The following is a 72,089-nucleotide window of genomic DNA, read 5'->3' on the forward strand; positions in this document are numbered from 1 at the left end:
CCCTGATACTTCCTTCCCTCCTTTCAAAAAAATTCCTTAAAATCCTTCTGTTTGTCCATGTCTTCTGTCATGGAGACCCCCACCTGTCAAGAATGAGGCATATTAATTTTGTCATAAGAACATCAATTTTAAACTGCTGGAGTGAAGAGATGACTTATTTTGAAGAGACCAGCAGTGGCTGTAAGAACATTTGCATACAGTGCTTGGAGAGACAAAAGAATTGCTCACTGATTCAATTAACAGATTGGGCTGTGCAATGGCGATCCACATCTTGTCAGGGTGGGAGACAGCACTACACCACCCACCCCACCACCACCGAGCGCTTTGGAATCACCAAAAGTTGCAGGAGAGTTTGTTGAAAAAATTTAGTCACATGACTGACCTGCTGGCCAACTTGGAGGTTTGAATTGTGTTCACAGGACAGTTTGAAGTCTGACTGCAGTTTGTAACTGAACCTGGAACAAGACAGCCTCTCTGTTGGCTGGCGCTTTCTCAAGCCTCTGAAGACACAAACCTCGAGAAAAGACTCCTACATCAAAACAAGTTAAAGCATGCACTGGGCCCCAACAAACAGCAAGACTTAGTGGCAACCAAAGACTCAACATCAAACTCAAAGGACTGTAAATACAATCCAGTTATTGCCTCAAACTTTTCCCCCTTATTCCTTCTACTGTTTCTGTCTCTATCTGCGTGTGTGTTTTGTTGCATAAGCAATGTGGTCACGTCGCATATTCGTAGTTGTTAACCAGATTAGTGTTTAAGATTAATAAATTTCCATCTTTATTCTTTAAATATAAGAAAACCTGTCTCATTTCTCCACCTTACAATTGGAAAGTGGTGAACAAGGATTCACCTGAGGGCAGAGCTAAAAACAGTGTTTCTAAAATTAAACCCTGTTGTGGTTTCAAGGTGCTTCACATTTAGCAAACTAAATTTTGATAGAGCTGCATGAGAAGGTATTGGAATAAGCAACCAAAATCTTGGTCCAGGAGGTAGGTTTTAAGGAGTGTCTTAAAGGAAGAAAGAAAGGTAGAGGCAGTGAGGTGTAGTAAGGGTATTCCAGAGCTTAAGGCCTAGGCAACTGAAAGTGCGGCCACCAATGGTGGAGCGATTTAGAATCAAGGGTGCTCAAGAGGTCAGAATTAGATGAGTGCAGATATCCCAGAAGATTGTGAGGCTAGAAGAGATTAGAGTTGGGGAGGCTGCAGATGCATTGAAAACAAGAATAAGAATTTTAAAATCAAAGTGTTACTTGAGCAGGAAGGATGATGGTGAATGGGATTTGATGCAAATAAGGACATGGACTGCAGAATTTTGGATAACCTCAAGTTTAGGTATGGTAGAATGTGGGAGGCTGACCAGATGTGCTTTGGAATAGGCAAGACGAGAGGTAACAAAGACATAGATGAGTGCTGATTCAGAGTGACTGATTCAGAAGTTCAAACTAAGCTGGGAACAAATTCCCTAAAATGATTGACTGAAATCTGGGGGCCTAATGACAGGGCTCCGAGAAAGATGAAAGTAAAGCAGCTGGTAAGATCCAGGGGAGCACAAGGTGATTACAATTGGGGGAGTGAAAGCTGGCACTAGCACCAGCACCAGTCCTGAGCAGAAAACCGAGACACAGAAATCCAGTTACAGGTAATGACGACTGTCAGACACATGACACAATAATCCAGTGTCAGGATCTGTCATTTCCATACTGTATCAGGCATGGAGAAGCAAGTCAGTAATAACAGTTTCTGATTTCCCTCAACAGTCATTACAAATTTCCGAGTAGCAATGTTCTTTGGTGCAGGGCAAATGTGCAGAAAATTGCAAAACTGTGATTAGGTTTTTGTTTGGCAAAGGTATTAAGGGTTATGAAACAAAGACGTGGAGATGGCGTTAAGATACAGATCAGTCAATTGACTGGCGGAACAGGCTTGAAGCACTGAATATCCTCTTGCTATTACAAATTTGGCTGGATGGTCTCTTGTGTAAGTCAGCCTTACGAGTCAAGTAAGTATGTGGAAAGGATTGGGCTCATGTCTGTGTAATGTGTAGTTTCTATGTTGCACCAGCAGGCAGCAGCCTACTGCTAAAAACATGCTGACAGAATCATACTCAAATGCCACCTGTAGGCCACAAGCTCTTTGTTTTGGCAAGACACATTTTAGCTTTAATCTATCCACACTGGGAAAATGTGGTAATAAGTTGTTAATATGCACAGGACTTTACCAAATCCTAATGTGTTCCTGTTTATGTCCTATTTTTCATAAAGTAATCAATTTGGGGCTTAACTCTGAGCCTCATCCCGTGTTGTAGTGTAAACACAATGCACTGCAACCTGTCATTTTTTTACACGACTGCAAAGGAATGATAGATGCTAAGGGTGGCAGATCTGATTGATGGCAGCTGAAGAAGTGGTTCTACAGCCTGAGACTTCTGCTGTTATGGAATCCCACCCACTTCTACAGCATTGGGGCAACACAAGAAATGTGCTGGAGCAGATTTTTAAATGGAGTGGGTCTCAATTTTATTCTGCTACTGGCGGATAAAATCCACTGCTAACCCAGACAGTCAACATTTGTTTAAAAGTTGTACTTGATCGTGAAGAGCAAACAGGTTGGAAAAGTGCAAATTCCACTTTCTGCTAATAAAACCACTCTAGCTGATCAACTATGCACCTCCATGTCTTTGGGGAAGGTTCTTTTAGACTGATTTTAGCAGAAGGGAGAAAATTGCTCTTTTAGCTGAAAAAAATACACAGGAGTACAGAGTGGAACTAATACAGCTGAAATGTTTAATGCTGCATAAGGTACTATAGTATGATTTTTCTGTGCTCAATAAAGTGAGTATAGGGCACAGAATGTTGGCATTAAAATAATCCTGGAAAGAGGCTATTTGGCCAATTGTGCCAGTGCTGTCTTTCAAAGAGCTATCCAGACAAGCCCTTCCCCTGCCCTCTCTACATTCCTTTTTATTTTTTCTTTATTAACTATTTATCCACTCCACTTTTAAACTGTTGGATGCATTCTGCTTCTACCACTGTTTCTGGTAGAACATGATGTGTCCTAACAAGCCTCTAAGATAATTTATCCTAAATTGTTCCTTAAAGGATGATCTTAAATCTATGAACTGTGCTATTGACTCACTGGCCAATTGAAATAAAATTTCCGAATTTACTTGAACAAAACCCATCATAATTCTGAATACTTTTATTCAATCTCCTATTAATGATCTATGTTCTAAAGAAAAAAGCTCCAGTATCTGTATTAAAGTCAATGGAGAGTAAAATCAGGTGGGGTGTAAAATGGGTTTGTGATCTGAACCCACCCCATTCCTGCTCAGATGGCTGGGTTAAAACTGGGTCTTTCAAGCATAGTAAATAATATGGATGCAGGGTATCATAAGAGAACGGAAAGACTTTCATTGCTATAGCACCAAGCCATGTCTCTCAGACTATACCAAAGTACTTCATATACAATGAATTAGTTTAAGTGCAGTCACATTGTGTACACAAACACAACATTCATTTTGCACACAGGAAGATCCCATGAGCAGCAAGAGGTTGATAGTCCTGTTAATCTGTTTTTGATGTTGGTTGATTAAAAAATGGTTGTCAGGAGCACCCTTAAAGATAAGTTTTTAAAAATATACTTACCTGAATGTTGAGCTGGGAAGTGCAGGAGAGCTTTCCCAATCTCAGATTCATACAGCACAGGACACTGTCGGCCACCTTCGTTGCGACCACCGCCCCCTGTTCCATTGCAGCCATCTCTACCTGTCCTTTGTCACCGCCCCCGGCAACCAATACCTCCATTCCCCCAGGGCAATTACTTCCTCCCCCTTCCCACTGGAGCAACCACTACCTCCCCCCACCTCCCCGCCTGGGCAGCCATTGCCTCCCCTCCCCTCCCCCTTTCCTGGGCTTCCAGTACAACCCCTCCACTCTGCCACTGCCCCCACAACCACAGCGACCTCCCCTTTCCCATCATCACTGCCACATCCCCTCCCTGTGGCATGGAATACTGATGGTCCAGCGCAAAACATAAAGCTAGAAGGAAACTGGTAGATTCACATTTTGATAGAATAAAAGTAATTTTAGTGTTAGAAAATGGGAGTCAGAGATTGGGATTAAAATTGCATCAATGACATTTGGGCGAATTTTACTGGCCCCCTGTTGGAAGTCGTGGTGGGGGCTCAGAAAATGCCTCCAGGAGAGGCCTGCCATGGGCCTCAACACCGGGAAGGCTCCGCCCCATATTACCGGTGGCCCCCAGCGGCTTGGTGACGGAGGCAGGATTTAAATATTTGAATTAATGACCTACCTGCTCCCTTTGACCGTCCCGCTGCCATATTCCAGCCGGTTGCCAGGACTCCCGTGCCTTCGGATCTTCAAACGGAGATCCGATGCAGGACACCGGTGAGGAGGGGGGACGAAGTAAGTTTTCAGGGTGGGAGTTGGGGGAGAAATGGGGTGAAACCTTTCTGATTGGTCTAGGGGGTGGTGGGAAGGGGTAAGGTTCAAAGTTTATAAACTTTGTGGGGGGGAAGGTCGGGACCGCAAGGTAAGTTTTTTTTTGGGGGGGAGGGCAGGTAATTTGTTTTGTCATTGGGGGGGTGGGAAAGGGTATTGAAACTTTTATTAAGTTTCTCATTTCCATTTTACACTTCCTATAACTTTAAAATTTAAATGAATTGGAAGGGCTTGAAGCCTTTTAAAAATGGCACCGGCGCCTACACAGTGGTGCCGGATGCTGTTGCCGGGGTCAGAGCGTCTGCCCCCTCCCACATCATCGGTGGGGGGCAGTCTGCCCCAGCCGTGTAAATGAGCCACAGCGCTGAATATCGCGGCGGCTCGGCGGATTAAACCTCACGCGTGCGCCTCACCATCTTGAAAGCGTGCTACCAAGATCGGCGGTGAGCTGGTAAAATGCAGCACATTGTTCCAGGGTTGTGAATTATGAAGAAATGGGCTGAATGGATTTTCTTTCATTCCCTTTTCCCTTATGTTCCTGATTTGTTGAAGTGCTTCATATATTGCAGTTAATCAGCTGTTAAATGAACCGATAGATGAATCAGTAGTTTATTGTTGCCTGTTGGCTCTGAGATTCATTATGTCCAGCCTTTTCCCATTTTCTCTTGTCTTCTGTCACGTTCAGTATTTATGTGAATGGAACTGGTTTCAACATATAGCTGCAGCGGTGTAGATACACTGTTATCAATTTGTGAGATTGAAGTAACTGGAAATATAAAAGGAAGGACTACTGATGGTTGTGCCGGTCTCAGCAGCTTCTGTGAATACAAAGGGTACTTTTATGACATGAACTCAGAGGCTGTGATAATTAAGCAATGCAAATAGGCTTTATGCATATTTTGACATTCAATAACATAAGCAGATAACTTAACATTTGATATTGTTACGATCAGGTGAGGAGGGGTCAAAGGGCTCTGCTCTTTTCCCTCTCCTTGTTTGACTACAGAAGTGTTTTTTTTTGAAGTGGACATACTTGCCAATGCAGTGAGCGTTTAACTGTACACACCCTGTGATCATAAAAAGAACCAATCAGACAGGTTTTCTTGAGTTTAACAAAGAAAGAGGTTAACTTTATTGTACTTAGACTGATCGAAGTAAAAATAATAAAATACGTTCTGACTTTTTCACACACACACTCACACAAATAGGTTAGAGTGGGGAAGGATAGATTGGTCAAATTAGAGTCCAGAGAAATAAAAGGGGTATACAGTCTATGAAGGTTGCTGACTCAGCTGGCTTCAGGTTGAATTCAGTGGTCGTGCGACTTTCCTTTGGTTGTCCTGAGGCTTCCGGATTGAAGATGTGGATGCTGATTTGGTGGCTGTCTGAGAGACAGGGGTTGAGGAGATCAATAGTCAGGGGTTGGGGAGGAGATCCTGGGTCAGGGGTCGAGGAAATTGCAGGTTGGGGAGAAGATCTTGGGTCAAGGGTTGAGGAGATCATAGGTCAGGGGTTGAAGGAATTGCGGGTTGGGGAGAAGATCCTGGGTCAGGGGTTGAGGGGAGCCTGATTCAGGGGTTGAGGAGATCATGGCTCAGGGATTGAGGAGATTGCAGGTTGGGGAAGGGATCCTGGGTCAGGGGGTTGAGGAGATCATGGCTCGGGGGTTGAGATCATAGCTCAGGGGTTGAGCAGATTTCAGGTTAGGTAGGAGATCCTGGGTTCAGGTTTGAGGAAATTGCAGTTTGGGGAGTAGATCCTGGGTCAGGTGTTGAGGAGATCATGGGTCAGGGATTGAGGCGATTGCAGGTTGAGAAGCTTGTGGGTCAGGAGGTGAGGAGAAGGTGGGGGGTTCTGGGGAGATCGTGTGTCAAGAGTTTTGAATGTCCTTTACCCTTTAATACGATTCTTAAAGCTAGAGAGTGTAATATGTCTGATAATTCACTTCATTTATTATTGACCATTAATCATAAGCAATCTAAAGGGTGCAGTACACTTTAGACCCATGTCTGATACTTACATGCATGCATTTTAAGGAGGAATCGAGCAAATGACTTCTCCAAGGCTCGGATGTAGCAAGGGGTCTTATTTGAATTAAGTTAAAAACACTCATCACTTTCTATATCCACTTCCTTTATGATCTGCTTCCTGCTGGATGTAACACTATTTGATGTTTTATGACCACCTAGTTGTTTGTACTGATTGCCGTACAGCGATGGGAGCCCCGTGACTTTTCACATCACGTTTATCCCGAGCCATAGTTTTATTATAAACAACCTTTGACGTATGCTTTAAAGTAATGTATAGCTCTTTTAATTGCAACAATCTCCTTCTCTTCTGTTGCACCTGCTGTGATGAAAACCCGAGGTTTAAAAACTTTTATGTATTTCAATCTTAATTTTTAAGCTCAATATCTATATATGCAAAGTTTTACACTATTTGCTGTAGTATCTTTACAGTACAATGTTTTTGTTCCTGCAATTTATCTTTTTCTAATATTCTCAGCATCATTTCAGGAGAAAGGAAAAGCTTTGCGAGAATACAATTTAAACCAGTTCTGTCTACATTGCTGTTCTGTCTTTGTGAAAAATAAAAGTAATGCAAAAGCATATTGATATTTTTACAAGTGGGAAGAGATTGTGGGTCGGAGGGAGATCCCTGTGTCGGAGGGAGATCAAAGGACAAGGGGTCTTTGTATCACTGGTCAGGGGTGGGGGCTAAAGATCGCAAGGAGGGTGGCTGATCTTGGGGGGCTGGGGGGAAACACTCCACCTCCTCATGGCTCCCAAACAGTTCTGGAAAGGCACTAACCTGATGGATCCTCCCCTCTCACCTTCATTCTGCTGTCAGGTTTCCCATGTTCGCGATACTATATCCAACAATCTGTTAAAATTTGAGCCACATCGCCTCATCAGTATATTTATATAGCTGGTCCACCTCTTTAGAGCTGGCTAGTGGCCCGCCCCACAACCCACCTCCATTACAACCAGAAGTGTGCATGCTCAAGATAGGTTGGAGTTGAGTTTTGGATTTTAAAAGTTTTAACCTAACCCTGCATCATGGGGATTTAGAATCCACCAACTCCCTCTCCCTCCTGCACTCTGTCTATGGATTTTAATGCTCTTTCGTGAGAACTGTGCAGAAATCATTAGTGGTCAATGCTCATTCCTGTGTAACAATTTACAGCTGACGGTAAGTTTAGTCCATCCAATGCAGCATAATAGATATTCATTCAAATTAAATCAATTTAACAACCAGTTATAAGCCACTTGACCCTGTAACTGAGTGCAATTTTGTTTCTGCTGGTGCTAAGAGCAGGAAAATCACATTAATGTGTAAGCTATGTTTCAGGAAACAGGAATAGTGAAACAATTCATTAAAGGAAGAAAGAAACTGTGGGTTCAAGTATAGTTATGTTCAACTGGTGGATATAGAAATGGCCAAAAAGTCAGCAAAGCTTCCAAAACTGAAGATCTAAGCAGTTGCAGGAGGTGCTTTACTGGCCTTAGAGATTAGTACAGTTGAAATTGACCCTTAGGAAAGCTCTATGAAGGATGGACAAGAGTGGCCTACTGGCACCTGTAAAGTTAGAATGATGCTGAAAGATAGTGGCCCTAGTTTTTCAATTTCCTGAGCAAGGGAGCACATTGTGCAACTTATAACACATATATGAAGCTCATTTTTATTTGTATTCCTCAAAGTTTGGTTGCAAACAAAGATACTCGGAGAGATTTTCCTTTTTGGGAAGGAATTCTAGTGCTGTGGGACTTTGCCTGCCCCTTGTATCAGTCCTGACCCATTTTTGTAGATGGAAACTAATTTCTAAAGGCATGACAGGCTCCTAGCAGGATGCCTGCCATTAAGAAGGAGACTCCAGTGTTACAGCGTGGACAGAAATAGCACTCTAAGAGGCGGCGAAGGACCTTTAAAGTGGCAGAAGTGTCTTGAGGCTTGGATCAAAGGCTCTCATCGAAGGCCTCACACCTGAACCCTTTCCCCTTTCCAGCTTTGGTGTAATGCGTCTGGCTCTGCCAAGGCAAAGTGGATTCATTTTATGAAATATAATTGCGGTTAACAGTAAGTTCTTCTGAAAGGACGGTGGACCTGAATTTCCTTGGACTTTCTGTCATGTGTAAATGGGGCAGCTGGTGCACTTTCAACGAAGTTACAGCAAATGTAGCAGCAGAGGTCCAAGGAAATTCAGGACCAATGTGTCCCCCATCAGCCTTTCCAACTCCTCCTTCTGCTAATGTTTTGCAGCTGCAGCCAAAATGGACACTCTGCTTGCAAGAGGTGATAGTACCACTCGATATAAAAAGGCTAAAAGGGTCAATCTGATTTACAGCATTTACATATAATGCTGTTATTTGAGGGAAAAATGGTTGACTGACTTTTATGTTAATCAATAGGTTTAGTTGATAAATGGTACTTTAGCCTTTGCATGCTAACACCATCCATAAGTTTAAATGTTGCAAATAAGTTTATGGCACTAAATGTAGGACAGCATTAAACAGGCAAGATGATTCACCCAAAGCTCTTAAAAATAAATACTCCCAAAGCCTGCTGAGAGTAACAGCAACAACAATAATAGAATTTAGTAGGAAAATGAATGACAGGTCGCTAACATAATGCAAGAGTTTTTGTATGATATATTTATTCCTGTTTGTGCTGCAAGTTTCAATCAACAAGACTGTTTACATCTGACAAACCCACCTCTAACTGAGTATATTTGTTATATTTGCCTAAAATATTGGACTCCATGCTTAGCAAGGATTAGTATTACACATCCTACTTTGGCTTTTCAAATTCTTTCAGTCAACTCAGATTAATTCGGTGGTGCAGCTCTGACATTTGAATGCTTAATGTTTTAATACAGTTCTGGAGGCTAAGATGATTCATGAAGACCTTTGAAAAATTAAGCTCCTCCTACACATTGACTGCAGTGTAGGCTCAATTGCTCAACTATGGAGTAAAAATCCACAGGCAAAACCCTGCCAAGGGCACAACTAGAAGACTTAAGTCAAAGAAAAGGAACGCTTACCTTCTCCCATGAGTGCATTTACAGCAGATAAAATTGGTATCATGGGAAGAGGGGACTGGAGAAATATTGGGACTCCAATATTCCATACGGCATTGTAGAAGCACAGTTACTATGAATCTATCATTGAGCATCTTCAAGACAGAAATCGATAGATTTTTGGACGCTAATGACATCGGGGGATATGGTAATAGTGGGGAAAAATGGCACACAGGCAGATGACCAGCCATGTTTGAATGGCGGAGCAGGCTCGACAGGTCGAATGGCTGGCTCCTGCTTCTATTTCCTACATTCCTATATCCAATGTTTTGTGTAGAACTGCATGCCACATAATCTAAACAGGGAACTTAAGATGTCAAACAATCAAAGACTGATACTTTTGCTTCATACAATTTGGGTAAAAGCTAGCAATTTACTCAAGGTTGATATTGTAATGTTTGAGTGCCTCATTATGAACACCTGTACTGGATCAGGAAAATAAGCACCAGGCAAAAAGAGGAGAGCTTGATTCCGCTACTATGTGCTTTATGCATATTTCACTGTCAGCTACACTGTACAATCCAGGTAAAACCTAACCAATACCATCAAATGGGAATCTGAAAGAACAGAAATGCTGGAAGCACTCATTAAATCAGGCAGCGTCTGTGGAGGGAGAAATGGAGTTAACGGGTGTATTCCAGCCGGTCCTTTAGAAATGGGTTTGGAGTCAGGATTGGGAACAAAATCTGAAGATAGTGCATCTGGTCGTCTCCCTGATGTGTTCCTGCCTCCAAGGGATCTTGCCAGAGATGGGGTCAACGAGGCAGCATCCACTCACCCAGCAGTAGCAGGTAGCCAATTAGGGCTGCTTTGTAGGGACTAATTGGGGCAAGATGCCACTGCCGCCAGGATCTTCCCAACATTGGACATGCCCCCTGCTGACGCCGAAGCCCGACAGGTATCTGGAGGGAGTCTCCCAGCAGCAACCCAGGGGACCATCGACATCTCCTCTAAATCCCCCCCCCCCCACCCCATCCCGGAGTTGCAGTGATCAGAGGGCCATAGCTGCGGCCACAAGCAGTCCTGTGGATGAGACCACATGGACTGCAGTGGTTCAAGAAGGCAGCTCACCACCACCTTCTCATGGCTAATTAGGGATGGACAATAAATGCTGGCCTAGCCAGTGATGCCCACATCCCATGAAACGCATAAAATAAATCCACTGCCACAAAGATGGCCTGCCAGCTGTGGCCATTCTTCATTTTAAAATTTCCATAACTCTTCAGAGAGCGCCTCCATCTTGAGGTGCCCTCAATGTCCCATACATTCTTTAACAGTGTTCACCTCTCCCAGTGGAACTGCCGGCCGTCCACAGCTTCAGGCCCTCTTCTTGGGCCTCCTGCCTCGGGAACACCCCCACCATCCTTAAATTGGATGGCAAATGCTTTTTTCCCCCCAAAATATACTTTATTCATAAAAATCTGTAAAAAATACATTACAAAACAGTTCAAAACAGCACCAAGTTGACATTCCAAAAAGAGCAAAGGAAATCAGTTTTCTTCAATACAGGAGTGAGTTGCCTCACAACCCTTCCATTCCATTTTACATGCCATGTACATTTTACAGCAAACCCATATTTGGTGTATACAGCCCGAGGAATTTCCCATGGGTCCAGCCCCTAAGTTCGCTTAGGTGGGAGGACCTTACAAAGTGGTCTTTCCCCATTTGAGTTTTTACAGTGGCTGCCCCAAGCTTTACTGCGTCCCTCAGCACGTAGTCCTGGACCTTGAAATGTGCCAATCTGCAACACTCGGTCGTGGACAACTCTTTGCACTGGAAGACCAGCAAGTTTCGGGTAGACCAAAGAGCATCTTTCACCGAATTGATAGTCCTCCAGCAACAGTTGATGTTTATCTCAGCGTGCGTCCCTGGGAACAACCCGTAGAGCACAGAGTTTTACAGAACTGCTTGGGATGAACCTCGACAAAAACCACTGCATCTCTTTCCACACCTGCTTTGCAAGGACACATTCCAGAAGGAGGTGGGCGACTGTCTCTTCCCCACCGCAGCCACCTCGAGGGCAATGTGTGGAGGGGGCGAGACTCCGGGCGGGGAGGACCCTTCTCACCACCAGCAAGCTATGTCTTGGTGCTTGTTTGAAAGTTCTGGTGATGAGGCATTCTACCAAATGACTTTAAAGTCTGCTTGGGGAACCATCTGACAGGATCCACCATCTCCTTTACCCATAGGGCCTTGAGGACATTCCGTGCAGACCACTACCTGATGGGTTGGTAGTCAAAGGTGATTTCCCACAAAAAATTTCCCACGAAGGATAGGTGGTACGGCACGATCCAACTGGATGGAGTGTTTTGCAGTAATGTGGCCAGACCAATCCTTCGCAACACTGGGGACAGATAGAACCTCAGCATGTAGTGATAGCATATGGTATTTGCGTACTGGGGCTCTACATACAGCTTGATGCAGCCGCACATGAAGGTGGTCATCAGGATGAGGGCAACTTTGGGTACATTTTTCCTGCCCTTATCCAGAGGTTTGAACATAGTGTCCCTCCGGACTGGGTCCATTTTGGATCTCCAGAAAAAGTGGGAAATGGCTCGTGTGACCGCTACGGCACAGGAGTGGGTTATTGGCCAGACCTGCACCACATACAGCAACAATGTGATCGCCTCGTACCTGATGACCAGGTTCTTACCCACATGGGAGAGAGACCGCTGCTCCCACATGCTCAGTTTATGGTGTACCCTGGCTCTTTGCTGCTTCCAGGTTTTGGCGCACGCCCCGGCTCTTCCGAACCATATCCCCAGCACCTACAGGTAGTCTGACCTGATGATGAAGGGGACAAAGGATCGGTCGGCCCAGTTCCCAAAGAACATGGCCTCACTCTTGCCTTGGTTAACTTTGGCTCCCAGTTCGAACTCGTCGCAGATGCTCATCAGTCTGCGAACAGACAGCGGATCCAAGCAGAAGACGACGATGTCGTCCGTGTACAGGGAGGCTTCGACCTGAGTGACTCTGCTGCCTGGGATTGTCACCCCTCTTATGCCCGCATCCTTCCTAATGGACTCAGCAAAAGGTTCGATACAACAAACAAACAAGACAGGGGAGAGATGATAGCCCTGTCTGACTCCAGATTGGATTGGGAAACTTTCTGATTCCCATCCATTGATTGAGACTGCGCTACTGATGTTTGTGTAGAGCAGTTTGATCCAATTGCAGATTCCCTCCCCAAACCCCATTTTGGAGAGCACGTCCATCATGTATGTGTGTGATATCCTGTCAAAAGCCTTCTCCTGGTCCAAGTTGATGAGGCAGGTGTCCACCCTTCTGTCCCATACATAGTCTTGTGCTACTCAGGGATACAGTTGCCTATCAGAGATCTTCCTGCTTGGTACAGTGCAGGTCTGGTCAGGGTGAATCACCAATTCCAGAGCAAACTTGACCCAACTGGCGATGACTTTGGACAGAATCTTGTAGTCACCATTAAGCAGTGAGATGGGCCGTCAATTTCTGATTTCCGCCCTCTCTCCCTTCCGCTCGTAGATGAGGGTGATGATGCCTTTCCTCATGGATTCTGACATGCTGCCGGCCAGAAGCATAGTCTCATATACCTCCTGCAGGTCTGGACTGACAGTCCGACAGAGCCGAATACAACTCAACCGGTAAGCCGTTGCTTCCGGGAGTTTTATTCTTCTCGAAGGACCTGACTGCATTTGTCAGCTCATCCAGAGTTAACGGTTTGTCAAGTCTCTCCCTCATGCTGTCATCTAAGGCCTCCGTGACAGATGACAGGAAGGACTGGGAAGCCGTGCTGTCCGTGGGCTTCACGTCATACAACTCAGCATAAAAGGATTTGCTGATCCTTAGTATGTTGGACTGGGGAGACATTACCGAGCCATCCTCTTCCTTCAGGCTGCTGATCACAGAGCTCTCTCTGTGTACCTTTCAGAAGAAGTAACGCGAGCACATCTCATCCTGCTCAACGGAGCGGACTCTGGACCGGAAGATGATCTGGGAGGCCTTCGTGGCAAAGAGCGAGGCCTGCTGGCTCTTCACCTCTTGGAGGTCCTCCTTGACCGCGACCCCCATCGACTGTAACCGGAGCAGATTTTGCATAATTTTCTGCAGTCGGGACATTTTCCTCTGTCTCTCCCTTGCCCTCTGAACATCTTTGAAGATAAAGAACCTCTTGATATTCTCCTTGATCACCTCCCTCCAGTGCACCGGAGACTCAAAGAGGGGTTTCACGGTTCTTCAATCTTTGTAATCCCTTTTGAGTTCCTCACCGTTTTCTGGGGTTAGCAATGTAGCATTGAGCTTCCATGTCCCCCTGTCAACCCACTGGTCATCCTGTAAGTGACAGTCGGCCAGTAAGAGGCAGTGGTCAGAGAAGATGGATGGATCTGACCGTGAAAGCACGGGACACAAACAGTGAGTCAATCCTGGAACGAGCAGACCTGTCCGGTCTTGACCAGGTATATCCACGCTGTGCTCCGTCTGGAGGGTTGCTGAAGACGTCGTGCAGCTTGGCATCTTTTACTGTTTCTGTTAGGAATCTGGACGTAGTGTCCAGTTTGCTGTCGTCACTGCCGGATCATCCAGCTGCATCAATGATGCAGTTGAAGTCAACGCCTAGAATGACAAGTCTGGATGTTGCCAGCAGCAGTGGGAGCTGCTGGAGGACCATCAGTCGCTCGCTGCATTGAGCCGGGGCATACACGTTCATCAACCGGAGTGGACCATTGTTGTGCATTACATCTGCTACGAGGATGCAGCTACCTTCAGAGATGGGGAGGTTGCCTCCCCGCAGCAGAATATCCAGGCTGGAGGAACGGGAATCATTACCCACTGACCAGATCGATGGCCCGTGGGACCACCATCGCAACCATTGCCTGTCGGTGCTGAGGTGTGGTATTCCACACTCCTGCAGAAACAGCAGGTTGGCTTTGACCTTGGCGAGGTAGTCCAAGGTTGAAACACATCGCGTAGGGTATTTAATGCTATGCACGATAATCGAAGCAATCTTTATACCCATTTTAAAGTTAGTTGTTGCTTCCCACACCAGTTGTCCTTGCTAGTCCCAGTCCTTGGGTATGTTCCTGCATACCCATAGTGTACACAAGCTGGTTCACATTCGTTGGGCTCAGAAACCCCTCCTGGTTTTTCATGGGCGGTTTGCTCTGCTGGGGTGACATCAGGTTGGGGGGGGGGGTTCTTGTAGGCAGCAAGGCTTGGGCTGTCCTCTTCTGTTGGTGTCTTTCCCCTCTGTTTCTCCTCGGAGACATCACTGCTCCCGGCTTCCCGGAGCTGGAGTGTGCCAGATGCTTCTTTGCTCTCTGTGTTTAGAGCTGGGGTGCACAGGGCATGTCGCTGGGTTCGGCGCTTTGGGTTTGGGGCGCGCTGGACCCATCATCACTTCCAGTGCCACAGAGCTGGCGTGGCTTTATCTTTCAGCTCCTTTGAGTTCTGCAGCTTCTTTTGCAGGTGCCGTCGTTCCGGCCCTTCCTCGTCCAATGAGGAGGAGCTGCCATAGTCTGTCTCAGACGGTAGCCTCCTCTTGCCATTGGTTTGGGTGGTGACCTGTTCCATTTTTGGATGTTTTTTCTTTGTGGTTTTCCTTTGTACCACTTGCCACTGACCAGTTTGTCCATCTGCTTCCACCTCTTCCATTGATTCTGTCTGCAGAGGAAGAAATTCCAGGCACGGGGCAAGTGTTGGGTCGTTGGTTGTAGCTGCCTCTCCTTTCTTCTCCTTCTCAGATGGATCTTCCTCACTGCGGGAGGGTTGCTTGTCTCCTTCCCAGCATCAGATGCATTCACCATTCCTTCTCCTGGCCTTTCGTTGGACCTTGCCGCCTGAGCATAACTGAGACAGCGTTTGGGGCAGGTTTTGTAGAGGTGGCCTGCCTCACCACACAGGTTGTAGCACTTATTCTGCTTACAGTCCTTGGTCTGATGGCCTTCCTTCTTGCAGTGCTTGCAGACGACTGTTGCAGTTGGCTGCCATGTGACTAGATTTGCCACAGGTGCAACAAACTCTGGGCTGCCCCGCATAGACAAGAAGCCTCGACTTCCCCTGATAGCAAAGCTGGAGGGAGGATGGATGATGGCTCCATTGGCATCGACTTTCAAGGTCACCTTGACCTGACGCTTGCTGGTCCAAATCCCAAATGGGTTCTTGACATCAATGCTGCTGCCAGCCACCTCAACGTACCTGGTAAGGAAGGTGGGTACATCCACGACAGGAACAGGAGGGTTATAGAGGTGAATTCTTACCAACCGGTCACGTTGCGATGGCAGCGTGAAGAGCGGCTACACTGTGAGGATCGACAGCGGCGCCTGGTTTCCCCTCTCCTTGAACACCTTCAGGAACTTGGTGCATCCCGCCACATTCCTGAATGTCACGTCAAAATATCCACTGTTGAGGAAGTCCTGCAGGCAGAAGATGTCTGAAACTTGGAATTCACAGCAATCAATAAGGATTTTCTTAACAAAGAAGGTACGGTCAACAGGTGCACCTCCTTCCTTGTCCTTCACCACCACCCGAATGGTATTATGCACTCCCTGGTCTGAAGCTCTAGAATTGGCTGCAGCCATTTTACTCAAAACCTACCTGGAACAGGATCAAAGGCCACTGATCATGATTTCTTCCCCTGCCAGGTAATTAAGGAAAATGCAGAGTTGGCCTCTTAATTTGCCATTTCCTATAAGATTGTGATGCCGTGCAGCCAACCGGCACCATTGGGGTCAGCACCCACTTTTGGTCCCGAAGGCAGAAAAATTTCAGAGGTGTTAAGATTCCGGCCAGCATTTCAGGTCGGTGACTTTCTATCAGAAATAGAAAAGTTAGAGATGTTATGGTACTTGACCTGTGCTGATTTAGTTGATCTCAAAGTCATTTCAACCAAGATTTATTTACATTACAACAGTGACTACACTTCAAATGCAATGTTCCCTCTAATTTCTCTTTGTTGTGTGTGGCCTGTTTGTTGCACGGTGCTGTCCCTTTATGGCATGCTAAGCATGTGCGCAGCTTAAAGGGAATGTTGTTTGCACTCGGCCTGATTCTTTCCTGCCTGGTATGTTCCAGATTGCTATACAGCTGCGCACCCGTGCATCTTACAGGGAACATTGTTCAAATATACTTCATTGCTTATGAAGTGATTGGTGATGTCCTGAGGATGTGAAAGGTGCAATATAAATGCAAGTTCTTTCTTTATTTTCTCAGGATGCAAAGATGCCATTTAATAAGAAATGCACCGTTATCTCTGCCTACTGCCGGAAGTCACTATTTTTGGAAAGCAAGCATCTTATCAACACGTACAGTCATGAACAATGAGGTTTCTGACAAGTTCCACAAGCTCTTTAATTTATTAATCTGTTTGTGATCTATTTTTTCCTGTTAGATTTATTCGCTGCTCAGTAAAAATTTTTGTAACCATGGTAAACAAGTGCAGAGCCAATGAGTACTAATTAGCCTCAATATCCAACTGTGCAACAGTGCTTTGAATGAGAAGAGTCCTTCAAAATGTTTTGATCTTCACATCGCCTGATTTTGAATGTTACTGTCAATCTACAAACAGCATAATGTCTAACTGTCCTGATGTTTTGATAGATTTTATTAATTCTTCTTCAAACAGACAGCTTCACCAACAAAGGAAGCTTGAGCACTAAAAACACCACGTTAATGGCCTAAACTGGAAATTATTAACAGTTAATTCACATGTTCGTGGGAGCTTGTTTCATCTGAATTAATCTCATGTTAAAGGTGCTTCTTTTGTGGTCCACAAGTTCCATAATGATGAAAGGCCACCCAAGTGCTTAGTGCATTTGGATTCCTTTGATTTATTAGCAACACTAAGGATCCCAACCACATTCATAATCATAATCAACAGCACCGAGAGTTTGATTTATATAGTGCACCACATGTGCACAGACACCCTGAAAGCATTGCTCAAGGAGTAATCACTGAGCCAAGTGGAGGGGAAGGGAATAAAGAAGTTGGAAGGGAATGAAAGCACAACCAAAAGGAAAGGTCTTATAGAGATATTTGAAAGGTGGGAGGACGGTGTCAAGGTGAACGTGTTAGAAGATAGAATTTCAGAGGGCTGAGCTAAAGTGGTTGAAGGAGTGGCCCCAAGGGTGAATTGGAGGCAGTGGGGAACAAGGAGTAGGCAGGTGGTGGAAGAATGGAGGATGCATGCAATGGAGGATATATGGTTAGGAGACAGGCTGCAGTAGGGGGATGTGCAGTCATGAAGGATTTGAAGGTAAGGAGTCAACTCGGAGCATTGTGAGTCAGAAGAACCTGGCATAGACAGAGGTATTGAGGGTATGGGCTTTGATGCAGCTGAGGGTGGGAGTGGTGGATTTTGAATGAGTTATAATTTGTGGAGGTGAGAGGTCAGCAAAGAGAGAAAAAGAGTAATTTGATCTCTGTGCAATAAAAATATGGATAAAGCTTTTGCCAATACAAGGGAAAGATAGGGGCAGAGATGGTTGATACAGAACTGAAAGAAAGTGGGTTTGCTGTTGGATCAAATGTGGAGGAGGAAGCTGAGCCTAGAGTTGAGCAAGAAGCATAGGCTCCACACTTTTGGGGTTAGTCTGAGGTGGTAGCCATGATGATGAATGGAATTGAGGCCTGCTGCATGTAGGTATTTGTGGGAGTCAGTTTAGGTGACATTTAGCAGAAGGAAGATTTGGCTAATCCAAGTTTTGATGCCATATAGACAGCCTTGAGGTAAATGGAGGAAGCGAAGAATAGAACTGAGTTTTGTCAATGAACATTTGGAAACTCATTCCATGCTTCCCCATGATACTGGCAAGAGTTATAGATAAATGATGTAAAGGAGGGGATCATAGATGGAGCTCCAGGCTGGAATTTTACGGCCCCCCACATGAGTGGGCTGGTGGCAGGAGGGGTGGGGTGCTGTAAGATTGAGTGGGAGGCGGGGGTACCATTCCCGATGCCTTCCCGCCCCGGCTGCAGTTTTACACTGGGCGGCAGCCACAAGAAATGGCGCGTCTGCCCCAGGCCAATCATGGCCCTTAAATGGCTAATTAACTGCCACTTAAGGGCCTCCTCCTGCCACCGCTGATATTTTACCAGTGGCGGCAAAGGCCCACAGAATGCCGCCAGGTAAATCCTGTTGGCCTTTTTGCAGGCTGGGGGTGGCCCTCATGATCGGGCACCCTGTGCCCCATGGAGGGCCTGCCCTACAGCCCAATCGCACCCACTGCACAACACCCCCCTCCCTGCTCTCCCCAACTGAACCCCTTACCTCACTGGGGCCTGGCTGATTGTCCCTGGTGAGGCCCCACAAACTTACCTTGGTTCTGGGGCCATTGCCCCTCTTGCTTCTGTTGGCCGGGTGCAGAACCAGCAGTGGCCACTGCACCCGGTGGCATTGCTGGGACTAAGAGCCGCCAGCCCACTGATTGACCCAAGTCCAATTAAGGGCCTGGGGAGCGAAAAATCCCAGTGTGACTCCCCAGGCCCAGCGGAGGCGGGCTTGCCCATGACTTGTAGCTGCTCCTTCCTCCCTCCATAAAATTCCGGCCCTAGTGTACACTAATGGTGGCCAAGAGGAGAAGCTATTGGAATCTATATACTGGCTGTGACATAAGTAGGAATCAAACCATGAGGGAACAATGGTTAGACAGGAGAACTTGGGGCTGTTGTCCTTAGAGAAGAGAAGGGTCAGAGGAGATTTAATAGAGCTTTTTAAAATCATGAACTATTTAAATAGAGTAAGTAAAGAAAACAGTTTCTAATGGTTGAAAGTTTGATAACCCAGGACATAAATTTAATCTGATTGGCCATAAACCAATGGCAACATTTGGAAACATGTTTTCTACAAGTTATTTTTTATTCTTTCATGAGATGTGAGCATTGCTGGTTTATTGCCTATCTGTAATTGCTATTGAGAAGGTGGTGGTGAGCCATCTTCTTGAACCGCTGCAGTCCATCTGGTGTAGGTAAAACCACAGTGCTGTTCGGAAGGGAGTTCCAGGATTTTGACCCAGTGACAGTGAAGGAACGGCAATATAGTTCCAAGTCAGGATGATGTGTGGCTTGGAGGGGAACTTGCAGTTGGTGGTGTTCCCATGCATCTGCTGTCTTTGTCCTTCTAGGTGGCAGAGGTCGCAGGTTTGGAAGGTGCTGTCGAAGGAGGCTTGCCAAGTTCCTGTAGTTGTTACATGTAGTATAAGGATCTGAAAGGGTTAATGTTGAGAAAGTGTAAAAAATACCAACCTACCATGATGATGTAAGAGATCACATGTGAGAGAGATTAGAAGAGAGATGCAGCATAGCTTTAGAGGAGTCACATAGACTGGTGTGAAGCTGTACATAGTTATAATGTAATAAAGGTTAATGTTCTAATTACTCCAGACTAAGGAATCTCTTTAACCTAGACTAACTAAGTATATTAAGGTGGCAGCATACCAATTAAACACACAATAGTACACACTGCTGCCACTGTGCACTGGTGGTGAAGGGTGTGAATGTTTAAGGTAGTGGATGGGGTTCCAATCAAGTGGGCTGTTTTGTTCCGGTTGGTGATGAGCTTCTTGAGTGTTGTTGGAACTGCAGTCATCCAGGTGTCATGATCCTGTCTTTTTTTTTTCTCTCTGGGAAATATGTGGTGTGTCTTTAAGACAGCAAAGGATCAGTACTGCTTTAAGAGCAAGCAGGCCTCAGGAGTTACCGAGGAGATGCATTTTGGTTGCCGTTGGACACAACCATACAGAGAGGGAACCAACCAGCTTCAAAGGGTGCATCCTGGTTGCCTTGGATGCAGCCACTCGGACTGAACATCGAGAGATACATATGTTACAATTTAATTTTGAACTAGTTTATAGTGGAAAAACAGACTGTTCTAAAAGAGGACACAGACGGCTGTGTGTTAGCACTTGAAAGGATAGCTGTCAGATCATTTAAACTGAAGGAAGAGAATTTAATCTGTTTATTTATTATTCTCTCTCAAAATTCTAAAAAGTCAAGCCAAAACAGAGATCTCTGATAATTTGAATTGAAGGAAGGGAAGTTAGACTGTGACAATCTTTTATCCTTCAAAAATTCTAAAACCAAATTGATTCATTAAAAAGTTTGCAATTTGTTTATTGAAATTCATCACTGGAGAAGGAGCAACAATTTCAAGTGCTGAACTAGACTACGCACTGTTCTCTTGTTGAAGAACCTTTTTTTCCCCATCGGACAGCTGTGAGGACTTCAAGCAACATTGGACTGTTCCACATCCGGCAGGAGTGTAAATCTGCAAGGACTCTAATTTTTTCCATTTTAAATGTTGTTTATATCTTAGTAGTGTTTAAGAATTTAGTTTTTCAAATTAAGCAGTTAATTTGTTGATTTAAGGACACCTGGTTTGGTTAGCCTCATTCGGGGGTTCATAGATGGTACAATTTGGCCGGGTCTTTCTTTAATTTGGGAAGTTTAAAATGATATGTTCAGTGATCTGTGGAGGGACAGAATTGAATTAACAGTGCGTTTCTCCCACCACAATCAGAATCGTATATTTTGATTGAGGGCTTTGACTGGAGCGGTCGGTCGTAACACAGGCAAGTGGAGAATATTCCATTACACTCTGACTTGTACCTAATGGATGGTGGACAGGCATTGAGGAGTCAGGAGGTGAGTTACTCGCCGCAGAATTCCCAGCCTCTGACCCACTCTTGTAGCTACAGTATTTATATGGCTGGTCCAGTTCAGTTTCTGGTCAATGATAACCACCAAGATGTTACTAGTGGGGGATTCAATGATGGTAATACTGTTGAATGTCATAGGGAGCTGATTTGATTCACTCTTATTGGAGATGGTCATTGCCTGACATTTATGTGGCACCCAATCCTGAATGTTCCAGGTCTCGTTGCATGCAGTCATGGACTGCTTCTGTATGTGAGAAATCTCGACTGGCATTGAACACTTTGCAATCATCAGCAAACATCCCTACTTCTGACCAGCAATAGGCACCACCATGTTGCATCACAGACATTTGACAAAATTATTGACTCAGCCAAGGACATGGGGGCGATTAATCTGTATATAAAGTGTATAGCCAACCTAATGCAATCAAAACAGTGATTTAAGACAACATTTCTCCATATTTAGTGAGATACCTGGCATTGTTTTTGCTTGCACAAGTAGTCAATGCCTGCCCGCTCACTTGCTATAGCAATGCTGAGAATTCTGATAGATGTTCATCTGTCAGGAGTGATCGTGATCTCTCTCTCTGTCTCATTCTCCCTTTCTGTATCCATCCCCCTCTCCCCTCTTTGTGACCATCCCCCTTTACTCCCTTTCTGTGTGTCCACCCCCCTCTCTGTGTCCATCCCCTCTTTGCCCCCCTCTGTGTCCATCCCTCTCTCCCCACCATGTCCATCCTCCTCTCTTCCTCCGTGTTCATCCCCCTCTCCCCGAATGTGTATCCATCCCCCTCTTCCCCCCACTCTGTGTCCATCCCCTCTCCCCAGCTGTGTCCATCCCCTCTCCCCAGCTGTGTCCATCCCCATCTCCCCAGTTGTGTCCATCCCCATCTCTCCACCATGTTCATCCCTCTCCCCTCCTCTGTGTCCATCCCCCTTCTCCCTGTGTTGGTGCTTGTTTAAAGGGCTGCCTGACTCTCAGCGTGCTGCCTCCACTGCTTGCCATGCCTCTGGCTGTCTGCAAACCCGCTTGCTGCTCTCCCCTTGGGCTCTATCTCCCTCTCCCCTGCAGCAGCCATTCCTGCTTGAAACCGTGCAAAAACAGCAGGGACAGCCGATCCCAGTGTGCCTGAGCCACATATCACCAATCAGTGCTCACCCCGCCCAGGCAGCCCGCTCAGTCACAGTCAGTGACCAGTCACATCGCCTGTCTGTCAGATGCAGGTCCTGCTTCCGCCTGACGTATGCGGTAATAGCAGAGCCATCAATCAAAGCCGAGCCACAGGCAGCCCGCTGTGAGTCAGAAGATTGGCAGGCAGCATGGAAACCACGGACCTCAAAATTTTTTACCATGGACACTGGTGTCTGTGTACAGACACGTTGCCAGCCCCTGCTTCTGACCTTTTGTCAGAGGCAAGTCATTGATGAAGCAGCTGAAGATGGTTGGGCCCAGGACACTACCCTGAGGAACTCCTGCAGTGATGTCCTGGGGCTGAAATGATTGATCTCCAACACCCACAACCATCTTCCTTTGTGCTAGATATGACTCCAACTAGTGGAGAATTTTCTTCCTGATTCCCATTGACTTCAAATTTGCTAGTGCTCCTCGATGCCACACTCAGTCAAATGCTGCCTTGATGTCAAGGGCAGTCACTCTCACCTCACCTCTGGAATTCAGCTCTTTTATTCAAGTTTGGACCAAGGCTGTAATGAAGTCAGGGGTTGAGTGCCCCTGACGAAACTCAAACTGAGCATTGGTGAGCAGGTTATTGCTGGGTAAGTGCCATTTAATTGCACTATCAATGACATCTTCCATAACTTTGCTGATGATTGAGAGTAGACTGATGGGGTGGTAATTGGCCAGATTGGATTTGTCCTGGTTTTTGTGGACAGGACATAGCTGGTCCACATTGTTGGCTAGATGCCAGTGTTGCAGCTGCACTGGAACAGCTTGGCTAGGGGCGTGGCTAGTCTGGAGCACAGGTCTTCAGTACTACAGCTGGGATGTTGTCAGGGCCCACATCTTTTGCAGTATCTTCAACCATTTCTTGATATCACAAGGAGCGAATCAAATTGGCTGAAGACTGGCTCTATGATGCTTGGGACCTCAGGAGGAGGCCAAGATGGATCATGCACTCAGCATGTCTGGCTGAAGATATTTCTAAATGCTTCAACCTTGTCTTTTGCACTGACCTGATGGGCACGCCCATGACTGCAGCCGGGGATGTTTGTCAAGCCTCCACTTCCAGTTATTTGTTTAATTGTCCACCACCATTCATGACTGGATGTGGCAGGACTATAGAGCTTTGTTCTAATCTGTTGGTCGTGGGATCGCTTAGCTCTGTCTATTGTATGCTGCCTCCCCTGTTTAGCATGCATGTAAACCTATGTTGCAGCTTCACCAGGTTGGCACCTCATTTTGAGGTATGCCTGGTGCTGCACCTGGCATGCTATATTGCACTACTCATTGAACCAGCGTTGATCCCCCAGCTTGATGATAATGGTAGACTAGGAGATATGCTGGGCAATGACTTTACAAATAGTGATTGAATACAATTCTGCTGCTGCTGATGGTCCTCAGCGCCTCATGGACACCCAATTTTGAGCTGCTAAATCTGTTCTCAATCTATCCCAATTTGTGCTGGTCTAGTGCCACACAAAACGATGGAGGGTATCCTCAGTGTGAAGATGGGACTTCGTCTCCACAAGTACTGTGCAGTGTTCTCTCTTACCAATACTGTAATGGACAGATGCATCTGTGACAGGTAGATTGGTGAGGGCAAAGTCAAGTAGGTTTTGGTTTGGTTCCCTCACCACCTGCCGCAGGCCCACTCTGGTACTACATCCTTCAGCACTCGACCGGCTCAGTCAATACTACCGAGCCAGTCTTGGTGGTGGACATTGAAGTCCTCCACCCAGAGTATATCTGTGCCCTTGCTACCCTTAGTGCTTCTTCCAAGTTGTGGTCAACACGGAGAAATGCTGATTCATCAACTGAGGGGGGGGGCGGGTGGGGGTGGGGGGGTAGGTGGTAGGTGGTAATCAGCAGGAGGTTTCCTTATCCATGTTTGACCTGATGCCATGACACTGCCTGGGGTCTGGAGTCAATGTTGAGGGCTCCAAGGGTCTCTCTCCTGACTGTATATCACTGCATTGCCACCTCTGGTGGATCTGTCCTGCCGGTGGGACAACACATACTCAGGCATGGTGATGGATGGATTCTAGAACATTGTCTGTCAACTATGATTTTGGTGAGTATGACTATGTCAGGCTATTGCCTGACTGGCGTGTGGGACAGCTCTCACAGGTTAGGCTTGGAATGCACCGCCCAATCGGGTGATGGATACATATCCAATTGTAGCCTTCAAAAGGGAACTGGATAAATACCTGAAGGAGAAATACTTGCAGGAATTTGGGAAAAAAAGTGGGGAATTGGAACTAACTGGATTGCTTTATGAAAGAGCCAGCACAGACTCGATGGGCCGAATTATATCCTCTATGATTCTATGAATGCCACACAGCTGGACTATGTAAGTGAGCCTTCCGAGGAGGGTGGCCTGCTCGAAGGTGTTGAAGGAACCAGACAGATCAAGTAGGATAAGGAGAGATAGCGAGCCGTAGTCAGAATCACACAGGGTGTCATTTGTGACTTTAACCAGCATAGTCCCACTGATGTGGGCAGGATGGGAGCCTACTTGGAGGGTGTCAAACAGAAATGGCCAGAAATACAGGAGAGAAATTGTGAGGCAATAATCTATTCCAAAGCTTTAGTAAAAGAAAGTTTATAAAACCTGCTAAGGTTGAATCAGACAACAATATTCAACAATTAAAACTGATAGGATTTTGTTTAAAATATGAGGTGCCTCAATGAATATGGCCCACGCAGACCTTTATAGCCCTCAACTATGTGACTGCCAACATTTTGTGACTGCATAAATAAAAATCAGAGTGGGTTAGAAATGTCAGAAATGAGCAGATCTTTGTGATGATTCTTGACATAATATCATGACAAGTATATTAATCTTCACCACACGTTCTGTCACGACAATCATTATTCTAATTTGGATCATTAGCTGAACAAGTTCCCTCTTCATTGTTGTATTGAAAATTCCCAAGTAAGTTATTGCTGTGACTTAGTGTAGGGTAAAGTTCTTTCTACACTGCCTCTTTAAGTATATTCAGGTCAAACATATCATGGATTTTGTGCTGCAGTAAAACTGGCGCGACAGAAGCTAGAGCAACTGAAAATGGCAGGCATACTTCTTCTGCCGATTTTCTGCATGGCCTGCGTAGCATCCAGTGCTTGTAAGGGTGCTAGTGCTGGTGGCCACGTGTGCACCAGAATCGTGCAGTGTGGACAGCCTCTAATGCTGACTTAACTCATGTTCTGTCAATTTGCAATGAACCAGTTCAGTCAACACCCTCTCATAATCACTCCCAGCTGAGCATGCAATCAGTTGCAGGAGCAAAGCTCCCCGGCAGGGTTATTTAAAGGACCAGCTTTCGAGCTTGCAGGTGAGGTGCTTTTGACTTATTTTTGCTGCAGAGTCCATGCCTTGTCAACAGAAAGCTTGCTAGTGTTATGGGGGCTATAGTTGCAGTGTCTCGGGCTGCAACACAATAGCAATATGGAGCCCAGGCAGCAGAGTGGGGAAGCTGTGTGCAGAGAGAAGGACTCTTATCTGCAAGTCCTACCCACTTAGAGCATTCAGGGAGCACTTCTCCCACCTCAGCCAGGAGCAATGTCTGAGGTCTAAGACTTTCTTGGTTTTAAACACTTTATAGTTCATTTTGACCTGGGAATTACAAGAGAACAAATTGATGACTCACACAAAACTTGTTATGCTTAATGAGGTTAATTTATTTGTACCCACAATTACTGATAAAATGATTACAGAAAAATTAAAATGGTTACAGAAAATGTTTATAGATTTAACAGGCTGAGAAAGAAATTAATAAAAAAAAACTACTTTGTTACTTTACTCCCAGCAAATGAATTCTTCAACAATATTTAGCATAAGAATGCTCAGATATGTTACCAACTATTCATACAATCACCTGAAGTGGCAAGCTCCTGTTGATGGCAGACTCCCCTTCTGACACTCAATTGGGTTTCTCCTTCCCTCGTCTGGAGTGCTGGTCTCTCATGACTGCAGTAAAAATCTCCGATGTGTTCAACCACTTATACCCCTTTTCAGGGGCTGAACCTATATTACTATATTGACAAGTCACACCAACCTATGAAGTTTCTTTTAAAAGCACAATAGCCAATTATATTCTGCACCCTTTGTTTAAACCAGATGATCTGAACCCGCCCAGAATGCTGTCCACTTTTCTTTCGCTTTCATCAGCAATTTTCCATTATGTTTTTGTTATTTATTCTTTCAGGAGATGCGGGCGTCGCTGGCAAGGCCAGCATTTGTTGTTCATTCCTAATTGCCCTTGATAACTGAATGGCTTGCGAGGCCATTTCAGAGGGCAGTTAAGAGTCAATCACATTGCTGTGGATTGGGTCTGGAGTCGCATGTAGGCCAGACTCAGTAAGGACAGCAGATTTCCTTCTGTAAAGGACATTAGTGAACCAGATGGGTTTTTACAACAATCGATAGTTTCATGGCACCATTACTGAGACTAGATTTTAATTAATTAATTGAATTTAAATTCCACCAACTGCTACAGTGGGATTTGAATCTCTGTCTCCATGGCATTAGCCTGGGCTCTGGATTACTAGTCCAGTGACATTACCACAATGCTACCATCTCATGTGAAGCCCTTTGCAGTCAATCTTCCAGAAAAAGATGTTCCTATTTTGCTGGAACACCATGCTTCATCTTGTCTAAGTTGTACTGTCTTCCCAAGCTCTAGTCTTCATAAATTCAAAATACCAGTGTCTCTAGCTTGCCTGCACAATTTTTCTGTTGTTTTTTCTGATACCATTTGTTTTAATTTCCCAGTTCAAGAAGTTCAGCAAATTTTTTAGAAACACTGAAATTTGAACTAGAGATTCTGTGCTGAATTTTACAAGCCTCTTGACGAGCCATGGCGGTGGAGCCCCGTAAAATTCTGTCGGGAGCGGCCCCCCGCGACCCCCGACGCCGAGAAGGCCCCGCCAGATATTAGCGGCAGCAGCGAGGCCTTGGTGCGACCCAGCCGGCCGTTTGGAGGTGAGACTTCATCTAAATATTTAAATAGGGGAGGTGGTGGCCTAGTGGTATTGTCACTCGACTAATAACCCAGAGATCCAGGGTATTTCTCTGGGGACATGGGTTCAAATCCCACCACAGCAGAAGGTGGAAGTTGAATTCAATTAATAAATCTGGAATTAAAAGCTAGTCTAATGTTGACCATGAAACCATTGTTGATTGATGTAAAAATGCACCTGGTTCACATATATCCTTCAGCAAAGGAAATCTGCTGTCCTTCCCTGGTCTGGCCTACATGTGACTCCAGACCCACAGCAATGTGGTTGACTCTTAAATGCCCTCTGAAATGGCCGATCAAGCCACTCAGTTGCATCTAACTGTTACGAAGTCAATAAAACAGAATGAAACCGGACGGACCACCCGGCATCAACCTAGGCACTGGAAACGACAACGGCAAACCCAGTTCTGTCGACCCTGCAAAGTCCTCCTTATTGACATCTGGAAGCTTGTGCCAAAGTTGGGAGATCTGTCCCACAGATTAGTCAAGCAATAGCCTGATATAATCATACTCACGGAATCATACCTTTTTTTTATTCATTCATGCGATGCGGGCGTTGCTGGTTAGGCAAGCATTTATTACCCATCTCTAATTGCTCGTGAGATGGTGGTGGTGAACTGCCTTTTTGAACCGCTGCAGTCCATGTGAGGTAGGTACACCCACAGTACTGTTAGGAAGTGAGATCCAGGATTTTGACCCAGCGACAGTAAAGGAACGGCGATATAGTTCCAAGTCAGGATAGTGTGTGACTTGGAGAGGAACTTGCAGGTGGTGGTGTTCCCATGCATCTACTGCCCTTCTCCTTCTAGCTGGTCGAGGTCGCGGGTTTGGAAGGTGCTGTCTAAGGCCACTGTGCGTCAGTGGTGGAGGGAGTGAATGTTTGTGGATGAGGTGCCAATCAAGCGGGCTGCTTTGTCCTGGATGGTGTCGAGCTTCTTGAGTGTTGTTGGAGCTGCACCCATCCAGGCAAGTGGAGAGTATTCCATCACACTCCTGACTTGTGCCTTGTAGATGGTGGACAGGCTTTGGGGAGTCAGGAGGTGAGTTACTCACTTCAGGATTCCTAGCTTCTGACCTCCTTTTGAAGCCACAGTATTTATATGGCTGCTCCAGTTCAGTTTCTGGTCAATGGTAGCCCCTAGGATGTTGATAGTGGGGGATTCAACGATGGTAATGGCATTGAATGTCAAGGGGAGATTGCCGGAATATAATCAGGGCCCATAGCCTTTGCAGTATCCAAGGCCTTCAGTCATTTCTTGATATCACGCGGATTGAATCGACTTGGCTCAAGTCTGGCATCTGTGATGCTTGGGATTTCAGGAAGAGGCCGAGACGGATCATCCAGTCAGCACTTCTGGCTGAAGATTGTTGCAAATGCTTCTGCCTTAGCTTACAGACAATGTCCCAGATACTGCCATCACCATCCCTGGGTATGTCCTGTCCCACTGGCAGGACAGACCCAGCAGATGTGGCGGCACAGTGGTATACAATCGGGAGGGAGTTGCCCTGGGAGTACTCAACATCAGCTCTGGACCCCATGATGTCTCATGGCATCATATCAAACCTCATGCTGATTAGTACCTACCGCCCTCCCTCAGCTGATGAATCAGTACTCCTCCATGTTGAACACCACTTGGAGGAAGCATTGAGGGTGGCAAGGGTTCAGAATGTACTCTGGGTGGGGGACTTCAATGTTCATCACCAAGAGTGGCTCGGAAGCACCACTACTGACCGATCTGGCCGAGTCCTAAAGGACATAGCTGCTAGACTGGGTACGCAGCAGGTGCTGAAGGAACCAACAAGAGGGAAAAACATACTTGACCTTATCCTCACCAATCTGCCTGCCGCAAATGCATCTGTCCATGCCAGTATTGGTAGGAGTGACCACTGCATAGTCCTGGTGGAGACGAAGTCCCACCTTCACATTGAGGATCCCCTGCATCGTGTTGTGTGGCACTACCACCGTGCTAAATGGAATAGATTTTGAACAGATCTAGCAATGCAAAACTGGGCATCCATGAGACACTGCGGGCCATCAGCAGCAGCAGAATTGTTTTCTTTTTATTTTTCTCTTTCTTTTGGGCCTCCTTATCTCGAGAGACAATGGATACGCGCCTGGAGGTGGTCAGTGGTTTGTGAAGCAGCGCCTGGAGTGGCTATAAAGGCCAATTCTGGAGTAACAGGCTCTTCCACAGGTGCTGCAGAGAAATTTGTTTGTTGGGGCTGTTGCACAGTTGGCTCTCCCCTTGCGCCTCTGTCTTTTTTCCTGCCAACTACTAAGTCTCTTCGACTCGCCACAATTTAGCCCTGTCTTTATGGCTGCCCGCCAGCTCTGGCGAATGCTGGCAACTGACTCCCACGACTTGTGATCAATGTCACACGATTTCATGTCGCGTTTGCAGACGTCTTTATAACGGAGACATGGACGGCCGGTGGGTCTGATACCAGTGGCGAGCTCACTGTACAATGTGTCTTTGGGGATCCTGCCATCTTCCATGCGGCTCACATGGCCAAGCCATCTCAAGCGCCGCTGACTCAGTAGTGTGTATAAGCTGGGGATGTTGGCCGCTTCAAGGACTTCTGTGTTGGAGATATAGTCCTGCCACCTGATGCCAAGTATTCTCCAGAGGCAGCGAAGATGGAATGAATTGAGACGTCGCTCTTGGCTGAATTGTACTCAACCACAATCTGTAACCTCATGACCCACTCTACCATTTCCATCAAGCCAGGAGACCAACTCTGTTTCAATGAAGTGTGCAGGAGGCCATGCCAGGAGCAGCACCAGGCAGACCTCAATGAGGTTTCAAACTGGTGAAGCTACAAAACAGGACTACGTGCGTGCCAAACTGCGTAAGCAGCATGCGATAGACAGAGCTAAGCGATCCCATAACCAACAGATCAGATCTAAGCTCTGCAGTCCTGCCACATCCAGCCGTGAATGGTGGTGGACAATTAGACAACTAACTGGAGGAGGTGGCTCCACAAGTATCCCCATCCTAATGAAGGGGGAGCCCAGCACATCAGTGCGAAAGATAAGGCTGAAGCATTTGCAACAGTCTTCAGCCAGAAATGCTGACTGAATGATCCATCTCGGCTTCCTCCTGAAATCCCCAGCATCACAGATGCCAGACTTGAGCAAATTCGATTCACTCCACGTGATATCAAGAAATGACTGAAGGCATTGGATACTACAAAGGCTATGGACCCTGACAATATTCCAGCAATAGTACTGAATACCTGTCCGCCAGAACTTGCCGCGCACCTTGCCAAGCTGTTCCAGTTCATTTGCAACACTGGCATCTACCCGGCAATGTGGAAAATTGCCCAGGTATGTCCTGTACACACAAAGCAGGACAAGTCCAATCCGACCAATTACCACCCCATCAGTCTACTCTCAATCATCAGTAAAGTGATGGAAAGTGTCATCGACAGTGCTATCAAGCAGCACTTGCTTAGCAATAACCTGCTCATTGATGCTCAGTTTGGGTTCCGCCAGGGCCACTCTGTTCCTGACCTCATTACAGCCTTGGTTCAAACATTGACAAAAGAGCTGAACTCAAGAGGTGAGATAAGAGTGACTGTTCTTGACATCAAGGCATCATTTGACCAAGTATAGCATCAAGGAGCCCTAGTAAAACTGAAGTCATGGGAATCAGGGGGAAAACCCTCTGTTGGTTGGAGTCATACCTAACGCAAAAGAAGATGGTTGTAGTTGTTGGAGGTCAATCATCTGAGCTGCAGGACATCACTGCAGGAGTTCCTCAGGGTAGTGTCCTAGGCCCAACCATCTTCAGCTGCTTCATCAATGACCTTCCTTCATTAATAAGGTCAGAAGTGGGGATGTTCGCTGATGATTGCACAATGTGTTCAGCACCATTCGTGACTCCTCAGATACTGAAGCAGTCTGTGCAGGACAATATCCAGGCTTGGGCTGATAAGTGGCAAGTAACATTCACGCCACGCAAGTGCCAGGCAATGACTATCTCCAACAAAAGAGAATCTAACCACCTCCCCTTGACATTCAATGGTATTATCATCACCGAGTCCCCCACTATCAACATCCTAGCGACTACCATTGACCAGAAACTGAACTGGAGTAGCCATATAAATGCCGTGGCTACAAGAGCAGGTCAGAGGCTAGGAACCCTGTGGCGAGTAACTCACCTCCTGACTCCCCAAAGCCTATCTACCATCTACAAGGCACGAGTGTGATGGAATACTCTCCACTTGTCCGGATGGGTGCAGCTCCAACAACACTCGAGAAGCTCGACACCATCCGGGACAAAGGAGCCCGCTTGATTGGCATCCCATCCACCACCATCAAAGTTCACTCCCTTCGCCACTGACGCACAGTGGCAGCAGTGTGTACCATCTACAAGATGCACTGCAGCAACTCACCAAGGCTCCTTAGACAGGCACCTTCCAAACCCACGACCTCCACCACCTAGAAGGACAAGGGCAGCAGATGCATGGGAACACCACCACCTGCAAGTTCCTCTCCATGTCACACACCATCCTGACTTGGAACTATATCGCCGTTCCTTCACTGTCGCTGGGTCAAAATCCTGGAACTTTCTTCCTAACGGAACTGTGGGTATACCTACCTCACATGGACTGCAGCGGTTCAAAAAGGCAGCTCCCCACTACCTTCTCAAGGGCAATTAGGGATGGGCAATAAATGCTGGCCTACCAGCAACGCCCACATCCCGTGAATGAATAAAAAAAGAGCATTAATGAAATGCAAATTAACTCACCTGCTGACGGCGGCCGTCCCACTCTGATTTTACGTTCCACCGGACGCAACTCGCTTGCCTTCAAAACTCCCTTGGAGTTCCGAAGCGAGACATAGTTTTATTTCTCCCCCTCCCCACCTATCAGGGTGGGAAAGGTGGGGATGTGGGGAAAACACTTTTTATTGGCTGTGAGGATGGTGGGAAGGGGCTGAAGGGCAAATGTGAGAAGGTTGGTAGGGAAAGTTCGGGTCGGAAATAAAATAAGTTTTGTGAATATCGGGCAATGAAAAGACCATGGTGGGTTTGGGAAAGGGCCTCCCTCTCCCAATTATTTATTTTTTAAAAATTATGCCTAATATACCTTTAAACATTTTAATCTTTGCTCAGGGCTTGAAGCCCTTTAAAAAAAGGTGCCAGTGCCTCCACAGTGGCGTCTGGTGGCTTTGCTAGGCTAGCAGGATTCCCAATAGCGCAGGGAGACACTGACTGCTGGCACATGGCTCTGTGGGTCCCACATGTAAACACCATCAATGTGTAGTTGGTGTTCGACCATGCACAGACCATCATGCTGGTGAATACCTTCATCCTGAGGCAGCCAGCCATACCCACCATCTTTCAGCCACCACGTTGAACCAGAGACTGGCTGCTGGGCGACGAGGGATATCCACTGTACAACTGGCTCATGATTCCCCTCTGCCATCTGACCCTGCGAGGACACTGCGCTTATAATGAGAGCCATGCAACGAATAGCAAAATCATGGAGCAAACCTTCGGCGTCCTTAAGCAATGGTTCCGTTGCCTGGACCACTTTGGGGGAGCCCTCTAGTACTCACCAGGACAGGTGTTCAAGTTCATGGTAGTCTGCTGCGTCCTCCACAATCTTGCTCCCAGGCATTCGGAGGTCACCTGCGGAGGGGGAAGAGGAGGAGGAAGAAGCGGAGGCAGGAAGGAAGCATTTGGGACTCCTTCACTCTGGATAGGCTGTCCATTGGCAACAACTGAGACTCTTGTTCCCCTAAGACATCATCCCATCAACATCATTGCTCCACAATGTCCTACCCTTTAGTCTATTTTATACTTAACAACGCAGCGTCCTTGGCCAAAATCCTGAAATAAAAGCCACCAATGAAAATCCGTTCTCTAACAACTTTATTCAACAGCACATCCAATAATACATACAAAACTGAATTATTCACTCTTGTGCATCCCCTTAGTCTTGCGGGTTCCTTTGCCTGGTCTAGTGCTCCTGTAGAGCTACCCCGTGTCTGGTGGAAGGCTGCTGACTCTCACTGGGGGACACTGCAGATGGCCTTGCAGGATGAACTTGAGCAGCTCTGGACCTGGCTTCGGACTGCTTTGCCTCAGCATGGGCAGCAGCAGCTTGGGTAGGCTGTCTGACAGGCAACAGCAAGGACAATGGCAGAGTGGCAGTGGTGGGAGCATGAATGCTGTCATCCTGAAATGATGACAGCAGGTTCATGCACCATGGAGCACCTGCCACTCCCCAGGGCGGTGCCTCAGCAATCCTCAAAATCTGCTGCAGGACAGAATGGTGGACTGCTGCATGAGCCTGAATGCCCCTTTGAGCACTGAGACCTGCAGCTATGATGGCAGCAGTCTTAGCCTGCAAGGCAGCAAGCATAGATCTCATGACCTCAGTCACAGCTCTAGCACTACAGCACTGAGACATTGGGTAGCTTCCGCTTGTACTGCAGTGAAACTGAGACAGTGACAACCGGATGTTGCATCACGGCTTGGTCCATCACTGCTGTCATGGAGTTGGCCAGGCTGGAAAGGATGGGCTCCAAGCTCCGTGCAAAACCCTGTGGCAAATTGGAGCAGGACCCCTCCATGTTCCTTGACTGCGACAAAGGCCCTCTAACAGGCTTGCTAATGCACCAAGCATCTCGGTGTGTATTTTCATCAGCATTCACCTGTGACCCGCCCCATTGAAGTCCTTATCTGATTCCTCTACAGTTGAACGCAGCTGTGACTTTGCCCTCCAGTAAGCTGGTACATGAACTGTTCTTTCCCACTGGTCTGAGTGCAGCCCAGGTGACAACCCGACTCTATACTACCCTCTAAAAGTATACGTAATGCCAGTATCCAAGCTGATGGCAGCGAGTGTCATATCAAGTGATGGTGCTTGTTCAAAAGAGGTTTGGTGTAGCTCTCACCCTTCTGCATGAGGCTGCAGTGGCTATAGGGAAGGGAGGGTTGGAGAGAGGGAAGGGGGTGGGGTGGAAAGGAAGAGGAGCATGGAAGGAGTAGAAGGCAGGAACATACCATTATCCTGAATGTTCTCAATGATGCTAGATGTAACGGATTCTGTCACAGCCATCCTCATAAAGCAGAACACTGTCTCCTCCTTTGGGCTCAGGTAGTGCAGGCATACCTGTGCCCCTCTGGTTCTTCTGTACTCTACTCTCTCCTGTTGTGGGCCACCTTGTCCTGCAAGAGAGAGGGATGAATGTCAGTAACTGTATTACACTGTGTTTGGGTGAAGTGCCTGCCATGGCTGAACAGTTGGAAGTATGCGGAAGATGTGAGAGGTGTGTGTGAGGCTGGTAGCATTGGAATGTAAGTGAAGGTAAGGTGCAGTATCTGCATGTTAGACCTGAATCCTGATTGCTAAAGATCGCTGATGGGTGAGTGATGGAAGTGTGGTGAATTGAGCAGCGTGAGATGTGGGAGGTTGGAGATGTCTTTTGGAGATGTCCCTTTACCACCTGCGTAGGGTCATTGAACTTCTTGTGTCAGTGCTGCCAAGTCCTTGGGACCAGACTCTGGGAATTGACCTCCCTGGCCACATGTTCCCTTTCCCTTCTCAGGGTGCATCTTGCCCTCTGCAGAAATATTGCTACTCTCCTCCTTTCCACCTCCCGTACTAATGCCTCCAGCACCGCATTGCTAAACCTAGGAGCCCTTTCTCTTGCCTGGTACTCCATTTTTTGTGCTTCTCCTTATGTCCTCCATAGACAGTCAGCAGAAACTTACTTATAATGAGCACAGCTCCCCTTTAAGAGAGGTAGTGCCTTTAAGACCTGCAGGCTAGCTGAAACATGTGCTAGACATGTACGCTGCTTGGCTCCCTGTTGAGTGTGCAACCAATCAGCAATGCAGTCAGACATTTGTCTGCTGCCTACCTCACAGGACTGGGTGCAGGGTAATCGCAAATTGCAACCCCAACACCCAAAGGGTGTAATCGAATCTTTCCCCCCAACCTTTCTCCAATATATTAAATTCACCGCTCTCATTAATTGGATACCTTTTTCTACAATATTCTTTCTCCACACAATAAGTAGCACGACGTTCAGCACGGCTGAGTCCTGTGAGACAGAGTGCTTACCTCAGGGAATTTGGTAAGTGTGGGAATTCGGTGCAGTGAGGGAGGAGGTGCTGTTCTGGTCTTTTACAGAACAAGGTGTGATCCAAGATGGGGAGCCGGAGACAGCGAGACCTGAGAGCTGAAACTCAGAGACATTATTGAGATCAGCAACTTAATTAGTTAAGGAGTTGGCCTGACAGCGAGATAGCGGCAGGATAAAGGAACAGGTCAGAGAGAGAGAGCACAGCGAGATAGCGGCTGAATAAAGAAACAGGTCAGAGAGAGAGAGCACAGCGAGATAGCGGCTGAATAAAGAAACAGGTCAGAGAGAGAGAGCACAGCGAGATAGCGGCTGAATAAAGAAACAGGTCAGAGAGAGAGAGCACAGCGAGATAGCGGCTGAATAAAGAAACAGATCAGAGAGAGAGCACAGCGAGATAGCGGCAGGATAAAGGAACAGATCAGAGAGAGAGCATAGCAAGATAGCGTCAGGATAAAGGAACAGATCAGAGAGAGAGCATAGCAAGATAGCGTCAGGATAAAGGAACAGATCAGAGAGAGAGAGCACAGCGAGATAGCGGCTGGATAAAGAAACAGGTCACAGAGAGAGAGCACAGCGAGATAGCGGCAGGATAAAGGAAAAGGTCAGAGAGAGAGAGCACTGAGATAGCATCAGGATAAAGGAACAGGTCAGAGAGAGAGCATAGCAAGATAGCGTCAGGATAAAGGAACAGATCAGAGAGAGAGCACAGCGAGATAGCGGCAGGATAAAGGAACAGGTCAGAGAGAGAGCACAGCGAGATAGCGGCAGGATAAAGGAACAGGTCAGAGAGAGGGCACAGCGAGATAGCAGCAGGATAAAGGAACAGGTCAGAGAGAGAGCATAGCAAGATAGCGTCAGGATAAAGGAACAGATCAGAGAGAGAGCATAGCGAGATAGCGGCAGGATAAAGGAACAGGTCAGAGAGAGAGAGCACAGCGAGATAGCGGCAAGATAAAGGAGCGGGCCGAGGGGAAGAGTACATTGATACGGTGGCAGGATAAAGGCTTGGACCTTGGGGGAGAGCACAGCAAGACAGCGACAGGATAAAGGAGTGGACTTGAGAGAGAGCACAGTGAGTCGACAGCAGGATAAAAGAGCGGGCCTAGGGGGAGAGTGCAACGAGTTGACGGCAGGATAAAGGAGTGGGGCTGGGGGAGTAAATAGAGAGACGGCGGAAGGATAAAGGAGCGGACCTAGGGGGAGAGTACATTAATACTGTGGCAGGATAAAGGAGCGTGCCTGAGAGAGCACAGCGAAATGGTGGCAGGATAAAGGAGTGGACCAGGGGGAGTTATGCAGCTTCAGAGCTGACCGGCTGTGTTCTAAAGTAAATCAAAGTGTGGTCACAGGGAAGAAGATAAGTGATTGGTTAGTGAGTATTTCTCTCTTTTCTCTCTCTAAGCTAGCGTATTTGTTCAAATTAGGAGCTGTAAAATTAAAAATATTCAATTGGGCTTAGTATAACAGTAAATGATTTAATAGGAGTATAAGCAGAGCAGGCCTAGAGGTATTAATTAAAATGAATAGTTTAAACAGGGTACTAACTAGATTCGAAAAGAAGGAATAGAAGATTTTTTTTCACATCATGGATGGACAGCTGAAACCTGTTGCATGCAGTTCCTGCACCATGTGGGAACTCTAGGACAATTCACGTGTCTTATGGGACCACGTGTGTAGGAAGTGTCTCCAGCTGCTTCAGCTTGAGCTCAGGATTTCCGGGCTTGAGGGGCAGCTGGAGTCACTGTGGAGCAGGAGAGTTTCCTGAATTGTACATTCCAGAAGATGGTTACGCCACAGGCAGTGAGAGTTCAGGATACCAGGTGGGTGGCCATCCGGAAGAGGCAGGAAGTGCAGGGATCTTCCGGGTGTGTTCCACTCTCAAACAGGTACTCAGCTTTGGAGATTCCTGGGAGTGATGATACCGTGAAGGAGTGCAGTCCAGAACATGGCACCAATAGACAAGGTATTGTACAGGATGGAACAGCTCTTCTAATTCCTCAAAAACACAAATCTTCATGCCACTCATAAATTAACCACTTAACTATAATGGGACCACACTCTGTACTTGTTAATCTATGAATCTTTTTGGTCTCACTATCTCCTGTGATACTAAACTTCCTTTACCATAGACACCTTGCTGAAGCTTGGTTACTTCTTTTGAGCTGAACGCTTCTTTTCCCCTGAATAGCTTTTGATTCTTTATACTAACCAAGTCTCTCCACTACTTGAATACTGCTCCCAATATCTAAAGAGGCCTTACCCCTTATGTATTTCTAGACATCTTCTTTTTCTTCTTTGGCCTCCTTGTCTTGAGAGACAATAGGTAAGCGCCTGGAGGTGGTCAGTGGTTTGTGAAGCAGCGCCTGGAGTGGCTATAAAGGCCAATTCTACAGTGACAGACTCTTCCACAGGTCCTGCAGATAAAATTGGTTGTCGGGGCTGTTACACAGTTGGCTCTCCCCTTGCGCTTCTGTCATTTTTCCTGCCAACTGCTAAGTCTCTTCGACTCGCCACACTTTAGCCCCGCCTTTATGGCTGCCCGCCAGCTCTGGCGATCCCTGGCAACTGACTCCCATGACTTGTGATCAATGTCACAGGACTTCATGTCGCGTTTGCAGACATCATTAAAGCGGAGACATGGACGGCCGGTGGGTCTGATACCAGTGACGAGCTCGCTGTACAATGTGTCCTTGGGGATCCTGCCATCTTCCATGCGGCTCACATGGCCAAGCTATCTCAAGTGCCACTGACTCAGTAGGGTGTATATGCTGGGGATGTTGGCCGCCTCGAGGACTTCTGTGTTGGAGATACGGTCCTGCCACCTGATGCCAAGTATTCTCCGGAGGCAGCGAAGATGGAATAAATTGCGATGTCGCTCTTGGCTGACATACGTTGTCCAGGCCTCGCTGCCGAAGAGTAAGGTACTGAGGACGCAGGCTTGATACACTCGGACTTTTGTGTTCCGTGTCAGTGCACCATTTTCCCACACTCTCTTGGCTAGTCTGGACATAGCAGTGGAAGCCTTTCCCATGCGCTTGTTGATTTCTGCATCGAGAGACAGGTTACTGGTGATAGTTGAGCCTAGGTAGGTGAACTCTTGAACCACTTCCAGCGCGTGGTCGCCAATATTGATGGATGGAGCATTTCTGACGTCCTGTCCCATGATGTTTGTTTTCTTGAGACTGATGGTTAGGCCAAATTTGTTGCAGGCAGCCGCAATCCTGTCGATGAGTCTCTGCAAACACCCTTCAGTGTGAGATGTTAATGCAGCATCGTCAGCAACGAGGAAAATAAATTGCCATCTGTTCCCTCTGTCACTTATAGCTTTCGACCTCTCTGCATCCCAATCTTTTTTTTTGTTATTGATTCCACTCTGGTCAATCCTTATCCTGAAACTAGCTTCTCTTTGCTAACTTTTCTAAACTTTGAAAACTGCTCTTCCCGACATCCCCACTGTGTTTATTTCAAGGTTCAATGCACCATCACATTCTTTGCCAGGTCCTCAAATTTGTGCAACTTCTGACTTCCAAAGTCCTTCCTTCCTCGTGCAATCTTTAAGCTTTTATGTCTACATTTGTGATTATCTTGTCTTTTTCAACTCTTCTCAGCCTCAATGGTGATCTGCATAATAGGCATTGGCCCTTTGCCTTGGGATCTTAATAGAAAAAGGGAAGTGAAAGAAGATATATCTTACAAAAGGAAGAAAGATGGAAGCATAATATTGTATTATATTTATAGATTAAGTGAATGGGCAAAAAATGTGGTAGATGGATTTCAATATTGGAAAGTGTGAGGTCAAGCACTTTGGATCTAAAAAGCATAGATCTGAGTACTTTCTAAATGGTGAAAAGTTAGAAACAGTGGAGGTCTAAAGAGACCTGGGGGCCCAGGTACATAGATGGCTAAAATGTTATGAACAGGTACTGAAAAAATCAAAAAGCCTATTGCACGCTGGCCTTTACACCTAGAGGAATAGAATACAAGGCGGCAGAAGTTAGACTACAGCTATATAAAGCTCTGTTTAGACCACACCTGAGTACGGCATTCAGTTCTGGGCACCACACATTAGGAAGGGTATATCGGACTTGGAGGGAGTGCAGTGTAGGCATAGCAGAATGATACTTGGACTCTAAGGGTTAAATTATGAGAAGAGATTACACAAACTAAGATTGTATTCCCTGGAATTTAGAAGGTTAAGGGGGGATTTGATTCACATTTTCAAGTTATTCAGGGGAATCGATAGGGTAGATGAAACTATTTTCATTGCTTGGGAAGTCTAGGATTAGGGGACATGGCCTAACAGTTAGAGGCAGATCTTTCAGGAGTGAAGTTAGGAAAAACGTCTACGCACAAAGGGTGGTAGAAATTGGGAACTCTCTTCTGCAAATGGCAGTTGATTCTGGACAAATAGTTAATTTAAATCTAAGTATGATAGATATTTGTAACCAATGTTATTGAGGGATATGGGGAAAAGGTAGGAATATGGAGTTAGATCCGCCATGATCTCCTAGAATGGCTGAACAGGCTTGAGTGGCTAAGTGACCTATTCCTGTTCCTCTGTTTGCATGAAAGCAGTAGAGGAACATAACGGAAAATATCTTACATAAAAAAATTCCAAGCAACAGTTGAAACTAAAAAAACACAACAAATGAAAAGAACAATATAAGAAAAGGGAATTAAATGCAATGGAGAAAAACTTTTTAAAAAAGTGAATAATGTGATTGGAAGCATTGTTTGATGTGAAGAAAGTTTGCAATTCTGAGATAAAGTGTCCCCTGAGAAGTTAATTCGTCTAGTAGAATAGTACTATGACATTTTATGCAGCTATGTGAAGGTCAACAGAGAACTGAAAGACTAGCTTACGATTTTCACATTAATAATGGCATGCATCGTTCACGAGCTGTTATTTTTCCAGCAAGTTCCGGCCCATTATCTTATGTGATCAATTATTAAACCACTTGTGTTTTGCTTGTTACACAGTACCTTTTGCGAACACCTTTTGTGATAGTTGTTCAGATGATCATGAAAGAAGTAGATCATGTTACAGTGCTGAGAGGACAATGAAGATGAAGATTTCTGGAGAACATGAAGCTATATAAACAAAGCTTAGAACTGAGATAATGGAGGAAGTTGACAGCTTAATTTATTTGGACAGACTGATAAAAGAAATCAGTTATGCTGATGTGAAGCAACGAGTTAACCTCATAAAAAGTCAATATACAGAACGGCAAAGAATTTTGAAGTCAAGATTGATCATTAGTGCTCTCAGGATACATTTGTGGAATTTATTGGTTGATGTTTGTGGCAGTAAAACATGGGTAGTAAATAACAGTGACCAACTGGACCTGAACATCTTCACTGAATCCTTAGGTAACACAAATGTACTGATAGCGTTAGAATTTGCAGCATGTAGGCAACATCAGTGTATGGATATACCAGAAGGATGTTGTCAGACAAGCCCCCACCTGCCAAGAATGAGGAAAATTAATTTTGCCACATGAACATTGATTTTAAACTGCTGATGGCGAAGAAAGAACTTGCTTTAAAAAACAATTGGAGACTTTGGCTGGAGAGAGGCCTTAGTATATCAACAGACAAGTACTTCAAAGGACAAAGGAGCTATTCCCTGCTCCAATTTAATCCACAATGGACTTTTGATTACCAGACCTTGAAGCATTCCAGGTTAACTACTAAGATGTGGTCGGGCCAGTTTGATCACATGACTGACTGACTGTTAGAAAATTTTTGAATTTGAGCTTCCAACAGGGAATTTAAAATCAGAAAGCTGTTTTCTCCTGGACTGAGAACACCTCTCTCCTGTCTGCTGTCATCTCACTCTCACCAGCTTTGGGAATCATTGAAGATATATGAACAACAAGGGCGAAAAGTCTCCTACAGTGAACAAGGTTTAAGAAGAATACTGGGCTCCAATGAAAAGTAAGAGCTGTCTACAATCAAAGACTCTACAGCGAGCTGGAAACACAGAAACAATAACAAGAAACCCACTTCAGAGACTGCCTCAAACCTCTCCATTTTATATTTTTCTTCTGCTCTTTTCTGTCCCTATTTGCTGTGTGCATCGCGAATGCATGCTAGCGTGGGCATGTCATATATCCATAGGTGTTAACCATATTAGAGTTTATGTTTAAGGCTTAATAAATTTCACTTTTCTTCTTTAAACCTAAGAAAGCCTGTTTACACTCATTTCTTTGTCTTATAATTGGAAAACTGTGAACAAGGATTCACAAAGGGGCAGCTCAAAACACAGTGTGTTTGAAATTAAACCCTGCTACAATAAGACCAGGTGAAGACAGTAAAAGATCCTTAGACACCTTTCTCACCTGGTTGTAACAATGTCATCAAATTGTCTAGCAGCAGAGGCATTGATGACCAGAGCTGTAGAAGGCAACTGAAAATGTAATAGAGTCATAGAGTCATTTATGGCAGAAGGAGGCCATACAGCTCATCAAGTCCATGCAGGCTCTCTGCGGAGCAATCCAGTCAGTCCCACTCCCCCACTTGATCCCCATAGCCCTGCAAGTTTGTTTCCTTCAAGTGCCCATCCAATTTCCATTTGAAGTCATTGATTGTTTCTGCTTCCACCACCCTCTTTGGCAGCAAGTTCCAGCTCATTACCACTCTCTGTGTAAAAAGGTTCTTCCTCACATTCCCCTGTATCTCTTGCCCAAAACTTTCATGTCTGTGCCTTAGTCCTTGTACCATCAGTTAATGGGAACAGTTTTTCCTTGTGTACCTATCAAAGCCTGTCATAATCTTGTACAGCGCTATCAAATCTCCCCTCAATCTCCTTTGCTCCAAGGAGAGCAATCCCACCTTTTACAACCTAACCTTATAACTAAAATCTCCCATCCCTGGAACTACTCTGGTAAAGCTCCTCTGCACAATCTCAAGGATCCTCACATCCTTTCTAAAGTGTGGTAACCAGAACTGGATGCAATACACTAGTTGGGGCCTAACCTAATTTTTTAAAAGTTCAGCATAACTTCCCTGCTTTTGTACTCTATGCCTCTATCTATGAAGAACAAGATCCCATATGCTTTGCTCTCAATATGCCCTGCAACCTTTGAAGATCGATACACATGCACCCCCAAATCCCTCTGTTCCTGCACACTCTTTTAGAACTGTGTCATTAACTATATATTGCCTCTTCCTATTCCTTCTGTCAAAATGCATCACCTCACATGTGTCAGTATTTAATTTCATCTGCCACCTGTCTGCCCATTCTGTCAGCTTATCTATGTACTGATGCAGGCAATTCATAGCAATCTCACTGTTTTGTTCTCATTAACCTTACCCATCATTGATGCTAAACCAATTGGCCTATAGTAGCTCGGACTGTCCTTACACCTTTTCTTGAATAAGAGTGTCACATTTGCCACTCTCTAATCCTCTAAGACCTTCCCCATATCCATGGAAGATTATGGTAAGCCCTTCTGCTATCTCCACCCCTACTTCATTTAGCAAACTAGGATGGAAGCCATTCAGACCAGGTGACTTATCTACCCTAAGGATAGCAAGCCTTTCCAGTACCATCTGCCTCTCAATTTTTATCCTATCCATTGTCTCTTCTCTGCTTCTATCAATATTTTGCCAGATTCCTCTTCCTCAGGAAACACCAATACAAAATACGCATTAACTATTCTAGCATTGCCCTGCGCCTCTAAGCATAAATTACCCTTTTCACCTCTTACTGCCTGCTTACTATTTACATGCTGGCAGAAGATTTTTGGGTTCCCTTTTCTGTTGACTGCCATTCTATTCTCATGTTCTCTCTTTGCCAGTCTTATTTTCCTCTTCACCTCCCCTCTCAGCTTATTGTATTTGGCCTGGTTCTCACTTGAAGAATTCATGTGACATGCATCATATACCCTCTTTTTTTTGTTTCTTCATAATCTCTATCTCCCTCATCATCCAAGGAGCCCAGTTTTTTGTTCTGTTACCTTTCACCCTTGCTGGTATGTACCTAGCCTGTACCTGAAGCAGCTCTTCCTTTAAGATAATCATTGTTCCAATGCAGTTTTTCCTGCCAGTCTTCGGTTCCATTTTACTCTAGCTAGAACCCTTCTCATTGCACTGAAATTAACCCCCTTCCAATGTAGTTGTTCTACCTTATTTAGTTCCTTGCTTTTCTGCATTACTAGTTTAAACCTTGTGATACGATGATCGCTCTTACCCAAGTGCTCCCCAACAGACACTCAGTCCACTTCGCCGACCTCATTTCCCAGCATCAGATCCAGCAATGCCTCCTTTCTAGTTGGGTTGAGAACATACTGATCGAGGAAGTTCTCCTCAACACATTTCAGAAAATCCTCCCCCTCCTTACCCTTTACTCTAACATTATCCCTGTTGATATTTGGGTAATTAAACTTCCCCAATGTCACCACTCTATAGTTCTTGCACATCTCTGTGATTTCCTTGCAGATTTGTTCCTCTATCTCTCTCTCACTATTTGGAGGCCTATAGAATACCTTCAGTAGTATGATCATACCCTCTTTGTTTCTCAGCTTTAACCAAATGGATTCTGTCCTTGCCCCTTCAAGGACATTCCCTCTTTCCATCACTGCAATATCTTCACAAATCAGTACTTCCACCCCACCTCCCTTTTTTCCTTCTCTATTTTTGGCATCAGGTGGCAGGACTATATCTCCAACACAGAAGTCCTTGAAGCGGCCAACATCCCCAGCTTATACACACTACTGAGTCAGCGGCGCTTGAGATGGCTTGGCCATGTGAGCCGCATGGAAGATGGCAGGATCCCCAAAGACACATTGTACAGCGAGCTCGCCACTGGTATCAGACCCACCGGCCGTCCATGTCTCCGTTATAAAGACGTCTGCAAACGCGACATGAAATCGTGTGACATTGATCACAAGTCGTGGGAGTCAGTTGCCAGCATTCGCCAGAGCTGGCGGGCAGCCATAAAGACAGGGCTAAATTGTGGCGAGTCGAAGAGACTTAGTAGTTGGCAGGAAAAAAGACAGAGGCGCAAGGGGAGAGCCAACTGTGCAACAGCCCCAACAAACAAATTTCTCTGCAGCACCTGTGGAAGAGCCTGTCACTCCAGAATTGGCCTTTATAGCCACTCCAGGCGCTGCTTCACAAACCACTGACCACCTCCAGGCGCGTATCCATTGTCTCTCGAGATAAGGAGGCCCAAAAGAAAAGAATTTTTTCTGAACACTTTATATCCTTGTTTATTAAGTGCCAAGTCCTCACTATTTCTAAGCCACGTTTCTATTATTGCCACTACATCATATTCCCATACTGCTATTTGTGCTTGTAACTCACCAACATTATTCACACTTTGTGCATTTACATACATTCGTTGTAATCCTGTTTTTGCATGCTTCATTGTCGTTCTCAGTCCACTCCTATCTAATATGGAACTATTCTCTTCTCTAGTACTGTCCAACACTCTCACATTATGCACCTTATTCATATTTTCTACTTCAATATGCTGGTGTCCATCCCCCCAGCCAATTTAGTTTAAACCCTCCCCAACCACACTAGTGAACCTCCCCGCGAAGATATTGGTCCCAGTCCTATTGAGGTACAACCTGTCCTTTTTGAATAGGTGCGTTCTGCCCCAGAACTGGTCCCAATGCCCCAAGAATCTGAAGACCTCCCTCCTGCACCATGCTTCAAGCCACACCTTGATCCTCCATATCTTCCTATTTCTACTCTCGCTAGAGATTACTACCCTCAAGTGATCAGCACTTACAGTCTAAGAGGACAGAGGTTGATGTGCATTTTAATCTTGGCTTAAGCACTATGATAAGACTGGAGACAAGCAAATATATGTATAGATAACAGAAGATAGTGAAAGCAATGGCAGATCTGTATTTAAAATGGGCTGTTATCAACTCGGAAAGATAGCGGAAGAGAACAGTGAAATACAAAGTCAGATGAACATGGTAGAATGTAATTTTCGAATTTTGGCAGGAATAGTAGCTATGAGAAAGCAGTTTACCTAAGTCATGAATGTGCTATGCTGAATGATTTTTATTGCATCGATCGGAAACCTAAATTAAACTTTTCAAAAAAGGAAAGCTTCAAAACTAAATTCAACTTCTAAAAAGAAAGCAGCTAAAATGGCCACCACAATTTGCATTGAATTACCTCACATTCCAAGATATCGAGGTGGAGATGCATGTCTGAATAGTCCTCATACAGAACAATGGCTTGAGCAGTTTAAATGCTACCTGGTATCGCCTTCATTAGTAAGACAATCAAAGCCATCTTGGAACATTAACACTAGTGGAGATGAACCTCAAAGAGTAAACATTGAAACAATAAGACCTGAGAGTGATTGGAATTCTTAGACTTGGATCTCATTAAAATGCAAAAGAAAATACACTGGGACAATCATGTGACAGTCTCTCCATCCCTGTGAAAACTTGGAGTTTCTTTTGGACACATCAGACAAGTGTTGAATTTTAATCAGTGCAGACCCAAATGGGTCTGTCTGTCTCTCTCTCTCTAGGTAACACTGTAAGTTTTGAACCCTCCCTGCAGGCTGCAAAACATCCAAGTCTATCATTGATGCAGACAGAGATCCCAAGGAAAAAACATTTACATTGCTGTCTCCAAGAAAATCCTGAACCAGTTGGCCACCTCTACCAGCCAGAAACTTCAGGACCACAAGTTCAGCTGGAAGACCACTGAATTACCAGATGCCACAGGCTCATTGTATTGGAAGGGCCTGAGATTCCTGAGTCAGTGGTCTGCAACCTAAGGCTCCAGAGCCTCATGCAGCTTATTAAGGCTCATGTGCAGTTCCTGACCTTGATTGATCAAACCCATTTTGATGGTAATTAACTGGCTTGTTTCATTTTTAAACTTTTATTAACATTGTGCTTGTATATTCTTTTATTTGTTCTGGACTCTAATCCAACCAATTTACTCTTCTTCAATTTGCAACCTATTTGTATGTGTGTGTGATTCTCTTGTGTGTGTGTGTGTGTGAAAATTGAAGCATAGTTTATTATTTTTACTTTGATCGGGTTTTGGTTTTAAGTACAATAAACAAACCTCTTTCTTGTTTAAACTCAAGAAAACCTGTCCAGTTGGTTCTTTAACGATCAAAGCATCATAAAAAGTTCAACACTCACTGAATTGGTAAGCACATCCACTGTTTAAAAAGAAAAATCCCTGTTGCGGTCAAACAAGGAGCGGGTTAAGAGGTGAGCCTTTTGACTCCTGCTCACCTGATCGCAACACCTACATGACAGTGAAAACACTTTAATATGATTCATTGTAATGGAAGGGCCTGAGATTCCTGGGTCGGGGTCTGCAACCAACGGCTCTGGAGCCGCATGCGGCTCATTAAGGACTCATGTGCGGCATCTGACCTTGATCGATCAAACCCATTTTGATGGTAATTAAATGGCTTGTTTCATTTTTAACTTTTATTAACATTGTACTTGTGAGAAAATATCACTCAATTAACAACATTTTTGTAAAAAGCTTTATAATGTTGTTGAAATGTATCGCTGACTTGGTTCTCATTATTATTGGCATTTGAGTAGCAACATTGTGGCTCTTAAGATACTGCATTTTTGATCTAAAAAAATTAAGGTTGCCGACCCCTGTTCTAGTTTAATGAATGTTTTGGCTGTGGGATGGTATACAGAATTTAGGACAGAAGATTGTATCTGGGTTCTGCTCCATTTCCATAGTGACTAGAATCCCAATTGAGGGTGTGGGTTGTGCCTTCGAACTGTATCCCTCCTCCTCATGTTTGTGTTACTTCAGCAGTAAAATCGCAGAATCCAATGCAAGTGATCGCAAGTTTAGAAAGCAGTCTAGGTCAACTGCCTTAATTACTTGCCGGCCATAGTTTTCTTTTGGGGAATAATAAATACTTTCTTGTTACATTTTTGGTTTGGTAAGGACATCTAGCTCCTCCCATTGATGCAATAGGTTGCTATTCCAATTTTCCACCAGAAACTTGAGGTTGCATCTCTATTTGTTGTGCCTGTACAGATGTGGGCATCAAGGCACAGGGTCAGTGGTCTGAACAGTTGGCCCCACTGCACATCTGGTGGTAGAGCAGCAGCCTGGCAATTTGGGCCTCAAGTGTTTTGAGACATTTCTGAGAGATGCCATGAGGTGCTATAGAAATTCTTTTTTCTCTTTTTTAAGTGGCAAGTTTGGATATTGTTTTGAACATTGATGTGAGATCAAACGTGCTGCAGAAAGTTGAGCAATTGGAAAATGCCATATTGAGATATTCCCAATAGAGCCTTTCCAACAGATCTTCCCTATCTTCTTTGTAATCATTTAAAAGCCCATAATTTCATTCCATGTAGTCCAATTTAACTTATTCTTTAACATGTTTTGATTTTCACAGCTGTCAATGCACATAAATGTTTCTGGTTTTTTTTTATACAGACAGCTTTTAATGTAGGCAGTATTATACAGCTTTGGGGGAAGTTTCCAGGTAGCATCAGACCCTGAGACAGATAAGAGCAGTGTGGCTCTAAAATTCCCCGGTAACTAATACCACAAATTGGTGCCACAGAGGACAGAAAAATTTGTAGTGGCAGAAATGCTGGTGTAATGACATTGTTGCATCACCAATTATGTCTTTATAAGCACTTTACCAGCAAAACTTTACCATGCTTAGGAAAGCTCTTCTTTGGAAGCACCAGATTATATTCTGTACAGCCCTTCATCTGAGGGACAAAGAGAGAGACAGCGAAAAGGGAAAGAGAGACAGAGGGGAGAATGTTAACCCCAAAAAGGGGTGGGTTTGGGTTGGCTGGGGGGAGGGTTAAAGTGTTTCTGATTCCCGATCCCATCTTGCCTCCATTCCGCCCTCTTCCGGTTTTAACAAAGGTGATTTGGGGATGGGCGACTAACCCTCTCCCTGAAGGTGGTTGGCAATTTAAATATTATAATGAAGCTGTGTGACTCATTTTTATTCCCCATTTGAAATTTAAGCTTGGCTGTCTGGGCCTGTCGACTAAACTGAGGTGAGGCACAGCTGGGTCAGGAGGTAAGGGCCTTTGCGCTTACCTGCTGGATCCAGCAAGCCTGCCTGACCAACCCCTCAATGATCAGGCATCCCCCCACCAATCCTTCCCATCTCCCCCCCCACCAAGGCCTCTGACCTCTCTTCCGTCCTGAGGTCTCCAATTTCAACTCCCCCAGGCCTCCAATCCCCTTCCCCAAAGGTCTCTGACCTCTGCCCACTGCCCCGGCCTCTGATCACCACCCAAGCCTCCCACCTCCCATCTCCCAAGGCCTCCTCCCCTCCCCAGGCCCCCAATCCTCCACCCTGAGGCCTCCCACCTCCACCCCCAGGCCTCTGATTCCTCAGACCTCTGATTTCCGACCACCACCCCAACCCAAGGGATCGGACCCCTCCACATGGGACAGGGAAATTGGACGCACCACCCTTCGCCCTCTCAGGATCCCAGGATTAGACTCTCCAGAACCCTGCGATTGGAGCCCCTGGGATCATAACCTCCCAACCCCACGGTTGAAGCCCCCTTCCAGAACCGGACATGTCGCTGCCAGGTCAGGGCGCAGACTTACCTGGCCTTGCAGCCTCCTCTGGGTGGCTCCCACCCAACTAGAAGCCAAACCTATCATTCAGACTGGCTTCCGACAGGGCGGCACAGTGGCGTAGTGGTTAGCACCACAGCCTCACAGCTCCATCGACACAGGTTCAATTCTGGCTACTGCCTGTGCGGAGTTTGCAAGTTCTCCCTGTGACCACGTGGGTTTTCGCCGGGTGCTCCAGTTTCCTCCCACAGCCAAAGACTTGCAGGTTGATAGGTAAATTGGCCATTATAAATTACCCCTCGTATAGGTAGGTGGTAGGGGAATATAGGGACAGGTGGGGATGTGGTAGGAATATGGGATTAGTGTAGGATTAGTATAAATGGGTGGTTGATGGTTGGCACAGACTCGGTGGGCCGAAGGGCCTGTTTCAGTGCTGTATCTCTAAATAAATAAACCTGTCGGTCACGTCATATGCACACTCCACGGTAAACTCCACAGTGTGTGGGGAACCCCAATTCCCTGTGGTCTGCTACTGGGCACTCCTCCTCAGCCACACCCATCTCCGACTTGCCCCCACCTTCTCCTTCCCATCTCTTCACAGGTCAAAAAAGTTAAAATTCCTCCTCAGGGAAAGAAAACAAGCATCTTAATTTAGATTTGTTTACTGATGCTACTACACTCTCCATGATACATGAGCACAGTTTTGGTGGCAGAAAGCAAATGTTACTCTACAATAACCTTTGTGTTGCTTTGCCAGTGTCACGTTTCACACTACCATTTTTCCAGAATTCGCAAGAACAGGAACTCTGAGTCGCGAATCTGTAAGCAAATGACATATTGTTTATTTCATTTGATTTCAAAGCTGCAGTACAGCTTCCCAAGTTGCCTCTCTTTGGCAGATGGAATAAGCACATGAGTCCATCCCCATGGTAACTGCAGCTGCGCCAGGCAACCAGTACTCTGCTGATTAAAAAAGGACTGCAAAAAAAACCCAAGTTGTGTAGTGATCAGAGACGAGGAGCTATTAGCCCAAATAAGGGATAGAGAAAGCAAGGGCGAGACAGAGGGACTATGAATACAGCAAGAGAAAGGGGGTAATTTTGACTTTGATGGAAGTAAATATCGGAATAGATTTAAAATGGGCTGGCAATTTGTTATCACCCATTTTCCATTGTGGCATAAAGTGACAATTATCCCCAGAGAGTGTGATAAACACTCTCGCAGAAGGCAATAGACAAAGACGGAAAGAATAACACACATGAAGAGACAAGCAAAAGAGAGTAAGAGAAACACATGTAGAAACTGGCACATAGAGCTTTTTCTTAACGTGTGCTGGTGTGTTGTATTGTTTTTCTTTCATTATACATTAAAGTCAAAAGGAACTGGAAAGAGAAATCAGATTAGAATCAATAGTTCTGGTTGAAGAGGGTCAACACCACAGGTGTGATGGGCTAAATAGCATCCTTCTGTGCTGTAATTCAGTGTAAAATGGGGCAGGATTAATTGCACAAATTGTATATGCTTTAACACATCGAGCCCTCTATTCCCTGGACAACATTCCTTAAACAAGATAACAACTCACGGGAATGATCTTGTGTAATGCATTGTTTGCTAGTCCTATTGCCTGTGGGATGGGCATCTGTAAGATAGGCTTACTTTTGCAACTGAATTTAAAATATTATCTATTAATCTATGCTTCAGGTCTCTGGATCCATTGAAAATTTTTGCCTGTGCTACTTCAATCCCTTGCATATGTGGAAACGCAAAATAAGTTGAAACAAACAAAGGTCGTTTTAAAGGATTTGTACAACCTCAGATTGACACAAGGAGCCCTTTTGTATTCCACCACCACCACCATATAGTCCATGTGATTCAAATCACTCCCATCCCCACCCCCCGCTACCCCACCACCAAATCTAAAATAATAAAATACTTATATTTAAAAAAGAAACATATATAAATGAGAAATAATCCAAGATTCCAGCGAAGCAGTATTTATCCAGAATGCAGGGCTTGATATTTGGTTGAGCCTGTTCATTACATAAATATTGGTCTCCAAGAGCGCCCCTTACGTTTATTCCCTAGTCTATTATACTAAATAGGACTGAACTAAAGCCACCATATTCCTCTGAGGAATGGAGCTCCATGTAAAGACGGCACAGTCAGCACTATAAGCACTGAGCAAAACATTGTCGGGCTGAAAGGAAATGTGCTTGTTTCTTCCTTGGCTTTAAATCTTAAACTTTAATTCAAAATTCCAAGTTTTATAGCATTACTATTATTACAGATTATCTGTGCTCTGTTGTAGACTTTACTATAGTTCCAGTCATGCTTTTCTTTTAGCCAATAACACTGATCTTTTGTTAGCAGTTTCTCCATCCTGTGCTGTTCCTCCAGCAGTGATGCAAAGCATTGTGGGGATTGTTATGATGCAAATGCACAGACAGGTAGAAAATGACATTATTTCAAAATACAAGTCCACATGGAACGACAATAGGAATCTGAAATTAGCACTATTTGTAGTTTGTTAACATCAACATGAACAATAAAATGTTACCACCTATATATGTCTTGCTTAGGAGTGAAATTAAATTGGTGAATGCCCTACGGTATAAATTACTTCTATACATAGCACAGAGCCTGTGTCAGTTAATCTGGTTTCTTGTGGAGCAGCAATGTTGACACCAAACTTGTGTAGCTCACGATCAATCAGGGCTGTCTTGTGTACACTTGCTGTGCAGTGGGGGTCGCTGTTCATTCCAGGGCACTTAGTCCTCACATTTCAGCTTCCAAGCTGAAAGTTACCTTTATTTATTTGCTGCATTGTTTTAGGAGGTGCAGACTCGCCTAGCATCTGCACCCCCTTCTCTACCTCATAGGCTGGTGTCCAGAGGAAAGATGAAAGCCTATATGTCTGGGGCCTATTCAGTTGCAGGAGTTGGCGGGAGGTGCTAACTTGAGGGAAACACCAACCGCCTAATGGGACTCCACTCCAGATTTTGTTGGGTTTACTCCCTTAGCCATTAACTCTTGATGTTGCTCATTACATCTTTTACTGGTGTCATGCTGGGCCCCCACCGGCCAAGAATGAGGCATATTAATTTTGCCACATGGACATTAAACTTCAAATTGTTGCTGGAAAGAAGTGAATGCCTGTTACCAGGGCCGCCAGACACTTGGCTGGAAGACATTTACATACCAATAGGGACAAGACAGGTTACTCCGCTTATCCATTTAACCCACGATGGACTTTGAGCACCAGACATTGAAGGCAGGGAAGCGTATTCCAGGCCCTGCTAAGATGAAACAATCCACTGAGCCAAGAGGTGCTCAGACCAGCTAGTCACATGACTAACCTGCTTGGCAACCTGGGGTTTTCTGAATGGTACAAACAGTTTGAACTGAGAGTGTCTGTTTGCTCCTGGACAAAAAGACCTCTCCTGGCTGTCTCACCACAGCCTCTCCTGTCTGCTCCCATCTCTTTCTCACAGAACTCCAAATCCACTGAAGACACATGAACCACAAGAGAGAAAAGTCTCCTACAGCGAACAAGGTTTAAGAAGAATACTGGGCCCCAACGACGAGCAAGATCTACCTAAAAGCAAGGACTCTACAATGAGCTCAAAGAACCATAACAAAAACCCTCTTCTTAGATTGCCTCAAACTTTTCCACTTTATTTTTCTTATGCTCCTTTCTGTCTCTATCTGCATGTGTGTATCGTGTATGCATGCTAGCATGGGTGCATCATGTATCCGTAGGCGTTAGCCGAATTAGAGTTTAAGTTTAATAAATTTCAACCTTTCTTCTTTAAACCTAAGAAAACCTGTTTGTGCTGGTTTCTTTGCCTTATAATTGGAACGCGGTGAACAAGGATTCACCAAGGGGGAGCTAAAAACATGGTGTTTTAAAAATTAAATCTGTTACGGTAAGATCAGGTGAAGGCTGAGAGGGACCCCTAGACCCCTTTTCTCACCAGGTCGTAACACTGGCATGGAAAGAGCGCTGAAGATTGCCTTGAGCATGGTGTAGGCTTCGCAGTGATCAATCGGCTGACACAGTCAATTGAACTACCTGTAGCAACCTCAGAGTGCCTCATCTCCCTGTGGTTATCATCCGATGGAGGCTCAGTCAACATCATATGCATCTACCTACAAATTCTGAACGCCAGCATCTCAGATAAAGAGCATTTCTATGACTCCCTAGCTGACATCCCGAGGAACATCCCAAATGGCGAGAGGCTATTTATCCTGGGTGACTTCAATGCATGTGTTGGGGCAGACAGTGATTCATGGCCAACCTGCCTTGGTTGTCATGGGATGGGCAAGATCAATGATAATGGACAACACCTTCTTGTGTTTTGTGCCCGGAATGAACTCACCAACACCATCTTCCAGGGCAGAGATCGCCACAAAATATCATGGCATCACCCAAGGTCTGGTCATTGGCACCAACTAGACCAAGTCATCATGAGGAGTTCCGATCAGCCCAGTGTTCTTCATACCGGCGCCTACCATGGTGCAGATTGCAACATCAACCATTCTCTTAGCAGCAGAGTGAAGGTGCACCCCCAAAAGTTCCATAGCTCCAAACACGATCGCCCACCATGCATCAACATCCTTTGCATAAGCAATGATGCCAAATACCAGCACTTTGCACTGTCACTAGAACGCTTGGTACCTATCAAAGCCTTAACGGGAATCACCGATGCTGGCATTGATGAATCTTGGAGGTCAATCATCTATGAAGCAGCAGAAGCATCATTTGGTAAAGGTGGAACCCGCAACAAGGACTGGTTTGAGACCTACTCAGCTGAAATGATATCTGCCATTGATGCAAAAAACAAACCCAACACCAGCTAAGACACTGCAGGACTTGAAAGTAGCCAAGACAGCCATGCAAAGGAGAGGGAGATACTATGCAAACAAACACTGGATCAGCTTGTTTCAAGAAATTCAAACTGCATGCGACAAAATCTACAAGCTATGTACGAAGGGATCAAGAGGGCACTTGGCCCTGCCATTACCAAAGTTGCTCCCCAGAAGTGGGTAGATGGTGAAGTACCCACCAACTGAAGTAAACAGATGTCCCGCTGGGTTGAACACTACTGTGAGCTGTACTTCTCTGAGTCGGACATCTCCTAGTCTGCGTTTGACGCTGTTCTGTAACTTTCTGTCATGGATCAGTTAATGAAGAACACTCATCACTGGAGCTCGAGAAGACCTTAGACCGCCTAGCGCACATGAGGGCACCCAGCAAGGAGGGAATCCCAGCCGAACTGCTCAAACATGGATAGTCTCATCTATTGCCACACCTTTCTGACCTTCTCCTTCTCTGCTGAAAGTGGGCTCTGTTCCACAGGAGATGCATGATGCCAAAATCATTACACTATACAAAAACAAAGGTGACAGAGGAGACTTTAACAACTACAGGCGCATCTCACTCCTTAGCATCATGGGGAAGGCTTTTGCAAGGGTCATACTTAAAGGACTCCATTTACTTGCACACCGAGTATACCAGGAAGCATAGTGCGGTTTCCGTGCCAGCAGATCTACTGTGGATATGATCTTCTCTATATGCCAGCCACAAGGGAAGTGTAGGGAACAGAGTATACTCCTTTACCTTACTTTCGTAGATCTCACTAAGGCATTTGACACCATTAGCAGGGCAGGGCTCTACAAGATTTTGGGGAAAATTGGCTATCCACCGAAGCTCCTCAGTCTCATCCGCTCCTTCCATGACAACATGCACTGCACTATACAGTTTGATGGCTCCACTTCTGACAGTTTCAGAGTGAAGAATGGAGTGAAACAGAGTTGTGTCCTAGCCCTCAGTCTGTTTGGCATCTTCTTCTCCATGTTCCTGACCTTCACCTTCCTTGCAGATATGGAAGCAGTCTACTTGCACACTTGGTCAGATGGCAAGCTTTACTATCTATGAATGCTGAAAGCAAAGACAAAGCACATTGTGCCCTGATCAGAGAACTCCTCTATACTGATGACGCTGCGCTAGCCCTTCACACAGAAACTCAGCTACAAAGTCTCATGGACTGTCTCTCCCATTCCTGTAACTTGTTCACCCTGAATATAAGTGTCAAGAAAACTGTGGTCATAGGACAAGGTGTTGTATCTCCACGCACTGAAAGTGGTTAGCAAATTCTGTCACCTTGTGTCCACGGTGACAATCTCTCCCTTGATGCAAAGCCCGATACACACGTAGGGAAAGCAGTTACCACCTTTGTCCTGCCAGGATATACCCATAATGCACGCAGACAGCGAATATGGAAATTATTGAGCTTCTTCTCCTGGTAGCTGTAAGTCGCTCATGTTTCACAGCCATACAGCAAGGGGCTGAGAACACAGGCCTTATAAATCATCAGTTTGATCCTAAGGGTCAGCTTGGTGTTATCCCAGGAGCATTTTGCAAGTTGGCCAAAGTCACAAATGTGGCAGTCCTCTTAAAGGCAGAGCTCCCAAGTGTGTTGACACTGATCAAATAGAGGCAGCTTCGGTGGATTGGACACGTCTGCAGGATTGAAGACAGCTGCATACCCAAGGACCTTCGATATGGTCAGGTGGCTGGGGTCAGACAACCAGTGGGATGCCCAAAGCTCTGCTTCAAGGAAGCTTGCATACATGGCATGAAGGCCCTAAGTGTCGACTATCACACCTGGAGTCATTAGCTCACAAAAGAGGGAAATAGTGATACATCCTGTGGACTGATGTGCACTACCAAGACAATCAGTTGCTACAGCAGCTTGGCAACAGGCGCCAATGTCAAAAACAACAACTCACAGCATCATTTGGCAGCTTCATGTGCAGCACTTGTGGCAGAACCTGCCTCTCAAGGATTTGGACTTCACATCCATCAGCTAAGGTGCAGCAAGAGAAGACACCCCACCTAAATGGATTGTTTGCTGCATGTCCATCATCTTTGATCAATGGAAGGATGCCAATCAACGTAGCATAAATTGCTTTACATTTTCAATTTGTTACGACCAAGGCAGGAGTAATGCACTGTTAATTCAGTCTCACTACTCCACAGGTCATAGCATATCAAATAAAATTGCCCACCTACTAAAGAATAGCCAAATTAAACACTTTATTTCCCCCCCAGAATAAAGCACACCAAACCAGATTTCTTTAAACAACAACAACATTAACTACTTATTCAAAAAGAAATAATAGGTCTTAACTACTAACGAGATAAGTCTACTCATATATGAAAAACCCCTTATTTCCTTAACCATCATGCACACACACATACGTTCAAACAAAAAGGTTAACTGGGGGAGGGTTTTTCCTTTACAGTTTTTTCTTAGGAATAGAAAGAATAATAAAATAATTGAGTTTATCACGTTCTGGTAGGATGTTTTCGGTATGGTGAGGTGTCCCTGAATCGAATAGTAGGCTGCCACTCAAAGTTTCTCCAGGCAAGGTTAATGTATAGTCTGTGATGGGTAGGCATTCAAGGCAATTTGTCTGCAGCAGGAATCACACAGGTCTTTCAGCAGGGGTGCAGCAACCAGTCTGCTTATTTTTTAAAAAAACAACAGTTTAACAGTAGAAGGTTTCTTGGGATTTCAGGATCTCCCAAAACACAGAACCATTCTGAATGCAGGAATTCTTCAGAGAGATGTAGGACTCCTTAACAGAGAGAGAGCTCTTTTTTACAGAGAGAAGTAACACTTTTCTGGGTCTTTCTCTCTTGCTCCAGGCAGGTCAAAGCAAGATTTTAAATGCCTCCCTTTGTCCACTTCACAGGCTTTTTAAAGGGTCCAAGGTGAAAAAGAACCTTCCTGAACATTGTCACATGTCCAGACACAGTGTCTCCCTCGTCACTCAAAAGCTGCTCTGAAGAAAGGTCAAATCCCTGTGGTTTCCTTGAAATCTCTGGCTTTCCTGTTCTTGTACCAGTTCAACTTCCTTTCAAAGCACCCAAAAAGTTCAACTTTTGTTATGACTTCCTTTTACAACATTGCAGAAATTCCAACTATTTGCAGGTTAGTGTCCACTGAGCGAAAAAATCCTTTTCGCAGTTTTCTAAACACACAGAATTCTAAGTTTTCTTAAGAACAAAACACTTGTAACAAATTAATTGCCAGTGTTCCATTTTTTCCCCTGTCTGTTCACATCACCAGATCTTACAGGACTACACACTTGCTAAGGTGATAGTTAAAAAAGTATAAATAGAAAATATGTGGAGCTGACTGCATCATGAATTCATGGACTAGTAATTCTGCTGTGCCCTCTCAGCATGGGCCAGGAGTGGAGGAGAGAAACTTTTATCTTCATGTAGGTATTGTATTTGGTCTGGATCACCCATTGCATAAATCAAATTTCATTTGAGTGGTTATACTGTCAGCTGTGACTTGGTAGTAGCATTCTCACTTCTGAGTCAAAATATTGTAACTTTGGGTTCCACTTCAGAGACTTGAACACATAATCTAGGCTAACACTTCTGTGCAGTACTGAGGGAGCGCTTTATTGTCAGAGATGCTATTTTTTTGGATGATACATTAAGCCTAGTTTAAACCAAAAAGATCCTATGGCACTATCTGAAGAAAAGTAAGGCAGTTCTCCCAATGACTTGGCCAATATTTATTCCTGAACCAACATCACCAGAATGAATTATCTGCTCAGTGCTATTTGTGGGACCTTGCTGTGGTTTGCTGTGTTTCCTACATTACGATTTAAGAAATACTTCATTGGCTGTAAAGTTATTTCTTTCATGTGATTTACTGGTTGTACTCTATGAAAATATTATACCTACCAGGTATAGTCTATCTATAGTGATAGTATGAGAAATGTCTGTACAATGCTGTGCACATCAGTTATCCTACATATACACTGACAGTGTGAGGAATGCCAACAATATCCTTGTAAAAAGATCCATTCTTATTTATTTGCCAGTATGTACACTTGCAGAATCAACGGAGAAATCAGTGGAGAGTCATGAGCAGTGTACCCATGATTTCTAGTAGATTGCTTGTTGCATGTGAGATTCCACCAGTGGTACAATGTCTCAGAAAATTTGGCCCACAAAATCATAATGCAACTGAATGTGTGCTCCTCCAATGTCAGAAGTTGGGATTTATTTTGGCCTCATAAATCTTATAATGCACGTGGATTGCCTTCATTGTATAAAATTACGTCTTAGAAACAAAAAAAACAGCAAAATTATATCCATTATAAAACCAGAAAATGGTGGAAATACTCGTAGGGCTGAATTTTATGAGCCCGCCGCAAATTGCGTCGGCGCTCTCTCATCACGGCGATCTTCAGATATTTCGTGCAGGGACTCATTTAAATGGAGGGGGCAGAGCGATCGCCCCTGATGCTGTACAGGGGGCGGCCGTTCCGTCCCCGGCAATGGCATCCGGCGCTACTGCACAGGCACCAGCGCCATTTTTAAAGGGCTTCAAGCCCTTCAGTGACATTTGAATTTTTCAAGAGATATTATTATGAATGTGATTTTAAAATGTAATTAAAAGCTGGATGCCCTTTCAACCCGCCACTCCACCCCCCCCCCCCCCCCCCCCTCCCAACTCCCAATGTTTGTTTCAGGGCCACCAACCCTAAATAAACTTTATTGCCAAAGCGAACTGTTCCCCCCCCACCCCCACCAACCTCGTTACCTTTACCCTTCAACACATTCCCACCATCTCCACAGACGATACAAAGTATTTTCACCAACCACCCCCCCTCAACCGATAATTTCACTTCTCCCCCCTCCCCACAAGTGTCATGCCTCGGAACTCTGAACCAAGGCCTCGCCACCGCCGGTAAAATGCGGTGGGGCCTTCTCGCAGATGATACCAAATTAGCTATAGCTGTCGAATAATGCAGCATAGTATAAAAAGACATTAGAAAACGTGTAGACTGGGCAGTTAAGTGCCAAATGAGCTTTAACATAAATAAATGTAAGGTGATGCTGTTTGGTTGGAAAAACAGAAACATCACATATACCTTAGAAAATAAGGAATTGAATGGGGTAGAAGAACAAAGGGATCTAGGGATACAGGTGAGCAAATCATTAAAAGCAGCACCACAGGTCAGCAAAGCAATTATAATGCTAATAAAGCACTGGGATTTATTGCTATGGGCATAGAATTCAAAAACAGTGAAGTTATGTTAAACTTGTATAGGACCCTGGTCAGGCAGTACTCTACTGTGCACAGATCTGGTCTCCATACTATAAAAAGGGTATAGAAGCACTGGAGAAAGTGATTTACAAGGATAGTACCAGAACTGAGAGGATACAGCTGTCGGGCAAGATTGAAGAGGTTGAGACTTTCCTATTTAGGAAAGGGAAGTCTTAGAGGAGACTTGATAGTGGTCTTTAAAACTATAAATGAACTGAACAGCATAAATGTGGAGAGAATGGTGCACTTGTTGGAAAATCAAAACAAGGTTAAGAAATACAAGATATACACTAATAAATTTAGTAGGGAAATAAGGAGAATTTTTTTTACTGAAAGAATGGTTTGAACATGGAACTCACTACCATAGAAACTGGTTGGGGCAAATAGCTTAGATGCTTTCGAAAGGAAATTAGATGAGTTCATGAGAGTAAAGAGAATAAAAAGAAATACTGGAAGGCTGAGATGAGATAGATGAATGGGAGGAGACTTGTGTGGAGTTAAAACACCAATCTAGTTGGACAAAATGATCTGTTTCTGTACTGTATGGTCTATGTAATTCTACACCCATGTCTGATACTGATGTTAAACTCAAATCACAATAAAACCTATTGCAAAAAAGTGTGTGTGCTTTTGGGGGGGGGGGGGGGGGGGTGGGTGGTGGTGGTGGGTTGTATATTTAGTAAAAATTATTTTATAGACATAACAGAAACCAAATGAAGTTTAGTAAATAGTGAAGTAACATGAGACCTCGGTGTGCAGCAGAAATATTTTTTAAAAGCTTCAGAGACTGACACAAAGAGGCCTCCCAATAAAGACAGAGACCTTGGTCACACAGTGAGGAAATCTATGACGTTCAGATAAATGTGGTATCGTAGATCCAAAGCATCAAACTATATTTAATAAGACTGAGCATTGTACTTGTGCCTGCAAGTAATAAGCAAAGAATTCTGCTTGTATTGTTGCATGCTTGACTTTTACAGTTAACCTTTCCTCTAATATACAATGTATATTGGTACTGTATTCCAACATCAGAGAATAGTATTTGGTTGCCTGGAGCATGATGCTGGCACCACAACAATGGGTCTTTAGTCAGAATGCTGATGGTCCCTTTGCTACAAGTGATCAGCCCAAAGTGCTCAGCGACAAGGAGGATATTATTACAAAACCGAAGGGATTGTGTTTGTGGGATTGGCAATTGGGTCAAATGAATCTCAGATCATGCACCCAATGATGTCCTTGCCTCTGCCACTAAAGTCATAAAAAAAGAGAAAGATTTAAAAGAACACCTTTCACGACCACCAGACGTCTCAAAGTGCTTTGCAGACAATTAAGTACTTTTGAAGTGTAGTCACTGTTGTAACGTAAGATACACAGCAGTCAATATGCACATAGCAAACTCCCACAAACAACACTGTGATAATTTGTTCTTGTGATGTTAATTGAAGGATAAATGTTGGCCTGGACATAGGAACATATGAGCAGAAGTAGGCCATTCAGCCTGTCGAGCCTGCTCCACCATTCAGTTAGATCATAGCTGATCATCTACCTCAACACCACTTTTCTACACTATCACCATATCTCTTGATGTCATTAGTATCCAGATATCTATCCATTTCTGTCTTGAACATGCTCAATGACTGAGCCTCCACAGCCCTCTGGAGTAGAGAATTCCAAAGATTCACCAGCCTCTGAGTGAAGAAATTCCTCCTCATCTCAGTCTTAAATGGCCTACCCCTTATTCTGAGACTGTGTTCCCCTGTTTCTAGACTCACCAGCCAGGGGAAACATCCTATCTACATCCACCCTGTCACGCTGTGCAAGTATTTTGCAAGTTTCAATGAGATCACCTCTCATTCTTTGAAACTCTAGAGAATAAGGCCCAGGCTCATCAATCGCTCCTCATAAGACAATCCCTGCTCTTCTTTGAAATAGTGCCATGGGTTCCCGAGCAGGCAGACAGGACCTCAGTATAACATCTCATCCAAAAAAGAAAACCCTGACAATACTGCACTGGAGTGTCAGCCTTGATTTTTTTAAATATTCAAGCACTGGTGTGAGACTTGAACCCAGAACTTTGTGACTCAGAGGCCAGAGTGCTACCAACTGAAGCACAGCTGACATGTAAGCAAGCTTTTGGTACACCCTGCTACCCATCCATCCACGAAGCAGGGTCCAAAGGAAGAAGAACTGTTAAGCAAAAGCAGAGCACCTGTAAAGTGGTAATTGAAGCTTTTTAGAGCAGTTAACAGCTGTTACAAAGGTATATTATGATGCAGGATGCTGTGAGGCCAGAAGGCATATTATAGAAATGAAAAGAGATCAGTGTGCACTCGCAAGAATCATACAATAATGATCCTATCATTCTTCTGTTGAATAAAGTCTATAATCACGCATGGCCAAAAAGGTTTTTTGGGACTTCTGTTAATGACTGAAAAGTCAAGTTAGCTCCAGCAAATCCACAAGGGCATCCTCGAAGTTTGGAGAAAGCATTATACTGAGTCGGCATCTAACTCAACAGAGTGTAGTTAGGACCCATCGACATAAAGTTTGGAAAAGCTAGCAGAGTGCTCTACACAAAGAGATCTTGATGAAACAATTTGATGGGAAGGATGGGCTTCATACCATATCACTTAGCTAATGGTGTGGCAAGAGGAATGAATGGTATTTGTGCTAAATTTCTAACAGTTGCTCTAGATGAGGGAGGAAGGAGAAGTGATCTTACAGACCAATGCCAGGAACTATTACCTTCCCTTGAAGCTGCCCTTCTGAGGTTGGTGAATAAGATCCTGTATGAAGTGAGCACATCCTTAGTGTTCTAGAGCATAGTTTTGCTTCTATCAATGACAGTGAATCCAAGGAAGTTTGTAAACTACTGAGCAATCTTGCTGGCACAAATAGCCCTGAAGGTGTTTTATTTAGGTTGTTGAGTCACATACATTAGCTGCTTTGGAAGCTAATTGAGTAATCAGAGAGGAACATGCTGGATTTTACTTTTGTGAATAATGTGTAGACCAGGCTGTAGCTTTATATGAGATTGAAGGATATTGCAATGTTCAGGAAAAACTCATTCATGCTACTTTCATCGACATTTCTCAAGCATTTAACCGAGAATCATACAACCTGTAAGAAGAGGCTGGAAACTACAGTGTTATGACCAAATATTTGATTTTGTCTAGGATGTGTACTCTAGCCCAAAGATCCATGTGAGCATTGAAGGGACACTCACTGAATGCATTTGAAGGAGAACTAAGGTAAGGTTGTCCACTGTTACCTATCCAATGCAATATTTTCACTAATGATATGTTAGATGCTCTTGTAAGGGATGGCCTCATGGTTTGTTCCAGGCATTTCTGGAATATTAGTCATGCTCCTTTTTGCAAATTCACAGGATATGGAGTTGGGTGCCCCAAGTGCAATATTTTTGCTTTGTATTGCCCAAGACTGCTGGCTAGTCAATACAAGATACATCAGTCCCAATTGGTGATTTATATTGGTATTCGAAGGTGGCTCTGCTTGCAACAATAGGGCACCCTCCCCTTTGGACAATATTGTACTGTAAGTCTGGCAGGAGGCACAGCAGAATGGTGCAATTGGCTGTAATAGCACTGCCAGTCCTATGGTACCAGATAGCTGCAGGTACCCTTGCAGCATTTGGATTGCTGTTAACGGAGAGGTTGTGTAGCTAGTCCTATATGGGTAGAAGGACACTGATAGGTGGGTTCAGTCTTGTGCTTTTTACTTCTTTCTCCACAATATTAGTTAAAATGTGATTTTCACTGGATAAAACATTGTAACAATATTGTGTACTGTCAGGAAAACTATATGCCAAATTGGAAATATTAATTTAATCGGTTGGAAACTTACATTAGACTTTTAATGAAAAAAACCCTACAGTAACTTTAAAAAAAACTCGCAACCAAGATGGCCACTGCCATTTACATCTGAAATGCTAGGAGATTGAACTGGAGACAAACGTCCAACAAGGAGCCCAGCCAGAACAATGCTTTGGTTAACTGAGTAGATTAGCCAGATCACCCTCATTAGCGGGACATTCCAAACCATCTTGTGGTATTCATAAATGGAGACGTCCCTCCAGGGGGTAAACACTGCCAACCCCATCTAAGAGAAGTTTTGGGCTTTAGACTTTGGACTTCATTAAAAACAAAAGGGGATTGAGAGAAACTTGAGACTGTCTGTTCATCTATGAAGAAACTGGAAGTTTTGTTACACAGACAAGCAGTCAGGCAGTAACTGAGTGTACAGCAACACAGAAGGCTGCTGCTCCCCTGTGTCTCTCTCTCTTCTCTCTCCCCAGTAAACATCAAGTGAAAACCGTCTGCAACTGGGGGGATCCTCCAAGCCTACAAACTGCTACAGCCAGCCACTAGGGAAGAGAGCCAACTACAGATTCTGCCTTCAGGAAAACCCTGAGCAAAGTAAGCCAGCCAAAATACCCTTTGACCAACCAAGAACTTCAAGAAACTTCAGCCAAGGACAACTGGATCACCCACTTTACAGTTTGTATTTAAGTTCCATTTATTCTGGACTTTAATCCAACCACCAACTCTATTTTCCCTCCTGTAATCTATTTGTGTGTGTGATTCTCGTGTAAATGTGTAAGTAAGTGTGTAGTGTTTTTTTTTAGTATTTTTCAATTGGGTGAGTGTTATGTATAATAAACTTACCTCTTTCTTGTTTAAACTCAAGAAAACCTGCCCGATTGGTTCTTTCGCAATCACAGTCAAGGAAAAAGGTAAAACACTCACAGAGGTGGTAAACACAACCACTGTTTAAAAGGAATAAACCCTGTTGCGATCAAATAAGTGGATAGGCCTGAGACGTCCTCCTCACCTGGCCGTAACAGGACATATCAAATAACAGCTGTACCCCATTACTTGTCTGAAGCATCCTGACCAATAAGCAAGAGAAAGAGTTTTAAAAAGCCTCAAAGTGCTGTTGTTAAACTACTACAGGGCTCTTTAAATGCACTGCTGTACCCATCACACCCCAGCAGTCCAAAATGCTCATTTGGAATTACATGATATCAACTGAGCACTCTACTGGCATAATCAATGGGAAATTCCATAGACTTCTAATTGAAATACCAGCTTTTAATGTGGTAGCCAAATGTGAAGACAAATGTATGTCCCTTACAGTCAGAAACAGGAGAATTTATTATGGGGAACAAAGAAATGGCTGACCAACTAAATGCATACTTTGGTTCTGTCTTCACAAAGGAGGACACAGATATCATACCAGAAATGTTGGGAACACAGGGCTTAGTGAGAGAGAGGAACTGAAAGAAATTAGTATTAGTAGAGAAATGGTGTTGGGGAAATTGATGGGATTGAAGGCCGATAAATCCCCAGGGCCTGATGGTATGCATCCCAGAGTACTTAAGGAAGTGGCCCGAGAAATAGTGGATGCATTGGTGGTCAACTTCCAAGATTCTATAGACTCTGGAACAGTTCTTACAGATTGGAGGGTAGCTAATGTAACCCCACTATTTAAAAAGGGAGGTAGAGAGAAAGCAGGGAATTATAGACCAGTCAGCCTGACGTCAGTAGTGGAAAAAATTTTAGAGTCTATTATCAAAGATTTTATAGCAGAGCACTTAAAGAACAGTGGTAGAATCGGGCAGAGTCAGCATGGATTTAGGAAAGGGAAATCATGCTTAACAAATCTACTAGAATTCTTCGAGGATGTAACTAGTAATGTTGGTGAGGAGGAGCCAATGGATGTGGTTTATTTGGACTTTCAGAAGGCTTTCGACAAAGTCCCACATAAGAGGTTCGCATATAAAATTAAAGCGCATGGGATTGGGAGTAGTGTATTGCGATGGATAGAAAATTGGTTGGCAGACAGGAAGCAAAGAGTAGGGATAAATGGGTCTGTTTCCGAATGGCAGGCAGTGACGAGTGGGGTACCATAGGGATCGATGCTAGGACCCCAGCTATTCACAGTATACATTAATGATTTAGATGAGGGAACTAAATGTAATATCTCCAAATTTGCAGATGACACAAAACTGGGTGGGAGGGTGAGTTGTGAGGAGGATGCAGAGCGGCTTCAGGGTGATTTGGACAAGTTGAGTGAGTGGGCAAATGCATGACAGATGCAGTATAATGTGGATAAATGTGAGGTTATCCACTTTGGTAGCAAAAACAGGAAGGCAGATTATTATCTGAATGGCTATAAACTGAGAGAGGGGAATATTCAGTGAGACCTGGGTGCTCTTGTACACCAGTCGCTGAAGGTAAGCATGTAGGTGCAACAGGTGGTAAAAAAGGCAAATGGTATGTTGGCCTTCATAGCGAGAGGATTCAAGTACAGGAGCAGGGATGTCTTGCTGCAATTATACAGGGCCTTGGTGAGGCCACACCTGGAATATTGTGTGCAGTTTTGGTCTCCTTATCTGAGGAAGGATGTTCTTGCTATAGAGGGAGTACAGTGAAGGTTTACCAGACTGATTCCTGGGATGGCAGGACTGATGTATGAGGAGAGATTGAGTCTGTTAGGATTATATTCGCTGGAGTTCAGAAGAGTGAGGTGGGATCTCATGGAAAGCTATAAAATTCTACCAGGACTTGACAGGGTAGATGCAGGAAGGATGTACCCGATGGTGGGGGAGTCCAGAACCGGGGGTCATAGTCTAAGGATACGGGGTAAACCTTTCAGGACTGAGATGAGGGGAAATTTCTTCACCCAGAGAGTGGTGAACCTGTGGAATTTTCTACCACAAAAAGCAGTGGAGGCCAAAACATTGTATGTTTTCAAGAAGGAGTTAGATATAGCTCTTGGGTCTAAAGGGATCAAACGGTATGGGGCGAAAGCAGGAACAGGCTACTGGGTTGGATGATCAGCCAGATCATAATGAATGAGGGAGTAGGCTCGAAGGGCCGAATGGTCTACTCCTGCTCCTATTTTCTATGTTTCTATGTAATCCAGATTATCGAGAGCAGAGGTCTGACACCTATAATACACCCAATGCACCTAATGCACCCTAGTGTGTCCAGCCAGTGCAACTTTCAGTAAGGGCCCCCCACCAACAAAAATATAAAATAGAGGCCTGATCATAATGCAGTTGGAACACCTCAGCATTGCAACACAGTACCCAATTGAAATTGGCTTGGAAGGGCAGGCCTAAGAAAACCTACTGCCTTGTTCTCCACGCCACCCTCGAGACCGCTGCCACCTCCATCACCCTTGATTTTGTTTTACCTTTGGCATACTACTCTGGGCCAATCTCCCATGCCAGAATATCCTGCAAGTACTCTGTGGGGAGCCAGCGGCAATTAATCTACTGCTGCTGCCCAAAATCGTAGCCCCCACCACTCGCAGAAAATGGCATGTCAACCAGTGGGAATACCAGTTATATAAATGAGGGAGGTAGGTCAACTCAGATCATTGGAACAGCAGTAGTATCAACATCACTCCATGGAATTTAGATTAGCAGCACCATAATTAGTTGCAGAGGTATTTCTGGTGACAGAACCAAACCTGAGCAGAAAATCTGTCGAGTGCTTAATGAGTGGAAACCTGATTTCAGATGGTTGTAGTTGTTGGAGGTCAAACATCTCAGTCCCAGGACATCACTGCAGGAGTTCCTCAGGGTAGTGTCCTAGGCCTAATCATCTTCAGTTGCTTCATCAATGGCCTTCCCTCTATCATAAGGTCAGAAGTGGGGATGTTCGCTGCTGATTTCACAGTGTTCAGGACCATTCGCGACTGCTAAGATACTGAAGCACCCATGTCCAGATGCAGCAAGACCTGGACAATATCCAGCTTGGGCTGATAAGTGAAAAGTAACATTTGCACCACACCAGTACCAGGCAATGACCATCTCAATGACCAAACAAGAATCTAACCATCTCCCCTTGATGTTCAATGGCATTACCATCACTGAATCTCCCACCATCAACACCCTGGGGGTTGACCAGAAACTTAACTGGACCAGCCACATAATTGCTGTGGCTACAAGAGCTGGTCAGAGTCTCGGAATTCTGTGGTGAGTAATTCACTTTCTGTCTCCCCAATGCCTGTCCACCATCTACAAGGCACAAGTCAGGAGTGTGATGGAATATTCTCTACTTGCCTGGACGAGTGCAGCTCCAACGACACTCAAGAAGCTTGACACCATTCAGGACAAAGCAGCCCGCTTGATGGGCACCCCATCCACCACCTTCACTCTCTTCACCACTGACGCAGAGTGGCAGCAGTGTGTAGCATCTACAAGATGCCCTGCAGCAACTCACCAAAGCTCCTTTGACAGCACCTTCCAAATCCACGACCTCTACTACTAGAAGGACAAGGGCAGCAGACGCACGGGAAAAGCATCACCTGCAAGTGCCCCTCCAAGCCACACACCATCCTGACTTGGAACTATATCACCATTCCTTCACTATCACTGGGTCAAAATCCTGGAATTCCCTTCCTAACAGCACTGTTGGTGTACCTACATGCCAAGAACTGCAGCAGTTCAAGAAGGTAGCTCACCACCACCTTTTCAGTGGCAATTAAGGATTGGCAATAAATGCTGGCCTAGCCTGTGACGCCCACATCCTTCGAATGAATATTAAAAAAAAGGTCTTTGCGTATCTTTCTAATCAGTTATGCCTACTTCATGCTTATTATTTGGGCATAACTGATCAAAACTCTGCCCTATGATATCTGTAAAGGGATCTGCTTTGAAGTGATCTAACAGTTAAACATAACCGCACACATTATACTTGAGTTAATTATTATTGTATGTACTAGCTGTCGCATCTTACTCAAGCTTATAATCCCTTGAGCTCACAGAATTATCTTTTCCCAGAAAGAGAATGCTTTTAAGCAGCAATCTAGATAGGTAGGAGAAAGATTAAGCGCTGTGAATTATAAATGTCAACCCTTTATAGATGAGCTGCTTTAGTTCCATACGAAAGGTCTTCATAATAGAATCATGGAAAGATGGTGAGGATAACAATTCAGCCTTTGTAAATGTCCAGTTACTTTAGGAATCTGATGCATCACCATACTTTACAAAGAATGTATCAAAGAATGTTCATTGCTCCTGTTTTATCAGTCATTTCTCTACTGAAACCAAAAAAAAGCGATCCTAGTAAGACTATTGCATCTTCTGACACAATACTTGTGCCACTAAAATGTATTGATTTTTTTTCTAATCTTGGTTTCCAGAAATTCTTGGCTAGTCTTTGTGCTCTATTCTCCATATATGGGGATATGATAAAAAATTATACAATAATGAAGAGAATTAATAAGGTGAATGTAGAAAGCTTCTAGGAACAAAACCTGGACAGGACAGGGCATCTGAAGAATATTGTTGCAAGCTAATGAATTTGCAAGCACTTTTGTTTTGTCCTTTAGCTTTGGGTGACATCACCAATAGCCACAGAAATATAAATCTATAGAACTTCTTAGAGCAACAGCAAGGAAGGCCCATTTTCCCCTGAGTTCAGCCAGTCTTATTGGGGTCAGTAAATGCTCTGCTGTGGTATTCAATAGAATATCATCCGGCTTTTTACTATATAGGTTGTTGTGCTAGACTTGCACTCTATAGATTCTTGGCCTGATTGGTACTCTTCAGCTTTCAGAGAAAGAAAGGCAAACGTACATAGTATTTTAACACATCCCATAAACATTTCAACTAATAACTTTGAACTGCAGTGACTTCTTGCATGGGCAAGCATGGCAGCTATTTTTCAAACTTCAGGTGTACACAAAGAAGAATGAGGTTAATGAACAGTTGATCCTATTTTGATGCTGTTGATTGAGGGAGAAATATTCACAGAAATATTCAAATTGTGCTGCAAGATCTTTAGCATTCACCCTAACATGATGGAACCTAGGTTTAAAATGGAATTAAAGGAACAGTGTCTCCAACAATGCAGCAGTGTCTTAGCACTGCCCAGAACATTTAGTCATATCCTGGAGTGAGATTTCACATTCTTCTGACTTGGAAGAAAAAGTGCTACCAAATGAGCCACACTTTTTGTATTCGATAAAATATTGACCTTCTTCATCATTGAATCAAACATGAAAAAGACCTACAATGTGCAATTTATTGTTTTGCATTTGTATTTGATTGATTCCTAGCTTGTCTTTGTCTTGTAGATTTTTTGTTAATTTCTGTATTGTAAAAGTTCCTCGTCTAGTCCTTTTTCTATTTTCTTTCCCTGAGCTTCCCAACCTGTGCCTGCCAGGGTTTTAATCTTATCAACATCCTTCCTGTCCCTCTCATCACTCCCAGCTCTGCTATCACTGCTCCTCTCTGCATCTCCCTTCAGAATGTATTTTCACTTGCGAATAAAGCCCTTGCCATCCATGAGCTTATTACGAATAGTCACATTGATATTATGGCCTTGATGGAGACATGGTTGAGGGGGTGATGACACCTTAATGAAACTTCCCTGCCTGGCTATATCTTCCACCACTTGCCCTGCTGAAACCGTTGCAGTGTTGCTTTACACCTTATCTCCAGACCACGCCTTAGTCAGTCTTTCTACTCCTCTAGCAACTTCTCCTCCTTTGAATATCTCACCTTGTGCCACCCTTCACGCCTCTCATTTTAAATCTTTTTGCTATACTGCCCACCCAATTATCACTCAGTTTCTCACTGAGATATTTTCTCTTCTTTCCTCCCTCAGCCTCTGCACTTTGGTGATTTCAACCTCCATCTCAACTCTACTTGTTCTCACTCCTCTGTTTACTGCCCTCCTTTCCTCCCTAAATCTCTCTCTCTATATAAACTCTTCTACCCACATACATGGCCACCCCCCCAATCTTGTCATCTCACATGTCCTCACTACCCCTGTCAGTAGTATCACTAATAAGGAAATCTCTAATCATTTGGAATCCATTGAAGACACATGAACCCTAAGAGAGAAAAGTCTCCTACAGTGAACAAGGTTTAAGAGGAATACTGGGCCCCAGCGAAAAGCAAGATCTATCTACAAGCAAGGACTACAGCGAGCTCAAAGCACAGTAACAAAAACCAATCTTGAGATATTGCCAAACCTCTCCACTTTATTTTTCTTCTGCTCTTTTCTGTCCCTATTTGTATGTGCGTATCGCGTATGTTATTGCGTATGATCTATAAGAACAAGGATGACCGCGGTGACTGCAACAACTACCATGGAATCTCCCTGCTCAGCAGTGTGGGGAAAGCCTTTGCTCGAGTCATTTTAAACAGACTCCAGAAGCTGACTGAACGCGTCTACCCTGAGGCACTGTGCGCCTTTCGAGCAGAGAGATCCACCATTGACACATTGTTCTCCCTTCGCCAGCTACAGGAGAAATGCCGCCAACAACGTATGCCCCCCTACGTTGTCTTCATAGATCTCACCAAAGCCTTTGACCTCATCAGCAGATGTGGTCTCTTCAGACTACTAGCAAAGATCGGATGTCCACCAAAGCCACAAAGTATCATCACCTCATTCCATGACAATATGAAAGGCACAATTCAGCAGAGCGGTGCCTCATCAGACCCCTTTCCTATCCTGAGTGGTGTGAAACAGGGCTGTGTTCTCGCACCTACATTGTTTGGGATCTTCTTCTCACTGTTGCTCTCACATGCATTTAAGTTTTCAGAAGAAGGAATTTTCCTCCACACAAGATCAGATGGCAGGTTGTTCAACCTTGCCCATCTTAGAGCAAAGACCAAAGTATGGAAAGTCCTCACCAGGGAACTCCTCTTTGCTGACGATTCTGCATTAACATCTCACAAGGAAGTGTGTCTGCAGAGACTCATCGACAGGATTGCGGCTGCCTGCAATGAATTTGGCCTAACCATCAGCCTCAAGAAAACGAACATCATGGGACAGGACGTCAGAAATGCTCCATCCATCAATATCGGCAACCACGCTCTGGAAGTGGTTCAAGAGTTCACCTACCTAGGCTCAACTATCACCAGTAACCTGTCTCTCGATGCAGAAATCAATAAGCGCATGGGAAAGGCGTCTGCTGCTACGTCCAGACTGGTCAAGAGGGTGTGGGAAAATGGCACACTGACACAGAGCACAAACGTTTGAGCGTTTCAAGCCTGTATCCTCAGTACCTTGCTCTACAGCAGCGAGGCCTGGAGAATGTATGTCAGCCAAGAGCAGCATCTCAACGCATTCCATCTTTGCTGTCTCCAGAGAATCCTTGGCATCAGGTGGCAGGACCGTATCTCCAATGCAGAAGTCCTGGAGGCGGCCAACCTCCCCAGCATATACGCCCTATTGAGCCAGCGGCACTTGAGATGGCTTGGCCATGTGAGCCACATGGAAGATGGCAGGATCCTCAAGGATGCATTGTACAGCGAGCTCGTCACTGGTATCAGACCCACCAGCCATCCATGTCTCCGCTTTAAAGACATCTGCAAATGCAACATGAAGTCCTGTGACATTGACCACAAGTCGTAGGAGTCAGTTGCCAGCGATCGCCAGAGCTGGTGGACAGCCATAAAGGCAGGGCTGAAGAGGCAAGTCGAAGAGACTTAGCAGTTGGCAGGAAAAGAGACAGAAGGGTAAGGAGAGAGCCAACTGTGTAACAACCCCGACAAACAATTTTATCTGCAGCGCCTGTAGAAGAGTCTGTCACTCTAGAATTGGCCTTTATAGCCACTCCAGGCGCTGCTCCACAAACCACTGACCGCCTCCAGGCGCTTACCCATTGTCTCTCAGGACAAGGAGGCCAAGAAGATTGCGTATGCATGCCAGCATGGAGCGTGGCATGTATCTATAAACATTAACCGTATTAGAGTTTAAGTTTAATAAATTTCACTTTTCTTCTTTAAACCTAAAAATGCCTGTTTGTGCTCGTTTCTTTGCCTTATAATTGGAAGGCAGTGAACAAGGATTCACCAAGGAGGAGCTAAAACACAGTGTGTTCGAGAACAAAACCCTGTTACATGAGTCAAGCTGTATATGTTCCATTGGCTGCCTGGGCTGCATAGAGTTTCTGA

This window comes from Heterodontus francisci, chromosome 11, assembly GCF_036365525.1.
Source record: "Heterodontus francisci isolate sHetFra1 chromosome 11, sHetFra1.hap1, whole genome shotgun sequence".
Lineage (NCBI taxonomy): Eukaryota > Metazoa > Chordata > Chondrichthyes > Heterodontiformes > Heterodontidae > Heterodontus > Heterodontus francisci.